This window comes from Erigeron canadensis, chromosome 1 (genome assembly GCF_010389155.1).
Source record: "Erigeron canadensis isolate Cc75 chromosome 1, C_canadensis_v1, whole genome shotgun sequence".
In the NCBI taxonomy this organism is placed as follows: Eukaryota; Viridiplantae; Streptophyta; class Magnoliopsida; order Asterales; family Asteraceae; genus Erigeron; species Erigeron canadensis.
This window is the reverse complement of record NC_057761.1, coordinates 26,811,870-26,883,958: the sequence shown is the minus strand read 5'-3', so window position 1 is coordinate 26,883,958 and position 72,089 is coordinate 26,811,870. Positions and strand designations below refer to the sequence as shown.

The window sequence follows — 72,089 nt, the reverse complement described above, 5'->3', positions numbered from 1 at the left end:
ACCTGCATTTATTCTTAACCCAGAAGTTAGTGACTATATCAAAATATATCCCTAAAGTTCTATTAAAATTAACACCCTCCGTTAATAGAACTTTAGGTAGAACCACAGAACATGTCTATCATGTTTAATTTTTCAAGTAAAAATTCATGTTGTCTCACACATAGACTTTTGGTAAAAATGTCAGCAGATTGTAAACTTGTGTTAATTTTCACAAGGTTCAGAAGCCCAGATATAACCTTTTCTCTTACAACATGAATGTCAATCTCAATGTGTTTGGTTCTTTCATGAAGAACAGGATTGTTAGCAATCAAAACAGCAGATTTGTTATCACAAAACAAGGTGACAGGAAGTAAGTTTGTAACTCCTAAATCTTTCAACGCATTCAAAATCCAAATAATCTCACAAGTTACTGTGGCCATTGCCCTATACTCTGCTTCAGAGGAGGACCTAGACACAGTATTCTGCTTTTTGCTTTTCCAGGAGATTAATGAACCATTTAAGAAAATGCAAAAACCTGTTACAGATCTCCTGGAAGTGACACACTTTCCCCAATCAAAATCAACAAAGGCAGATAAACTGAAGGACTCACCTTTGACAATATGAATGCCCTTACCAGGGTTCTTTTTCAAGTATCTTAGAATTCTAAAAGCAAGTTTCAAATGTGAAACCTTTGGTGCATGCATATACTGGCTCAGGCATTGAACAGAGTAACTAATATCAGGTCTACTAATGGTGAGGTATATCAGCTTGCCAATAATTTTTTGATATAAGGTGATGTTTTCAATAAAGGGATCGGTATTATCAAGTCTATCAAATATTACCAAATTCATGTCCATGGGTGTTTTCATAGGTTTAGCACCCAACAACCCATACTCAAACAACAAATCCATACAATACTTTCTTTGACATAGGCAAACACCCTTATGAGTGTCAATGACCTCAATTCCCAAAAAATACTTTAGTTTTCCCAAGTCTTTGATAAGAAACTTCGTATTAAGAAAGAATTTAACATTTTCAACTTGATCTCTATCATTTCCCATGATCACAATATCATCCACATAGACAAGTAAACCAATAAACAAGTTAGAATCAGTTTTAGTGAAAAGAGAACAGTCACTTTTACTTTATACAAATCCATATTCAATGAGAGCAGTGGTAAGCTTATGGTTCCATTGTCTAGGGGCCTGCTTAAGTCCATAGAAGGACTTAACTAATTTGCAGACTCTCTTATCATCCTTACAAAAATAACCAGGAGGAAGTGACATGTAAACATCCTCATCCAAGTCACCATACAAAAAGGCATTGTTAATGTCAAGTTGAAACAAAGGCCAATCATATTGAATAGCAATATTAATTAGACATCTAACAGTAACCATTTTAACAACAGGAGAGAAAGTCTCCTCATAATCAATTCCTGCCTTTTGGTTGTATCCTTTTGCAACCAACCTAGCCTTATATCTCTCTATTTCACCAGAGGACTTGTACTTTATTTTATATACCCATTTACATCCTATAGGTTCCCTCCCAACAAGTAAGTCAGTTAGAACCCAAGTATTATTTCTGTACAAGGCCTCCATTTCCATGTTCATAGCATTTACCCAATTAGAGTCCTTAGCAGCCTCTAAGTAAGACTTTGGTTCAACATGTTTGTTAATGTTAGACAGAAAACAAAAAACTTCAGGATTCAATTTAGAGTAATTTACAACTCTTTCAATCCCATACTTAACTTTTCCTTCTGACACATAATCATTTAAGTTTCTAGGAACATTAGAGATTCTGTTAGACCTCCTAACATTGATAGAGTCCACAGGAGTTTGCACATTTGTGATCTCATGATCAACAGAATGTACACCCTCATAATCCACTCTATTCCCATCTTGTAGAGTGTCACAGGGGTTATCATCATGTATTGCAGTGCCTCCACTGTCATTGGCAGATTCAGATGTACTACCAATTTCAGTGGTGGCTCTGCCATCACAATCTGAACCATTTGGATTATCATCATTGGGTCCAGTGGACTCAACAATGCTTTCTCCAACCCTGTCAAAGTAATTACATAAATCTTCATTAAACTGTTTGTTAGAATTCATTTTGAAAGGAAACACTTGTTCATAAAATTTAACATCTCTAGCATATAAGATAGATTTGTCTTCCAAGTTATACAATTTATACCCTTTCTTAGAATTAGAATATCCAAGTAACACACATTTACTAGCTCTTTCAGAAAACTTATCAATCACATTCAAGTTGGTGGCATAACACAGACATCCAAAGTTTCTGAGATGAAACAGAGAGGGTTCAAAACCAAACACCAATTCATAAGGTGTTTTCCCTTTTAAAACAGAAGAAGGAGTTCTATTGATTAAGTAGACAGCAGTGTAAATACACTCTGTCCACATGTACAAGGGTATCCCTCCCTGAAAGAGAAGAGCCCTTGCAACATTCAACAAGTGTCTATGCTTCCTTTCAGCCACCCCATTCTGTTGGGGTGTGTAAGCACAGGTAGTTTGATGCACAATACCACGATTTTTGCACATATTATCCATGTTAGAGTTGACAAACTCAGTTCCATTATCAGACCTAATAACCTTAATTACTTTGGAAAATTGATTACTGATCATCTTTATAAAGTTGTTTACATTTTCATGCACTTCAGATTTATTTTTCAACATATATACCCAAACAGCCCTTGAATAATCATCAACAATGGTTAGAAAATATCTATATCCTTCTTTGCTAGGCCTTCTATAAGGACCCCAAACATCAAGGTGAATTAATTCACCCACATTAACAGATTTATGATCACTTAATGGAAAAGGTTGTCTGGTTTGTTTAGCTTTATGACAAGTATCACAAGGTAAAGTATCATCAATTTGTCCAATGTTTAATTTGGACTTTAAAACATGTAATACATTATAAGAAGGATAACCTAACCTTGAATGCCACAAATCAGCAGACACATTGCAGTTAATTACAGGATTCAGGTTAGTATTATTAGCACAAATCTTACCTAGATTTAACAAATACAGCCCACCATGAATCCTACCAGTCCCCATATTTCTCATTGTTTTGAAGTCCTGTATATAGCATGTATACTCAGAAAAACCAAAGAAAAGTTTACTATCTTTATTTGCTTTATGCACTGACAACAAATTCACATTGTATTCAGGAACCACTAAAACATCAAACAGAGTGATGTTATCAGTAATTCTCAAATCACCAATTTTAGTAATCTGGGCAGAGGTGCCATTTGGGTGATTAACAGTTAAATTCAAATTTGAGACATCAATAACATTTATCATGTTTTTATCAGAAGCACACATGTGTTGATTTGCACCAGAATCAATTATCCAATTTACAAGGCTTATTAGAGTGTCAAATTGAACATTTGAACTAAAGTAAGTAGAAGACATGAAAGCATTAATCACAAGACCTGCCATATTTACTTGATTCTTTCCATTTGCATCCTGATTCTCATTCAAAAGTCTCATAAGTTTCTCAAGTTGTTCATTAGTCAAAGGCAGATTAGCATTAGGCATACCAAAACCAACAGAAGAAGTAGAAGATGAGTTAGAGTTTTCAGAACTAACATTCTTATTCTTATCATACCAAGAACCAGTTTTGTCATTTAACACATTGTTGCTTGTATAATTTCTGTTGTGGTTTTGAAAATTTGACTTTCTTTTGTTGAAATCTGGATAACCAACTAATTTAAAGCATTTATCAATAGTATGACCTTTCAAACCACAAGCAGGATTAGCACAAACCAAGTTCTCATTTCTCACAAATTTCTTTTTGGTATCATTAAACTTTGACACAAATGCAGAATTAGCAGGTTTAGCATGATTCACAGAGCTAGCATTCCTATGTGACTCTTCTCTAGATAACAGAGCATAAGCAGATTTCACACTAGGCAGAGGATCTCTTGTAAGAATGTTACTTCTAACAGACATATAGATTTCATCAAGTCCCATTAAAATTGCATTAGCCTGATTAAGTCATGATGAGCTTTAAAATCCTTAGCAGCATTACAAGTACACACAGGTAGTTTAACCATAGCATCAAATTGTTTCCAGAAAGTGTTCAATTTATGATAATATTCAGATAGAGAAGAACCATTTTGACACAAGGTGTTAATCTTATGATGCAAATTAAAAATAACAGAACCATCCACTTTATCATAGGTTTCTTTTAAGTCTTTCCAAACTTCACTAGCAATTTTTGAGAAAATTTGACCCATATAAAGCTCTTGACTAACAGACCCCAAAATCCAAGACAGAACAACAGAATTACACCTATCCCATTGTTTAGCAAGCACAGGATCTTTGTAATCATCTTTATCACAAGAACCATCAATAAAGCACACCTTATTTTTAGTTTCAAGAGCAAGCATCATAGCACAGGACCAAACATTGTAATTTTCAGTACCAGTTAGTTTGAAAGATAAAATAGGACTACCACTAGTATCAGTAGGATGCAAGTATAGAGGATCACCAAAGTCAAGACTACTAACAGTAGTGGTTTTAGAGCCACTACCTGCAGCAGTTTCATGAGCCATAACAACAACAACAGATACTAAACAAGCAGATAATCAAGTAACAACACCACAATATAGCAAGAACAATCAAGAGCACATAAAAGCCAAGAACAGCAGATAATGAATCAACCAACAATCTCTTCTCAAAAAAAACTTTGATAAAATAAATCTTAGTCTCACACCAGAGTTAGTGACAGGATTCCTGGCCTCTCAGATGAAGGTAGGTCAAGTATTAAAACTGGTGGTTTTATGAGAGAAAGATTAGGAAAAAAATATTTAATATATTAATATATAAAAAATATTTGAATCTTGAGAAGAAATCATGAGCAGATTCAACCACATAACAAGAAGGAAGAAAGAAGAAGGGAAGAAGATAAACAATACAGTGCTATCGGTTGAAGGAAGAGGAACCCTAGTTTATTTTTGATTCACTTAGTCAAAAGTACAACCAGGATCTGAAAACAAGGAGACCCTTACTCTTTCTTGATTCACTTAGTCAAGAATAAAGAAGGATCTGATGATACATGCAGCGGAATCATCAAGATCGAATCAAGAACACCTTTGGGAGAAATTAGGGTTTCACAGATTTAGAGTTCCAAAAAACGGAATACGCTCTAAATCTAGAACCTAGAAATCAGATAAACCTGGCTCTGATACCATGAACGATTTTATAACACCCAGATATAAACAACAATTATTATTATTGTTGTTTAAGAGATTGAGATTAATTAGTCGGCCCGATTGCCAACCTTCAAGGATAAATTATTATTATGAAAATAAGAGTAATAATGTTGATTAGATCAATACAACCATATCGAACCTTATTACTAATAAAGGGGATTAAAACCCTAATTTTGGAGCAGAGTAAAAAAGGGGAAGAACACACATATGTGTGTTGTGTGATATCAACTGCTCATCTAACCCTAACGGGTATAAGATTCTATTTATACATCTTCACTTCTAGTCTTGACAGCAATCACCCCTTGAGTTCCATATTGTCCAGCTTTAGTCCTTTAACTTCTTAAAATGACAACCTGCATTTATTCTTAACCCAGAAGTTAGTGACTATATCAAAATATATCCCTAAAGTTCTATTAAAATTAACATATCCTACACCCATTCATTTTTGTGGGTTTGAGTAGGAAGCAACCTACTTGGGTAACCACACCTTCTGCCGGCCACCGGAAAAAGATTCTCCTTTCATCTTTTCTTCTTTCCCTCTTTTCTTTCGTTTTTATGCTTCTATGTGTGTTTTGTTTAATACATAGATATATGTGATATACTTATAAATATATTAGAGTGTATGTATAAAACTTAAATGGAAAGACATGGATAATAATTGATAGGGATGAAGAAGATTAATAGGAGAGAGAAGCAGAATTTTTGAAAATAAAAAAAAATAGAGTTGACCTTCTAGGTCAGTATTTGGTCAACCATGTAAAAAGTTAAAAATTTTATGGGTAATATATACCAATAATCCGGTTCAATGGGCAACCATGTAAATAAGAAAAAGTACATTAGTCGTCCAGTGACTTAACCCGTATTATGTGTACGTAGTTGCAGAATTTATGCTTTAAATGTTGTAATGTGTAGTTCAAATATTAAATATTTGTGGTTAAGTTATGAAACTTTTTTTAAAGGGAAATGTTATCTCAGTTTTATTGACTTTTTATATTTCATTGAATTTATTGTCACTAAATTTACAGATAAGTCTCTATATATATATACTAGATGGATCCTCACACGATGCAGCGGCATGATAGCTGCGGTGTGGTGATGGCACTGTAGACATCACGAAGGACAACTTATCAAAGCTAAAAATGATGCTTACTCAATCTATCAGGCCGCCACTCTGACAACAAAAAAGACAATGAGAAATATTTGGATATTCAAGCTACGCAATTCTGATTTTTAAACAAAATTACATATCCAAATCGCTTTTAAACACAACATTTTGACCCATTGGGGCTCTTATTTGGTTCAGGGTCTTGTGTTCTTCCCACAACATTGAATTATATATCCACTTCTCGAGGACCATAATCCCAGCATGCTTAAGACATAACCAGGTTGTTCTGAAAATTCGTCCAGAGTATGTAAAATTCGTCCAAAGTATCTTATCTAAATTAAAATGCATCAGAACTGTATAAGCATCTTATCCAAAATTTATTTTAAACGTCAAGAACCTACAAACTCTCAATTCTAAAAAAAAGGCTTAGATCATAACGATGATAATATAGTTTCTTTAAATATATTGAACACAATAACTAAATGACAATCCCAGCCAGAGTCAACCCGACTCGATCCATAATTTTGTAAACTCCTCCCAATCTCCTACCATTTGCATAGCAAAAAGATTCATAACTTAATCATGATCTCATAATAATATGAACTTCTCTAAGCTCTAATAATATGACTGGCTCTGCATAAGCAAAACAAAATGGTGCTCAAACTTTAGATGCACTTGAAGCTCAACAAACCAATCTTTGAAACATTTCCATATTTATTAAGAGAATCAAACATAACTGCTTACAATCATGTTGTCTTCTTGACGTATTTCAACAGATTCTCCTTTTCCAGAAGTATATATTGCTACAGGAGTTGTCTTCTTGACGTATTTCAGATACTACACAAATCAAAAAAGAAAAAAAAGAAAACAATTCTTGTCACTGACCACCATATTGAGCAGCTAAGGACATTGTTTAAAGCCCAAATAGAATTAGAGAAATGAAATTCATGCCTAAATCTTTATTATATTAGTGTATATGTTGCTTAAAGGGTATATGGTACCTCAACATTTTGTACAGATGACTTATTTCTAGATGTAGTCCAAACCATGAGTCCAAGAACTTTTTGTAACTTTTCTATGTATCATCAAGTCAATTTCTCCAAGAACCAAATGACAACTTAAAAACACATTCCAAAAAGAGTAAAACATATGTCTCAAATTGATAAATTTAGTAGCAATAGCAAATATAGTACCAAATCTCACAAATGGAGTCAATGGTTTTGAATTGTGATAGTGGATTCAATAAATTTCAAAAATGAAAAATCCGTTTCATTTCTCTATTAACACAAAAACAGTTAACAGTCATTGTTTATACAGATGGGGATAGAGACGAAGATGGCGGCCCCAAATATATATCCATAAACAGTTATGGAAATAAACCCAAATGAATCAACTTTCAACAAATCGAAAATCGTCTTATAAACCCTAGCAATCGAATCGTCTTACAGAAAAAAACAATTCACACCAATTTAATAGCAGTGGTGTTGGAGCCCATGTCTGAAAAATAGAACAAAATAGTTACAACATATAAACTCAAAAATAATGATTTAGATATATTAAAAAGACAAAGATTTATGGAGTGGTGTTAATTGCTTTACCGTGGTGGTGATGGACCGAGGTGGTGATTGACGGTGGCGGTGGTGGTGGTGGTGGTGGCGGCGATGGATTGGGTTTTCCTCAAAATATTTTTGTAGATGGCATTGGTGTCGACGAATTGATGAGTGAGAAACATAGGCAAACGGTCACCGGATCAAGAGGGTGGAGATCGATGGTGATGTTGATTGGTGGCCGTGAATAGTCGACTGAGGGTTTTCTCTTTTTTTTTTTAGGGAAGCTAGAGGGAAAAATAAGAAGGCAAAGAAAAAACAGTGTGAATCTCCTTAAGGGTAGTTAAGGTAATTTAGGGTTACAATGTGTGGAGGTAGTATAAATGTGGAGGGTAAATTTGGTATTTTAAAGGTAGAATGGTTGAAAAGAAAAAGCCACTATGTTTATATAAAGAGTATAGATATAATTCTCTATCTCAAAGTGCATACGTGACATGTCTCTGGTGTCGCCACATCATCTTTTTCCTACGTGGCAATCATACTTTGATCATCTACCAGAACTTGACAAATCATCAGCCACATAGACATTTGCTTTTATCTATACTCCCTTATAAAGCATATTGACCTTTTATATTTTATGAAATTTAGCACTTTTTTATACCCAAAATACCCTTATTTCTTAATCCTAATTCCCTATAAACATAATCTATACTTTTATATTATTTAACAAATAAAACAACCATCTTCTTAAAAGTTATGGGGGAGTTACCTAAAATATCATTAAGGATTAAATTACAGTATCAGTTATTTATCCAAAATATTTCTATTAACCTATAACATCAATTACTTTTACATCAATTATCTATATCAGTTGATGTCGCCGCAACCACCAACAGTAGCCCCCACCACTACATCGTTGTCGCCACAACCACCGCCGCATTGCGCGGGTACCATGCTAGTCAAATAAATAGGCAATTAAAAAGTCATAAGCAGGATTAGAACCCATAACCTCTATCTTTTATTGTGAATCATAAACCACTTGATCCAATAAGATTTTTGTTTATTTTCTGCAACACATAATAAATATACGGTCTAAAATTTCACAAAATTTATTAAATATATTATTTACATATAAAAGAAATATATAGTTATATTTTCTTACCAAAAATATTGAATATTAATATTATATATAATGACATATTCCAAATTTATAAAAGTTTCTGTATTTCAAGATTTTGTCTAATTACTACTAAAAAAACCATGATTTTTTTAAAAAAATTATCTTTTAAGGATATAAAATTTCTAATTTATATTTAAATTTTACTTTCCGATACAAATCTATTGGAAGAAGATAAACTTCATATCGCTTGAAACATAAAAAATAAAAAATAAAGTGAGAGTCATGTTATCATATTCAAGTTTAATTTGTTATTGCTTCGTCAATTTTATGATTGTTAATAACAATTCATTACAATAATATTAAATTATAATTATATGAGAAAAGTAAATGTAAGACTGTTATGTACTTAGTTTAGACATAAATAAGTTCACATACTTTACTTTTTTTTTTATTAAATTTATAATGTATAAGTGATTATATTTTCCTCTCTTTTATAATTGTAGAATATGTGAATAATTATTAATTAAAATATATCTATATTACTTAATTATATTCTACGAGTTTATGTTTTGTTTTATAACTATCTTTAACCCTGTGTATCAAGATGAGTTGTTTATAAAAAAAAATTCATTAATATTATAAGTATCATCAAGTTTTTAATAATGAGTGAGCAAATTCGATGAATATGTTTTCTTAACCAGGTCTACATTGAGAGTCCACTCGGAATCCCTGACTACATCTTGCATCTTTCATTCCAAAATTTTTTTTTACCAAAATATGTTATTATGTGTTGATAATAAAGATGATAGTTGTTGATTCTCTTTTTATTATTCTCTCTGTAGTAGTCGTCTTTCTTACTGTCTGATTCAAAATTTATCTTAAAAAAGTTATTAGAGAGTATGTAAACACATAGAAAAGTGTGACCTTCAAAACAACTTTACTATATAAAAAAGTGAGATGGTCAAAAACATTTATTAACATATACAATTCATGTAATTTATAATGTATCCCGTTTTGGCTTTTAATTTGTTAACCACTATGATTGTTTGTTGTGTTACATAACGAGTCATCGCAAAAAATGTTGTATTAATTTAAATTAAACTTATGTTTTTATATACTATATGTTTAGTTTTTTTATGATGGACCGAGTACGGGGTAGCAAGGTGGTGATCGATCGGTGACCGGGTGGAACGCCGCCCCGTCGATAGTACCTATGGGGTGGGTAACAAAGTGGGGTGGTGTTGACGGTTCTTCCTCACTCTCTCACCTTATTTGTTTTATTTTTTCTTGTCTTCTTTTAAGTGGGAAGAGATGAGAAAAGAATGGTGAAACAATTCTTGCTTGTGGGGAGAGGATAAATAATAATGAAAAAAGAGATGAGAAGTGAGGAAGCATTCCGCTCAGGCGCCCACCATTGATATTTATAGTTTTTTCTTTGTAATAATGTTTAATAGTTTGTGTTTTGTTGACATTTTACTTAAATTTTCACAAAAATTATATTCATTCCTCAATGAAAGTTATTTTTTATATTAAATTTTTATTGAATTATTTGTTAGAAATTTGTGTTAATTCGTGCAACGCACGGGGAATAAACCTAGTGTTATATATATATATTATCTTATTTTTTCAAACAAGTTATTGACAAAAGATTGGTATTGAAGGAAAAAAAAGGAAAGACTATTATTACATATTCAAAAGTGGATAAACAAAAAAGAACTAACTATAAGAACAATGCAGTAACCAGACTTTTCAATGGAAAGGTCGTAATACCCCTCTCACTATTAATCTATCACTAAGTTTCGTTGTTAGATAATATTTCAATACATAACCATTAGTTTAGGACTAACTTATTATATATTTTATATAAGTAATGTGTGACATGGAAAAAAAAACTCTCTTTATTTGTGGTCACAATTATGACTGGGATCACACTACAAGAAAAATGGTTATTTGCCACAAACTTTTTTGCAACGAAAAATTTTCATTGCAAAAAACACACAAAACGACAAAAAATTTTAACTTTTTGACCTTTTTAGTCAAATTTCTTTTTTGCAACGAATTTTCGTTGCAAAAAAGGGATTTTAAAATATTTTTTATTTTCTTTTGTTAATATGTTTTTTGCAACGAAAAAAATTTGTTGCAAATTTTTTCCCGAATTTTTTTTTGCGTTTTTTACTCCCGCCAACATGAAATAATTTTCCCGCAATCTTTTTTGCAACGAATTTTCGTTGCAGGCAAAAAAATTTGGCTTCCACCTTTTCCCTTTAAAAATTTCGTTTTCCCGCTAATCTCTTTTGCAACGAATTTTCGTTGCAGATCAAAAAATTTGTTTTTCACATTTTCCCTCTATAAGGTCTGTATTCCCGCTAATTTTTTTGCAACGAAATTTCGTTGCAAAATGTTTTTTTTTATTTTTTACTTTTTTATATTGTGAATTGTAATTAAATTTATAATTTATATAAAAACTAGCTAATTAACCTGGGTATTCTAATTAAAGTTTTAGAAATGAAAAATATGTAGTAAAAAAAAGTTATGTAATTTTTGTTATTAATATATTATAACTTGATATTGATATAAAGTTAATGAATCGACTAAGACAAAAATACATAAAATAAGATTACCATTTGGGTTAAAACAAAAAGAAATTTCAAATATTTATGTTGAAAGATAACTTTCTTTATGTCTAATAAAAGATTATGAATTTTAAATAAGCATTTAATATAATGGTTTTTTGTTTCATATATATATGACATCATAAATCAAAGAAATTTTTTATAAAAAAATATGTGGGTTTGCCACATAATATTTTTTCTAAAAATACTTTAGGAAGACAATCTTCTTTTATTTATTATAAAGATTTATTAACTTGTAATACTTTACTTAAATGATAGATTGAAAAATAACAATGATAATCGTATACACAAATAAACGAGTTATATACAACGAATGATTATACGAACACTATAAACGAAGATTATCATAGTTTCGAAAGACATATATCAGGCCCATTAGTCTCAATGCTTTATGCTTGACCCAATAAACCAAATACATAAGTTATATACAAAATGAACGATTAAGCAGGATATTGGGCTTATTAGGCCCAATAATTAGACTAGATGGATGCCATAAACGAAACTTCTCGAAGTTAGAAAAGACAGATATCCAGTCATACATGCATACATATACACACATGCATACTTATATTTGACCCAATAGATCAAATAAATGAGTTATATACATAATGAATTATTAAGAAGTGTATCAGGCTTAGTGGGCTCAAAATTATAATATCCACCTATATATTACATTGATTATGATTTTTGTAAACTATATAGGATGAAATGAAAAGGCTTCAAGGCGAACGACCTGATCTATCAAAGAGGCAAATCATGCGATAGGCTTTGGGGGAGACCCCAACTTGGGAATGTGGCATCGGGCCAATTCCTACATTGGCTTCACAATATGTAGCCCCACCCCCACCCCCACCTCCAAAATTAGGATAACATGGTTTCACAGGCTGAAGTTGAAAAGATTGTGGCAACAAGAATTGCAGCTGACCGATCACACTGGGAAGAAGAAGTGATGACTAAAATGATGTCTCAGATGCAATCTCAGATGCAGTCACAGATGCAATCTCAAAATCCAATCTCAGGTTCAAGATGCCTTAAAGAAAGCCAATGCCTCGCAACAGAATGATGCTAGTACCTCCAGAGATAATGATGATAATGACGGTGGGTCATCTAACTCGTAGATTTGGTGCTTGTGGGTATTTGAACACTTTTAATTTATATTTTGTTGGAAGGATTTGTAAACTTTGCTATTGTAAGATGGTAACTTAGGATTCCTATTGTCGTTGAACTTATGCATTAGTTGTAGATGTAGGTGTAGTTTTAGTTGTATGAGATGTTAACTTTAGATTGGTATCTTAGTTCTAGCTTTTGATTAGTGTTGTGATGTTTGTTGGCGTTAGCGATGTTGATATGCAAAGTGTAAACAGCAGGTTTTGACAGGTTTTTGGTATGTATATTGCCCAGAAAAATCTGGGTGGTTTTCTGGAAAAGCAGCAAAAAAAAAAAAAAAATTGCAACGAATTTTCGTTGCAAAAAAGATTCTGGCATAAAATTTTGCAACGAGATTTCGTTGCAAAAAAGTTTTGGGCATAAAATTTTGCAACGAAAATTCGTTGCAAATAAGTTTTTTGTTATAAAAATCTGCAACAATTTTTTGTTGCAAAAAACATTTGCAACGCATATTTTTAAAAAGAAAATAAAATAAAAAGTTTTTGAAAAAAACGTTTGCAACAAAATTTTCGTTGCAAATATTGAAACTTTCGTCGTCGCAAATTTTTTTTGATTTTCTTTTCTATTTTCTTTAAAAAAGTGGGGTCCACAACGTTTTCGTCGCAAATTTCGTCGCAAATTCTTTTTTATTACCACTTATTTAAAAAGAATTTTTTCGTCGCAAATTTCGTTGCAAAAAATAATTTGCAACGAAAATGAACTTTTTAGCAACGAAAAAATTCGTTGCAAAATGTGATTTTTCTTGTAGTGATAATGGTATTGACTCGTGTCTGACGAATGATGAAAAAAAAATAATGGATGATAAGGGCATTGTAAGAGCTCAACCAAACTTCTCATAGGAGTGGTCATAATACCCCTCTCACTACTAATTTATCACTATGTTTCGTTATTATACAATATTTCAATTATATTAGTTTAGGACTAATTTATTTTCTATTTTTTATAAGTAATGTATGAAAAGGGAGAAAAAGGTCTCTCTCTATTTGTGGTCACAATTATGACTATGAGATACCCAATGATGTTAACTCGTGTCAGACGAATGAAAAGAAATGAATGGATAATAAGGGCATTGTAAGAGCTCTCATGGCAACCCTCACATATCCTACATAAACGTGTCCGTGTGAGCGTCATATCAGCTCCACGCCATACAAAGATATGCTAAGGACTTTCCATAAAATCTTCAATGCTAAGATTAGACTACCATTTATTTAATTTTATAGCATTTCACTGCCTGGCACACCCACAAGAGTATACATCCATCCTTCTAGAAAGGACACGCTAGTGACGCGTCAAAAAAAATGGCGATGTAACTTTGTGAGGTCTCTAAGTCCTTTCAATTCCATATAATTGCATTGAAGGGTTTTTGTTGGGAGGCAATTTAGAGTATTAATACACTCATTCTTTTATATTCTTTATTTATTATATGTACTTTAATTTTTTTGAGGGTTTTATTTTTAAAATGTTTTAAGTATCTATGAAGGTTTCATTATTCCTGTTACACATTTACATTACATATTCATCTCTTGAAAAAACCCTGTCTATTGCTGCCATCTCAACTATCACAGTATCACTTGTCGCAGTGTTGCAGCCGGCTGCCGTGGCCGCCACATTATGTGGGTGCTACTTTGTTCATTATGGTTTTACAACTGCTTAACAAAATTCATTTTGTTGATTTCAATCAAACTGAAAACGATAAAAGTCGTAAAGATTTGATGACTTGTACAATTAAAAATAAAAACCGAATTAAAAAATAAATACGATCAAATCACAACCGTTTTCCATTAATTAAAAAACCGTCACCCATTACCATAACCTACTTCGAACTCGAGTTTTTTCTCATAACCACCCGCACATACACATACCCTAAGAATTACTAACACAATATGGAACCGCTACAACAAATTTCACCAATAATCTCCAAGACATACTTACAATTGTACAAAAACCTTCAAGAAATCGAAGTAGAAGTCGTCTTTTTCACCAATTTACCAATCGACACGCCTTCCCTTAACATTCTCGCACAAGATATCTTAAAAAAACTCGCGTTCTCTAAAAACTTATTAATCGCTGAAATCAAGTCTTATGGTTCTAGGCCCGAATTGGTTGAGATAAGAAAAAGATTATTAGACCTCGAGGCTGAATTTAAGCGGTCTAATTTGTTACTAGTTGATGTTATGTATGATATAGACAATGAGGACAACGTTTCGGTGTGTGAATCATGTTTGAATGATGGTGGTGAGTTACAGCGTATAGAAAGTGATGTTTCGAGTGTTTATGATCAAGTCATAGAGACATCACATGAAGTAATGGTGCCGCCGCAACAAGAGGTGTTTGATGAATTAATCAATATTGACCCGTCTAGTCCTGAAAAGGTCGAAACGATGCCCCATGATTGTAAACAGGAGAAAACTAGTGATGGTAAGAAACGCAGACGACGATGGTGGTTGAGGATCGTTGTTCTAGCGGTTAGTGCAGTTTTAATGGTTGGTGTGTCGAGTTACTTTGACAATAAGCAGTATGAAGGTTTTCTTACCCCTACTTAGATAGTAATTAATGTTACTAGTATAACCTAATTAACTATATGTCAAGCTTTTTTTTTTTTAGATCATGTTCGAAGTAACATGTATTTTCCATTTACAAATACTTGTTCGAAGAACAAGATTTTGTGACCTTTGTATTAGGTTTTTATGTGATATTTTCGTTTATAAGAAAATGACTACAAGGATACATTATGACAAAGGCATCATAGAGTGTATTGCGAGTAAACAATTTTTGGGTAAAAATTAATTGTACATAAGTTTTTAAAACCGCTATTTTGTTGTTAGTGGTTTTAATCCTCTGAAATATTTCTCAAGGTTCGAATCCGTGACCAAACTTTAGTGCTAGCGTGTGTACGGTTTTATAGTTTGGATTTCAAGTAACTGTTATTGATATATGCTTTTTAGTTTTTACACATTGCCTACCATCAAGGGAGCACACCCAAAAGTCCTAACATCCCATACACAAATTAATTGAATGGGGTTAATTGGTTTATGCAACATTGGAACCATATAGTCAATTATGCATGTCTTTAAACGGCTACGATAAATGAATCTATGTATAATTATAGATGTAGTCTTTGACTGGCTACACTTCTAGAATCCTATCATTACTATATAAAAATTATACAATTTTGTTGAAAAGTTAAAAAAAAAAAAGAGAGATGTAAAATGATCATTATACCCTTAATGAAATAGTTTATACCATTAGTCCTTTATTTTCTAAAACATCCCAACTACCTCCTTTAAATCAATTACCTCTAACATCAATTACATTTACATCAACCTACAACCACCGCCACCGCATTGCGCGGACACCGTGCTAGTTATTTTAAGGGAAATGATTAGTTTTTCTAATTAAATAATTTAAAAATCCCCCTAATAATAGGATGATGAAATGTGAAAAAATCAGGTGACAAAATTATTAAAGAGAATTAGTAGATATCACATGTCACCTTTTTATAATTTTAAGAGGATTTTTAGACTAATCTTTGAAAGGATTTATCATTTTTCTTATTTTAATTAAAGAATTTTGTTATTCGTAACGTTAAGGATTATAAATACTCGTAACATGGAATAAAATGTTGTAGCTAAAAATAACTATCTTTAAGATAAATTTCAATAGAAAATTAACTATATGCTTAAGAATTATAATTCGCAAACTCTTTTTTTACTCAATGCTTAAACTAATCGATGGCACTATGTTCATGATTATACAATGTAAGATGATTACTCAATTAAAACAAATGATGAACTAATGTTAAAACAATAGTTGTAATCTAGTAATAATTTTAATTGCATCTCTTAAATAATACGACTACCACAGATGCAATCCATAAAATGATTATAGAAGAAATTAAAACATTGCCTCACAGATATGCCCACGAAATATTCATCGAACATAATATTTATTATATACCTTTCATCCAATTTTTAGAAAATCATATATAAGAGCATTAGTAATGGTAATGTTACCACACCAAGGTGGTAGTGCCACATTATTACTCCACCACAACCACACCATAACCACACAACTTCCATAACAATAACCCAAAAAATTATACCCCATAATATTAGAATAACCAATCAAAAACAAAAGAAAACAATAAAAAAATTAACCACACCACCACCACCCAACTCTTCCCAAGGTGGATACACCCACCTTGAGGCTTCCACATCACAACCACATCAACTCTTGTAATGGACCACCTTGATGACACCAATGTGGAAGCGTTCCACCTTGTCCATCAACTCTTAACTTCCACGCTGTTCACACACTACTCCATTACAATTGCTCTAAGGATGGATGATGATTAAAATGTATCGGGTACAGTACCAAAGTCTAATATCGTAAAACGGGATAGAAGCTGAGAAGGGGGCGGTATTTGATTTGATCCAAAATCGAGACAGTTACTATGCAAGTATCCAACATTGTCAGTGGATGGACACCAAACATTCTACACCATGTTTCTTTTAACTTTTGACACATAAAATAATTCAGCAGTTTTTATCGGATGTCCCCGAATGAACACAATTCAGCAGTTTATAAATACTTATATGTTGTATGAATACTTTTTCTTTATATCTTTATATAAGAAAGAGAAAAAAAAAATTTTAAAAAAAGTAAGTAACTGCTCAGTGCCGCCTTCCGCGGGTTTTGAGCCCCAATACCTCGACGGTGTATGGGAGAGGTTAAGATGTAGGCAGACCTTACCTCTAACTAAATAGAGAGGCTGCTTTCAGTTTCTACCTAAATGGTAGAAAAGGCCCTCCAACCTTTGCATGGGATGATGATCGAACCCATGACCTCTGTTTCCAGAGGCAATGGTGTTTACCACTGATCCAACCATGCTGCTTTTAAAGAGAAAAAAAAAATTAAAACCAAATAAAAAGTTGGATGATGGGTATATTTGGTAAATACTAATATTGAATGGGCAATGGGCTAAGACTAAAATAAAGAGATTAACGTTAGGTTTTTCACTATTTCCTTAGCCTGGCCAATATTATACCTAATAGGATCCGGGCATCTGGCTTTAAAAATCTTATAAAAATCAGTATGTTATCACAAAATAGTTTTGAGATGATCTAGAAATTAAATAAAATTTAAAACAAAATACACCTATCCTATCATGCTTTCATGACTTCATTTACACCATGCACAGTTGCACATAACATTAGCCATCAACATCACACATTCACACTAGTGACACCAATTCGTGAAGCCCAATCAATGACCCAAATCGTGATAAGCCCAATCTATATGTGGTATTGTCGTATTTAGCCGTGCCCAAGGAAACCGGTTTGAGCCGACCCGGCCCGACCAAACCGAAAATCGAACCCGGTCAAAACCGATTTTGACCAAATCGGTTCGATTTCAAAGCCAAACCGGTGGTTCGAAACCGGTTCGGGGTTTCTGGGTTCAAATCGGTTTCAATACCGGTTTCACCAAACCGGTTTGAGAAATCAGTTTCAAACCTATTCGGTCCGAAATACCATTTTCACTTAATTTCAAGTGTTTTTTGTGAAATAACTTTAAATTTTTTGTGTTAATTCACTAGATATTATTCTTTGGAAGTTATCTTGGGTCCTAGTCTCAAGTCATTAGCATTCACGTGGCCGAAAAACGATATACGTAGTTAAAAAACGACCTTTTAGCATTTTTAGTGATTCTTAGTGAGTTATCACTTAATTTTAAGTGTTTTTTGTGAAATAATTTGGAGTTTTTTTTGTTAATTCACTAGATATTATCATTTGGAAGATATCTTGGATCCTAGTCTTGAGTCATTAGCAATAACGTGGCCGAAACACGATTTACGTAGTTAAAAGTAATAGGTTCGGTTTTCAAATCGGTTTGGACCCGAACCGGTCCCAAACCTATCCAATCGGTTCGATATGGGTTAGGTTTTCAAGCCTCCAAATCGGTTCCAAATCGGTTCGGGTTTGACCTCAAACCGATTTGGGTCAACACCCCTCCAAACCGGTTTGGACCGGGTCGGGCCCGGTTTGGGTCGAAAACCGACTTTTGCCCACGGCTAGTTATATTGATGATTTGAAGCCACATTGAGTGTTTTATTAGAGTGGATTCAAGAAAATGTCTGACTAATACAATACCGTTTATTCACCCATCAATAAGTGTAAACAATTTTACTAATCTTTACTCATTCATAAAATAGTTATATCATTGCCGTGTATATACCACTAAGCGCCATTTCTAGTCTTTAATAATGTCATATCAGATATACATTTTCTAGGTGACTTAAAAATTAGTATTAAAAAGAATAACCTGATTAATTTGTGTTCATTTAATAAGTTCTTTTATTTTCATATCTTTATTTTATTTTGTGTCATGTTTTTTTGTTAGTTTTGTATTTATCTAGGGAAATGACACTACGATGGATGATTGTTTAACATTTTAATACAGTAATAAATTAGAGGGTATTTGTGTGTGATGACGATTGACGGTAACAATGAGTGATGTTGATGAAGGGTGGTGTTGACAACTTGACATATATCGATCATCGATGTATGTGCGAAAAGAAACGCATATTTAAGTCATGATAATTATACAAAATAATTATAAGCTTGAAAAAATAAGCCATAAAATGTAAAGGGTAAATTGCACAAAAAGGTATTCAAGTTTGTTAGTTTTTAAATTTTAGATATTCAACTTTATTTTAATCAATAAAAGGTATCCAAGTTTGTTAATTTTTAAATTTAAGGTATTCAACTTTTTTTTTTAATCAATAAAAGGTATTTAACTTTTCAAAACATAAAATTATAACTTTTTCTTGACATTTTTTAACTACTGTATTCGTTAACTTTTTGTACACGGAGGGATCACTAGGATGTTCAAAACTATCCCTATTTGACCCCATAATTCAATCTGATTTTATTCTTAAACTCAATATCCGAAGTCTTAGATACCTGAACTTCGGATATCCAACTTTTTGGATTCAGATTCGGATAATGAAAATCCATATTCTGAAAATTTAGACAACTGACTTTAAAAATCCTCGGCAACTACTGTTTTTTTTCCATCCACCGACACAACATGAATAAATAAATCGTCAATGAAAATAAAATAGAAAATCTAAAACTTAAAATTAATAAAGTTGAAATTTTTGAAATTTCGGTATTAAAATTTAAAATATTCTATTCCAAAAATTGAATATTCGAGGTTTAGATATTCGAGATTTTAGGTATAAGAACTTTTGAATAAAATCAAATCAGATTACGGGTTCAAATATAAATAGTTTCGAATACCCTATTGATTCCGCAATATACCAAATTTTAACAAAAATCGTAATTAAAAAGTGTCAAAAAAAGATTTTATTTATGGGATTAATCACGGGAAGACCAACGTACTTTCTCATTTGTACACGGTTGCCCATTATACTTTTTTATTGATGAGGTTTACACACATACTTTTCTTTTTTGTACACGGTTGACCAATATTACCGACTATCACAGGTAAACCGGTCAACTTTGGGTCAACCGTGTACAAAAAAAAAAATATGTGGGTAAACCTCATCAATAAAAAGTATGATGGGCAACCGTGTACAAATGGAAAAGTACGTTGATCTTTTCGTGATTAATCAAAAAAAAAAATAAGTAGTGATGTATGGCTAAAAAAATATCTTATGGATGATCCCGCATATTTAAGACATGCGAATCTTTCTTAATAAAAAAGGAATAACAACCAAATATTTCATACGAAACTCAAAATACAAAAATTTTGAACATTTTGATGTTGTATATGTTGCATATCATTGCAACCCAATAATAATGAATGTTGGTGTCCGACCTCAAAAGTTGTTTTTTCTTTGTAACGAGGTCTTAAGACCCGTGCGTTGTACGTCCGAGATGAATTATATTATTTTCATTTTTAACGTGTGGTTTAAAAATGATCTATATTAGAACGATGTTGAGTTGTGTGTAAGAGTATAGTTATAATATGGACATAATTATGAAGATAGAATGTAAGGAAACAATTGACAATATAATATATAGTTGTGTTGATTAAAAAGTACATGTTTACGAACGTTGATTAAAATTGGATTAGTCACGAGAAGACCGACGTACTTTCCTATTTGTACACGGTTGCCCATTATACTTTTTCATTGATAAGGTTTACCCACATATATTTTTTTTTTGTACACGGTTGACCCAAAGTTGACCGGTTTACCTGTGATAGTCGGTAATATTGGTCAACCGTGTACAAAAAAGAAAAGTATGTGGATAAACCTCATCAATAAAAAAGTATAATGGGCAACCGTGTACAAATAGGAAAGTACGTTGGTCTTCCCGTGATTAATCCCTTTATGTTTTGAAAAGTTAGATACCTTTTATTGATAAAAAAAAGTTGAATGCCTTAAATTTAAAAATTAACAAACTTGAGTATCTTTTATTGATAAAAATAAAGTTAAATACCTTAAATTTAAAAATTAACAAACTTATATACCTTTTTGTGTAATTTAGCCAAATGTAAATTACGCAAAATAATTATAAGCTTGAAAAAAGCCAAACATCCTAAAGCATATGCTTAGCCAAACACCCCTTTAAACCCATATCCAAGCTTCACCCTCGTCACATTTTTACAATGATTCAATAGGAGGGTTTAAGGCATCTTTTACCCGCCACCAAAACTTGTGAATTTTTCCCTTTTTCTTAGGGTTTTACAGACATTTGTTCTGCGCCAGGTTTCCCCCTTACAGGTTCCTTTCATACTTCAATTCTTACTTATATATATGTATATAATAAAAGTATATATAATTTAATAATCACTTCAATTGCAAATGGAACTATGATTAAAACCAACAACAAACCTCACAAGTTCATATCTTTATTACTTAAATCAATTCAAAATTCATTTTCAACTAACCCCTTTTCACTATCTGACCTTCCCTGTGAACAAGATCATAAATCTTTGTGCTTTTCCCTTGCCCAAAGCCTAATTAATCGCGGGCTTTTGTCGTCTGCGAAACGTGTTATTCAGCGTCTAGTTTTGCAGTCGCCTACATTGGTAGATAAAGTTTCTGTTGTAAATTTTGCTGTTTCACGGGGTGTTGAGCTTGATTTATTGACTTATTCTGGGTTGGTTTGTAAGCTTGTGAATGCGGGTGAGTTTGGATTAGCTGAAATTTTGTATCTTGATAGGGTTTTGAAAAGAGGGGTTAAGCCCGACGCGTTGTTGTTAGGTTCTATGATGATTTGTTATTGTAAATTGGGGAAATTACAAGACGAAAATGACCATTTTGAAAAGTTTGTTGGGTTAAAGTCGTTACCTAGGGGAACAATGTGTTCTGAGTTTCTTGGAGAGGTGTTTGAACAAAAAAGATTCGTTGATGCATATGATTATTTAATTAGGATTAATACTGTGGGAGTTTTACTTAATGTTTCGTGTTATAATATGTTGATATCCGGGTTGTCGTCTAGAGGGTATGTCGATGAAGCCCTTCAAGTGTTTGATATAATGCTTGAGAGAGGTGTGGCACCTGTATCTCATTTGTGGAAGTCACTTGTGTTTGGTTTTTGTAAAATGGATAGAGTTGAAGAAGCCGAGTGGTTAAGTCTGGAGATGGAATCGTATGGTTTTTTTGTCGATAAGGTTATGTATACTAGTCTTGTTAAAGGTTATTGTAAGAATAGGAAAGTAAAAATGGGAATGAGGCTGTTATATAAAATGCTTAAGATGGGTTGTGAGCCGGATACTTATACTTACAATACATTGTTACAAGGGTTTGTTACTGCCGGATTATCTGATAAAGTCTGGGTGTTGAACCAGCACATGATTGAGTTGGGACTGGAACCTGATGTGTTGACTTACCAAATTATGATCAATAAGCTTTGTAAGGAGAATAAAGTTGAGTGTGCATTGGCATTGCTGAATAGCATGTGTGATAGGAACCTAAAGCCGAATGTGCATTGTTATACACCCATCATCCCTGCACTTTACAAAGAGAAAAGAGTTGAGGTTGATGAGGTATACCAAAAGATGCTCGGTTCTGGAGTGATTCCTGATCACGTGTTCTTTTTCACACTTATGAAGGAGTATCCGAAAGGGCACGGGCTACATCTTACACTCAAGATTTTGAATGCAGTTGCTAAATATGGGTGTGGTATTGATCCTTCTAGTTCTTATAATGCTTTTTGGCCTACCATGAACGTTCAATATGAAAACGACCATCTTCTAGGCAGAATAATGGAAAGCAGGCCTCATCTGGCTAATATGTCGTATAGTATATACATTGTTGCATTGTGCCTAGGAGGAAAAAGTGACGATGCATTGCGTTCTATGGTTTTCATGATCACTCTTGGATTTCAGCCTTTGCCTTCAGCTTATAATTCCTTGATAAAGTGTTGTTGTCAACATGGATCTGTTGACTATGCTAAAGCCATGATTGAACTCATGGAAGGCATGGGTACAGTTCCAGACTCAACAACATTTTTGATTATGATAAATGAACATTGTAAGCGGGGTGACTTAGCATCTACCTTTGATGTTCTTCGTCTAATGCATAAACGGAGAATGCAGCCTACTGTTGCTATTTATGATTGCATCATTGGTTGCTTAGGCAGAGAAAAAAGAGTTTTTGATGCACATGTTATGTTTAAAAAGCTGGTTGAAAGTGGCATAGATCCTGATGACGCTTTGTATTTCAGAATGATAAATGTGTACTCTAAACATGGTCAAGTAATAGAAGCCAACAGGGTATTTAACCGAATGATGAAGCATGGAATACAACCAAATTCACATGCTTACTTGTCTCTTATAAGTGGATTTGTTAAGAAAAACATGATGGATAAGGGTGTGAAGTATCTTGGTAATATGTTAGAAGATGGTTTTATGCCAAATAAAGAACTCTATACCTCCCTTATCGATATTTTTTTAAGAAAAGGGGAGCTTGATTTTGCATTTCGACTCGTTTCTTTGATGGAAGGAAGTAATATCGAATGTGATCAGGTTACCTACATCACCCTGATCAGTGGAATATGCAGGAATCTTCAATGTTACAATGGTACGTGGCATGATACCCATTCAAAATCCTCAAAAGAAAGGGAAAATCTGTATCATCTACTTCGACAGAACTCATTGTTTTTAAAGGAGAGCAATACGAGAATTTCCATAAAAACTCATGAAGATCTCAAGTTATTAGCAATGAAATTGATGAAAGGGGTTAAGGACTCTTGCTATATGCCTAATTTATATTTATATAATGGGATACTATCTGGGTTTTGTCGGATGGGCAAGCTTGAGCAAGCATATGATCATCTGGATTTGATGGAAAAACATGGCGTGGCTCCCAATCAGGCAACATTCACCATTCTCATTAATGGACATATTCAGGCCGGTAAAATTGATGCTGCTGTTGGCTTGTTTAATCAAATGAATTCCATAGGGTGCTTCCCGGATAGAATTGTATATAATAGTTTGATAAAAGGTTTTTGTAAGAATAATAGATTGGTTGATGCTTTATCTCTTGCACATGCAATGTGTAAAAGAGGGTTTGCACCAAGCAAAATAGCTTATGAAAATATGTTAGTTAGTCTTTGTACTTCTCGTTTGATCAGAGAAGCATTGAGCATTTGTGAAGATATGATTGGTCATAGTTATTCACCGTGTCAATATAATGGTAAATGGCTGCTTAGCATATTACTTGAAGAAAACAAATTGCATGAAGCTCAAATGGTACGTAATATGATGTTTGGAAAAGGAACAAAGTTACCAAATCCCATGAGACAGAGAATTCTAATGGGCTCATGAGATATCTAAAAGTTATGCCCATCGTTGGAACCTAGATTGGAAAAAACATCACAGCTATATGAATTTAGAACACATGGTCATATCAGAAGAACTCCATCGGGTAACTCTCTAACTCTGGGCTAATTCTTAGAACTGATGAATATTCAAGGGAGTTCTAATAAAGGTTTGTTATGCAGGAAAACGATAGCTTGAGGAGTGGAGTAACGTGATGCCTCAATGTATCTCAGGTAATTTTTGTTCTTACCATGTTAATGAATCATGTTTGTGCTATTCGCCTTCTCCTATAGCAGAATCTGTTAGACCTGAGATGATTATCAGTATTTAAGTATGAACAGAGAGTAGAGATAAGTATTTGTATTATATTGCGTTATTAGTGGGATACTCCTTTTAGATAATGATTAAGAATTTAGGTTTAGTAGGTTTAAACTTTAAACTTTTAGTAGGATGTTTGGTGTCTTGGTGCTAGGAAAATCTTTAAACTGGTATAAGAGAATTATTAGCTTAATGGCATGATTGGGCAATTGGTATCTAAGTTAGCTATTGCTGGTAAAGTTGGCTCACACATCAAAGTTACAAACTTGTAACACCTTAATTTCTTAAATATGGATTTATAAAACTTTTTAACAAATATAAATAGTGCTGAATAGGTCCCTCTTTAAAACTTAACCACTCCATAATGGAATGTTCGTAAATATTAAATTTAGATGTTACTCGTCATATCATAACATTAATTAAAGGAAATCCTGATATCACATTATATACACCCGCGTCAATATTTATCTAATAGTGAGCTATAACTACAAGACTATAAGTCCTATTCCCATCTCAAGCACTACGGTTACGCTAACTAATACAACCTACTTAGTTATCCTATCTCTAAAGACTAAAAGTCGTCATCTCTGAATCCTATTCAGAATCTTTTTATAGGGTTTTAAGTAATATGATCTTATGTTGAGAAGATGATGTTCTTGCTCATGTGGTGTATATATCGCTGTATTGCAGTACATTTAAATCACTTTAGGATTCTTACTTTTCCCCATGATTTCATTTTAGTTACTGTATGAAGAATCAAATAAAACATTGCAGGTGCCTATGTTCTTTTTATATGAAGATGAAGGAAGTTTGAAACTAGTACAACTTATTAGGGAAAAGTGGTTATAAATGTGCCGACTAACTGTACAATTGACTGTTCTGATTGCATCCCTAAATCAGTGTTCAAGTTCTTTAGAGGCTTATACAGCTAACATTTGGAAGGAGCTGTTACCTGTTTTTAGATCATCTTTATATTTGTACTTGTTTTTTATTCCTTTTGCTAGGATAACTTGTCAACAATAATAATTGCAACTTGCTAGAAGAGGACCTCAGTGGCTCAGTCATTGTTAGCGTGCGTGTAGGTACAAATAAGAAGGGCATGCCGTTTGCAGAAAAAGGTTTAGAGTCTTAGTCAGGGTAAGATATGGCGGATATTACCTTTTCCTAACATGCATGAATATTAGAGTTCTCTATATTCGGTGTTTGATGGAAGTTAAACTCTAAAGGTGGCAAAATAGGCGGGTTGGAATGTTGGATTACATGTTAAAATGGGTAACGTTTTAGTCCGTTTTTTCAATTTATATTACCAGTAGTTGTTAGTGATATAAGTTATGATTAAACAATCTGTATAATTTAATGCCTCTGTTGGTTATATAATAGCATAAAAGTCAGAGGTTTGAAGTGTCAATATATATATAAGTAATATTAGTCACGTCTGTATATAAAATTATAAATAAAAGTGTAGGGGTTATTTATGTCACTAAGATCACCCAAACGTTGTGTCTGTTTAGTAGGCTTAAGCAACCATTTAAGAAACAGTTTAATAAGAACGGTTGCTGGTAGTTATGTTGATTCTAAGGGTTATACCGGTTGGTCATGCATATATAGACAAGTCATTGTACAGATTGAATCATCAGTTGGCAATACTAGAGCCGACAGTTAGTATGTATATTTTGTATCCAACTGAGAGTGGTTGTGTATAATTGTTAGTTTAACAATGAAAGGCAGAAGCATTCCTCCAAGAGTCCAAGATTGGATCATAGTGCTGAACCCCATGGCCTACAGTGGTATCAGAGCACAGGTAAAGGAATCGCATCAACAAGGAAACCCATGTCTTCAATTCGAAAGGGACATGAATGACTGAAGAAGAAGATGGGTATGAGAAAGTCGAATGGGACTTGGAGTGAAGATAGAAGGGAAGTCCTAAGTCGACTAGGGATGATGAATTTGAACAACGGAACAAAGAGGACACGAATTCAAGAAAAGTCGAAGACGATGAAGAATTCGAGATGCTACATGTGTAGGCGAAGGGGCCGTGCCTACTGGAATTGTTCCGATAAAGTTATCAGAAAGATGTTCGGCGATTCTCTTAAAGGGAAGGAATCAGTGATCGAAAAAACAGAGGAATGATAGAAAATCACACACAGGTATGTTCACACGAACAAGATCCTTTTAGACACATATTTGATGGGGTTAGGATGTGATGATAATAACTGGGATGGTATTTGGTATGTTAACAAAACGATTACTAAACACATGGCACAGAATAGTTATGTGTTTATGGATGTTAGGCCCAGGTATCATAAAGAGGAACTAAACGGTGAACCTCTTAGGATATATGGTATTGGTGATGCAGTTGTGGTCTGTGATGGGAATGAATTCCTAATCTCAGACGTATCCTACGCACCAGACATTAATGTAAATATATTAAGCATACAACAATTGAGATGTCAAGGTTTTGACATTGAAATCCATGAAAATAGATGTAAGATTGTAAGGATAAATGCTGGTGAAAGTAGTTCTTCTGGTAAAAATGAAAAGGGAATTAAAAATAGGATAGAAGAATTGGAAAGGAATGCTGAATTGGGAATAGCTAAGCGATTATTTGAAGATTATGTAAGTAAATTCTGTGATCAAATTGGTGGAGAAAAGGGAACGAGTTTTAACAACCAGATGTTGAAACCAAATGAATGCTTACCAAGTTATTTGAAAGAATTGGTCGATTTTATTGACTCAATGTTAGCAATCAAAGTTGGTGTGCAAACCCCCAAATTAAGCAAACCATCTCAAAGCAATTTGATCAGTTGGTGGCATGCTTTTATAAATTTTACTTGCAAGATAAGGAAGAACAAAGGATACCACCAGTTATAGGGCACAAAACGGTGTGTTTGCTAGACATGTTCAAAGTGATGCAAGAATTAGAAGGTGCTGAAAAAATAGCAATTCAAGATAAATGGAATTGCGTGGCTATGGACCTGGGATACCCAGAATGGTATGATGAAGACATTAAAGAATGCCATGAGATGAATCTGCAACAGATCGAAGTACACTATGATGTAGCAAAGAGGACACAAAATTGGTATGAAAAGAGTACCGTGATATGGAAGGGTAAGCAAGTGCAGATTAATGTGGGTTCTTTACTTCTCTTGAAGGCTTCATACAGTTTATGGAGATGGTCAATGATCTTAAAACGGCCATGCGATATAGGGACCTGTTTAGACAAAAATTTGATGAAATGAGAGTTTGGTTACATAAGAATTATTCAGACTTTGAGTATGCTGATGGGATACCACCAAAAATTGGAGATTTAGAAGTATGCTTATTTGATTTGGAACAACTGATCTTGAGTATGGGTGGAAGTGAAACGGTGATCAATGAAGACCAGTGGGGAACAATAGCAATGTATTTTGGTTTCCCAAGTTGCTTGAAGCCAGAGTTGTATTACAGGGCTGTTAAGAGTGACTTCTGGAATGCACAACAGGAGGATTGTGATGTGACCAAGGCGGAAGAAGTTGCAGGTACCAAAGGAGTAGGTACGGGAGGCGACAAAAGTTCACCAAAGGGAGATGAAGTTGCTGCGGGTCAAGAGATTGGACAAGGATTTGTTACCAGTATGGAAGTCAAAGGAACAGCAGCGGCACAAGAACATACTTCAAAAGAAGAAGAAATTGCAGAAAATGAAGACACTGTTAACATAATTTATGATGACGGTGATAAATTAATAATAGCCGTCGAAGGAGGATCAGAGGAAGAAGCATACAGCATCAGCAATTGAAGAAGTTGAAAGTTGAAACCACCAATGAGGCTAAGTCTTTGAAGATAGATGGCTTTGACGATGACTAGGTCGTCATAGATTCAGATTAAAGCACCAGAAGGTAGAAGGCTTCTGGCTTATGATTTTAGGGGGGAGTGTTGGTTATATAATACGGAGTAGCATAAAAGTCAGAGGTTTGTAGTGTCAATATATATATAAGTAATATTAGGCACGTCCGTATATAAATAAAAGTGTAGGGGTTATTTATGTCACTAAGATAACCCAAACGTTGTGTCTGTTTATTAGGGTTAAAGCAACCATTCAAGAAACAGTTTAATAAGAACGGTTGCTGGTAGTTATGTCGATTCTAAGGGTTATACCGGTTAAACAAATACCGGTTGGCTATGTATACATAGACAAGTCATTGTACAGATTGAATCATCAGTTGGCAATAAAAGAACCACAGTTAGTATATATTTTGTATCCAATTGAGAGTGGCTGTGTGATATTCATATAATTGTTAATTTAACAATGAAAGGCAGAAGCATTTCTCCAAGATTCGATCATAGTTCTGATTCCCATGGACTACAAACCCTTTTCTTGAAGCATTGAGAGTGGTTGTGTGATATTCATGCTTTGGGCATGTCTTGCATTATATCAGATCTTGAAGCTTAACCAATCGCGTTTATGAGACTTACCTTTTCTCTGTTTCCAGTCAAGTTCAATGGTATATATTGAACACGTGTAGATTTTTATGCTGGGATGCAGACTGGAGGACTTCTTTTCACTTTGCAACCGCATTTGCACCAGGTATGTGCTGTGTAAAATTTAACTGGCTTCTCATTCGTATATTGATGGGTGCCATTGTTCCCAATATATCCCTTTACTTACACAGAAGTATTGGGAACTTGCAGGGGTGTAAACGAGCCGAGCCGAGCCTGAGCTCGATAGTGCTTGAGCTCGAGATCGTTTAAGGAGCTCGAGCTCGAACTCGTTCGAGCCTTAGTATATAAACTTGAGCCCGGCTCATGATTTGTTAAGAAAGCTCGAGCTTGGCTCGTTTGTCAAAAAAAAAATAAACAAATCCGAGTTTGGCTCGTTTAGGCTCGGCTCGATTAGTATATGAAAGCTCTATTAATATAATAAATGTATATATATTATTATTATATTATATATGAAAGTTCATTTAGGCTCGCGAGCTTAATCGAGTTATAAATTCAAAGCTCGAGCTTGTTTAGTAAACGAGTCAACAGTTAAGCTCAAATTCGGCTCGAGCTCGTTTAAGCTCGGCTCGAAACGAGCTTTTTTCGAATCGAGTTCGAGTATTTCGCGAGCAGGCTTGACTCGTTTACATCCCTAGGAACTTGGTAACCACAATTGGGATGCAAAATATTGCTGTCTAATAACTGATGCAATTTTAGAGATTGTAATTGATGTAAATAGATAGTTGGAAATTGACCTTCTAGCTCCTCTACGCAAGCTAACTTGATTTTTTTTTTAAATGATTGATATCTTGCGAGACAAATCGAGTAGTCATCTATAGCAGTATAGCTGAACTGGACGGGTTACTATGTCTTGTCAACTAAATTGAATCATTGTGACAAGTATATTCTTTTGAATTTTTTGGTGTCAATTTTGGTTTCAAACGAGTTCTCTCTTGCAAAAATGCAAAAAACAACCGTCTTTGTTTTTTTTTGTGTAAATGACAATTTTGGACCAAGTCTGACATGGGTGAGTGCAAAAATAGAAAAAGAATAATTGTAGTTGACCTTACAAGTAGTGTTTTATTTCGAATTTTGAAATGACGCCATGACGGTTTGTTCAGGGTGAAAACCCAAGTATTATGGATTGAAAACTTTACCACTCATAGACTGATTATTACCAAATCTAATCCATAGATTGTACATTTCTATTGATTCTTTGATCCATCCAACTCACTCCTTTCTATGGATCAGGTCTTGCATTTATGTAAACAAAGGTGTCAAAATGATGCTGGATGGTGCCTAAATATCTCCTCTTTTTTGGTGGACTGTGTGAAAGATTCAGAGATATTATCATGAGAGAAACATGCATTGAAATTTTTATTTGGAAATTGTTTGATGAAATTCAGATTAGTTACTTTTTTTTCAAGTCTTTCTTCTAAGTAGAGCATATTTGCTTTTCTTTTGTAGATATTTCCTTCTGGTTGTGTTACGCATGATATAAGGATTTTATCCCACCTTGATTATCTCCCTATCCCCCCACCTTGTAGGGTGTGATGAGACCGGTTCATGATTATAGTTAATCAAATCCACATGGCAAAGCTGGCCTCAAATTTAGATATACCATAGATTTGGGTGATATTATGTTATCCTATACATTTGGTTTATTCAAAGTTTGTATTTTAATTCCCCAATAACATTCTATAGGATTTATGTTTTTACAACGGTTTTTACTTGTGTTATTGTTCGAGTTCTAAGGCTTGTTACTAGTATTTTTATCTATGTAAGAACACACATATGTAGAGTTTTTGTTTTATTTTGGTTTTGTTTTTGCATGCTTATGTTTGTAGTTATATTTAGGGTCAAATGTTGAAAACAAATAAGTGGGAAGCTGCTGAGCATCAAGTGACAGAAGGTAAAAACATATACTAAAACATATACTGGTATCGGTTTAGGCCTTTAGGGGCACACTGCCACTGGTACAAGTACTTCATATGCTATATTATTGAAAATGGAACTAAAACTACAAAAGTGGTAGAATCTTGAATAAGTTTTGCTTATAAATCTGAATCTCCTTTAATACTTTCTATATCCCCCCGTTACAAGCAGATGAATTAGTTATTGGATGGAAATGTTTGAATTTTTAACCCATGTTTAGACTTTTTCTTGTTGAACTTTCTAATGGAAGATAAGATTTCATTCTATGTCTGGTCAGTCATCTGGATCTAGGCATGAGTATATGGACCGAAAACCCAAAGCCCGACCAAGACCCGACCGAGACCGACCCGGACCACCCCGACCGAGCCACAATCGGTCCGGTCTTCGGTCTGTGGTTTCCTACGACTTCGGTCTTCGGTCTTCGGTCCGGTTCGGTCCAAAACCCGGAAAATGCCGGTCCAGGACCGAAACCCGACTTTGACTGTGGGCTTAAGTATTTAATGGGTTTATTATGAGCTTTAGTCTCATTTGAGTCCAAACCTCCAACTTGCAGCCTCCTGTCCAACATACAAAAAGAGTCCAACATCCAAAAAGAGTCCAATACTCCAAAAATGATCCCAGCAAAGCCACACAAGTCCAACATCTCAAGCCCATTTCTCATTTTTGGTCCAACCCTACATAGACCGGGACCGACCCGAGGAAACCCGGGACCGAACCGGACCGACCAAGCTTGTTTCGGTTCGGTCTTTGGTTTGAGTTTTTATGCCATTTCGGTCATCGGTCCACATCGGTCCGGTCCGGTCTTTTGACCGTGCTCATGCCTATCTGGATCTGTTCTGGTGCTAGATAAAGCCAACTTAAGAAACTGTTCTATGACACCTTGCTTTGTGGAGAAATTTGAATGCAGATCAGGATCTCCAATCCAATTTCAATCAACTCGTTCATTACATTTGTAAGCGATCCTTCTAGTATCTCTAGCAAAGTGGTAACCTCTTCTCTTGTCAGTCGTGTTGGTCTTTTATTATCTAATATTAGATACACATACCCAATTCTAATGGAAATAATAATTTATTGTTTATCTTTACTTCTAAGAAAAATTCATAAATAATGAACATATTTACTCAAAATTTCTAATAAAGTGAACCTGTTTATGTTTTGTCTATTAAAAAAAGGACTTTATTTTTATAAATTTCTCAATAAAGTTACTGTCGTTAAGACGGTCTTCTTGGTGAGTGAATCATCTTCATCCTATAATAAATAAGGACATTCATACATATATACACTTAACTATGAAGATATGTGGTATCAATCAAAAGCAATCAAACATTTTTTTTCCGTCATGCATATATATATATATATATATATATATTCATTTATCTATTTATATTTAAGAAAGTTAACAAAAAAGAATATCTAGCTTTTGAAAAAATCAATTATTACATTAGACGACAAAATATATATTTTAACAAAACTTTTAAATCTTAAACATTTGTGTTTCTAAACGTATATTTACATTGTTTTATGACAGATAATTCAAATGAAAAGTCTTTTAAATATGTCATTTTGTAGAGTCGAACTCATGACTTAAGGTAAAACCATTAAAGACCCTAACCAGTTTATTTAGCCTTCATTACTGTCAAAATTCTAACCATTTATAAAAGACGAACACAACAAATAAGAATGTATTACACTTTTTCATGTAAAGTATGTATTTAAATTGCTATAATAATTTTAATTTGATGAGACTTATAGAAAATAATAGTATTCTAATGTTTACTTTTTGATCAGGTTTTTTTAACAACAAACTATCTTAGTCTTAGTTCTGAATTATTACGAACACCCATGATCAAAACACAAGACTTTCGAATATATACCGAATAGTTACTAAGATCTTAATAATGAGCAACCAATTTTATTGGCTTTTAGAATTTTATTTTTTTGTTATTTGCATCAAATCATTTATATGTTTTTGATAAATTTAAGTGACTATCACAAAAATGATTGATTTTATCATGTAAACTTAATCTTTTTAAATCGTGTGTATTTAGATATGCTAATAATAAATTCAATGCCTTTTTAATATATAAAATAATGTGTGTGTGTATATATATATATATATATATCGATTTTCCATCGTCATCTATTATAAATGATTAGTTCATGTAACACATGTGTATGTATAATTATGTTGCGTATATATAGATAATTACTAGATTTTAGGCTCAGGTCTAATACACGGGGCTTACGGTGTTATCAATATTAAAAGTTAATTTATTATAGTTTAAAATTTAATATACTATTCTGAGTACTAAAAAAGTTATCTATATATCAACAGATTGAATTTTATATTGAAATAGTTTATAAATATATGTTCATCGAAGTTGTTTACTGTGACATAGTCATACTTAGCGATATTTGAGTATTACAAAATATAATATGTCTATCAAAGTTTCATACTTAGCGATATTTGAACATTAAAAAATCAAAATAAGTCACTATCATTTTATTTTCTTTATTGTTACACATGTTGTATTATATTCTTATTTTACACTATTAAAATAATATCTAATCATTAAATGAAAGATATCTTAATTATTTCAATTAAAATATGACAATGTTATATGTTTTTTCAATAACGAATTATATTTTTACATGCTTTATTTTTGGGGATTATTACCTAAATAAACAAAATAAATACCTTATTTTATGAATTAGACTCACTTTTAAAAAAATCTAATTTGAACATTATACCTGTGTGGTTTAAGTACTATGGCCCACAGATTGAAAGAGCCAATGAGAGCTCACCACCTCTTGACTCCCTGCAAACCCAACTGTTCCCCACCTACCCCACCCTTGACGGTGATGTTTTCTTTCTCTTCCCTCTTTCTCCCCTCAAACACCATCACTATCATCTCATATTAAAAAAAAATTATTACTCCAAAACCCCTTTTTTTTTGTTTAATCAGTCACTAAAAACAGCAAAATCACAACATTTAACACGGATTGAGATTGTGTTAATCTCTATATTCTTTACTTTTTTCTGAAAAAAACCTAAACCATGTGAAATTTGAATTTTGAACAATATTGTACCGCTGATCTTTAGGGCGTGAACTTGGGCTGGCAGCACAAGTATTCCGTGATATTTCATCATGTTCGTGAAATACACATCGCGTTGCTTTTTGTTTTGTGATATTTCATCGGGTTTGGGGTTGTTTCTACTTATTAACTTTTTGGAAATTTGGTGATAAATAATTAAAATATTTAGTGGGTTGGTGTCAAGTTTTGAACTTTATATTCAGATTTGCAGTTACAAGTGTTAAAGCTTAACTTTGGTGGGTGTTTCTCAATTTTCTTTAAACTGAATTGTGCAATTCTAGTTTGTTCCTTCTATATAAAGATAAAATGTTTGATGGTTTTTGAGTCAAATCTCTCAAAACGAAATCTTAATTCTTGACGTTGTTTAAGTTACTCGACTAAGACTTGTCTTTGAAATTTGAGTTTCTTGGATGTTTAATATTTGTTGGGTATATCTCACATTTCTTCAAGTTTGATTTTTTAATCTTAGTTTGAGCTTTTTAACTTGAGACATATGATTTAAAGATCAAACCTTTTAATGGGTATAAGTTAAAGTTCCAAAAAATGAAGTCTTTAAGTAACGGTTGATTTTCGGAATTCATAAAGTGATGATACTGATGGTCGAAGTTATTTTCATAAAAGTGAGTCTAATTCATAAAGTGATGATATTGATGTTGTTGCATGAAAATCCCATTTTTTGTCAATAAATAGTGAGATTAAACCTTTGAACCATTGTTCTTTATTTTCAGTTTTCTTGTGAAAAGATACCAAAAGTTAATATAATCACAAGAACAAGTTATTATTATAGAAATGTAAAATGAAATTATCTGATGAACATGCTGGATTTTGATGACTTTGGTGTAGGTGTCAAAATTTTCAAATGAATAATCATTTGGACTAAACATGTTGGATTCAGGTCGTGGGCTTGTTTTGCTATTTACATGTGGGCGTGATGGTATGCGTGTGAACTCGGGTGGTTTTGTGGATTCGCCAAAAGGTAGTTGACGTAACCAGTTCGACCACCTTCGATTCCAGTGGCCGGAAATGTCCTGTTGGCAAACACAAATAAGGTATACAAGGTTTCTTTTTGTGTAGTTAAATTCCATAAATGTTGTTTTTGAAAGAAACAAATAAAAGATTATTAGCTTTTACAAATTCTTTATGATTGAATTGTATATGTGTATATGAAAGGGAGTGTTTTTAGTTATACTTGTATGTATGTGTTTTCTTTTTTTATCAACAGATTCTTTATGAGGCTGATCTGACTAGGGGTGTAAGAAATGAACCGGAAACCGATCCGAACAGCGTGATCCAAAACCGAAAAAACTGAAACCAAAATAACCGAAACCCGAAAAAACCGAAAACAAAAAAACCGATGTGTAACGGTTCGGTTACGGTTTTCAATATTTATTACCCGCGGTTAACCGAACAGAACCGAATTTTACATATAATCATATATATGCATATTTATACATACATATATATATATATATATATATTACATGAATACATCATTTACAAATCTATTTAGCAAAATTTTTGTATTTGTTGCTTAAAATATTACCAATTTTACTAATTTTCTTTCACAATCTATGATTAGTTTTGGATATTCTAAGTAATTTTCTTATATATGGATACTCTTTTTAAGAAAAGTTGTTAACTTTGTTTAAAATATTTATCAAAAAATATTAGTAATATCATATAGAAGACATTTTAAGTAGTGAATCATGATACTCTTAAATAAGAACTTGCATTGCATAAATATAACGTTTGAAAAAAGTAATTCAAAATTAGATGTAATGTATATTTATTTATAAAACAAAATATTAATTTAGTTAAATAACTAATTAATTAATACAATGTAAATTGACTATTATAATTGAAAACTTAAACTTTATATTAACATAACTTTAATAAATGGTTAACCGAAAATAAAACCGAAATTTACCGACCTTTTCGGGTAACCGAAATTAACGGTTCAAAATTTCTAACTAACCGAACCAAAACCCGAAAAACGATTCAAAATTTCTACCTAACCGAACCGAACCGTTTACAGCCCTAGATCTGACAATCAGGAGCAAGATGAGTTATCTTGCTCTCATAAAGGATAAGTTCCGAAAAAATGAAAATAGAGATCTAATGTTTAGGGAGACCTGTTTTTGGTCATTGGTTATATATTTCTTATACAGACAATGAACCAGCATTAGTTAGCTTGATACTTCAAAATCAAATCCCAGTAAACCCAGATGTTCACCGTGAAAACCAACAATTGATATACCAAGTTAGTGGGTTTATCCTAGAATTTGGTCGTGAGTAGTTTTGTTCGATTACCGGTTTACCATTCGGACCAATGGATTGGGCGCCATATTTAGGTGGTGACAATCCATTTCGTGACCGAGTTTTGGACATCTGGAAAGTCCCTCGGTTACCTTATACGACTTTACAAGTTTGTTTCATAGTGAGTGGTTAGTGATGAAGATATGCTTAGTCATATGTTTAGAGCTGATATTTAACGGACGAGAGCATACATCCGTGGTACAAAACAATATATTAAGAATTGTGGAGGATATAAATGCATGGAATGCTTGTCCTTGGGGTTCTTATGTCTGGTCCACCACGTATGCATGTATAAGAAACGGGATTTTCAACATAATGGCTAATAGAATGTTAAAGGCGGGACCTGCTACAATGCCAAAGTTTACTTTTGGCGGATTTATATGGGCGTTTAGGGTGATACAATAAAAGTTCCATAACATAATTTCAAATTTGCATACTTATATATTTTTTTTCTAATATGTTATTTTATGTATTAATAAAGGTTAAACTTCATTATTTCTCCTTTTTGGTATCGTTGAACTTTATGTATACCATATTTACTTAGCCATAATTGTTTCTTGCACTTAAAAAAAGGGAAATGACAACTCAAACTTTTGTTTAAGTACAAAACGATTGTTTACCAACTTTACCACAGGAGATGTTCTTGTTAAGTCAAAATGACAACTCAAACTTTTGTCCATATAAATACATGCTATATGGAGTCATAACATGCATAAACTATTCACAATGAATCATGATTGGTATTTTAGATCTCATGGGGAGGAAGATATTACTAAAGAGATGTATGGTAAGTTTTATGGTAAGTGAAGTTTTATCATTTTCTATTAGAAAATTTTATAGCTTCTATTGGTAGTTGAACTAATTCAATCATTTTATAACAGCGGATGTTCCTTGGTTGTTCACTATCAAGCTGCACCATTATGGAAGTTTTTCATCTCTACTGGAAAGAAATTATAATGGTGGTGTGGTAATCTATGTAGATTGTCTTAGCACGGATACTTTTGGCATTGCTTAAATGGATCAGATGTTAAAAGAATTGGGTTATGATCCGAAGTCACCTAAGCACTACTATTTTAGAAATCCGAAAGGAGACTTAGATAACGGACTACGTCCATTGCGTAATGATCTTGGAGATCGAGAGAACATGATAAAGCATATTGGATACGGAGGAACGAAGGTTCGACAAGTCGATGTTTACGTGTCACGTGTGGAGTTGACTGAAAACATTGAAAAAACTCTGAATCCTCCATTCAAATTCCCAATCAAGAATAAACAAGAAAAAGCTTCTTGCTCTAAAAGTTGTTTGATTAGCTAATTTGTTCGTTTAAATTTTGTAGTCAATTTGGTTTTTTATGTAACCAACTGCATCTATGTAATGTGACCAAACGGATGATGGTCTTTTTTCTATTAACTACTTGTTTCTATCCAAACACATACAACTCATTGTCCTTTCAATTAATTGTGTATCTATATGCATACATACATATGGCAAACCATATAGTATCTGAAAAATGAAACAATGGAAGATGACATCAAAATCTTAGAACAAAAGACATTTGCCGGATTCAGACTCATCGCATGATCATACAACCGTTTAACACAAGGGTCTAATGCATACATCAAAACAATGTCACAAGTCTTACAAACTTGGCCGAATATAAAATTAGACATTAAAAAGTGCGTTCTAACATTCATTCTATATGATTCAAAGAACAAGTTTCTCAAGAATCAAATACAAGAATAACTTGCATGATCCACGCCATATGCCACTTCAAATGAAAGTGTCCCTCCAAAATTTTCTGAAGTTGTAGTTTCATAGTTCGTTGTATCTTCAAGGGAACACTTCAAAAATGTGTTATACACCAACTAAATAAGAACCCAATTCAAAAGGCCACCTTAATCTTCTTGCATTTTCATTAGAGGTGGCAAGATTGGCATGTCTAGTAATGGCTTCGGATTGAAACAGTTCCTATTTTGTACAGGTAGGATTCTTGTATGAACATTTAACTATGATCCGAAAACAATACCTTTACAAAGGAATTTTGAATAAAACAATTTACGCGGAAGTATGCATTCAAAAATATACTATAGGCAACATTCAACCCGTTTGACCCATTTGCACTTCACCTGTTAGGGATAACAGGTAACCAAATTGACCCGCATATAAGAAATTGGGCTGACATTGCCATCTCTATTTTCCATGAGTATCCACCTCTATTAGAACTATTTCAGATTTTGTTATTAGATACCTTTGGAAGGGTTTCAGTATAGCTTTCTGGAGCCTCCATCATCATTAGAATCTGGGTGTTAATGGCCAAGGCAGCTTTAAGCACTTGGTGAGCGTCAGATGCATAAGTAGACTTATGATATCTTTTGAAGTTATCTAGGCATTTCTGGTCATAAAATTTCATCACCTATTATCGAACAAAAAATGTAAAACCTGTCATAGAAGTGGCAAAATGGGTAGGTTGGGCGGTTAGGTGTCAAAATTGGAATTTTTTGTACTAGTTCAGATTGACCTGAAACACATTTGTCCAAATTATAACTTTAAACTGCTTAATCCATCCAACGTGAATCATGCTTAACTTCTGAAAGATATGATATACAAAAGCATATTATGCCACCCAAGGTGATACCTCTTACCTGCTTACAATAATCTTACCCATTTGGCCCATCAGAGATAAACTTTAACCTTATTATTGCCACATCTATGATAGTATGATATCAGTTCTCCTCAGAATCACATCGATATTGGGTTTGCTAATCAAAGCATAAGGCTAGTAATCTTATAATGAGCATCACGTCAAGCTTCCTTAATGCAGGAATGTTCATGTGGAGGTCGCTTCGTTGCCTTGTAACCATAACCTATCATATTAACAACTTAGCCCTTCTTAAAATGTCGGTCAATATTAAAGAATGGAAATCAACCCAAATCACATATTAAACCCCTTTGTCCCATTTATACAGAAACAATGCATATACAGTTATAGACAACATATAAAGAGAAAGCTAGGGTACCTCCATGTTTACGCCATTTGTGTTTTGTTTTGATGCCACAAACAGGACTATAAAGTTTTTACTAAGTTTCTTTTCATGTCGGGCGAACACATCCAATACGTTCTCACCCATAATAAACTATTACTTATTTTGACCCATTAACCCAACAAATATTAAAACCCGTAACACCTAACCCATTGATATTAAACCTGGAACAAAAGATTGAATGTTAAATCTGACAACAAAAACAAGTTGTGAAAATTCCCTTAAAGGACACAGGGATTGAGTAATAGCTTGTATAATTCTTATTCGAGCCGACAAAAATGATATAGGAAGGCTTTCACCAACTTTAATTACAGCTAAATTACCTTTGGTAAAAATAACATAATCATGATGGTAACATGGAAAATATATAGAGCTTGGTTTGGAGATCAGGAAAAGTTGGGTACCTCTTGATCAATTTGAACTCTTGCAATGAGATTGCTACACCTTTATCCAGATCACAAATAATTTATAACAATTTACTTTCCGGTTGCAATTTTTCATCAGTAATTGAATTCATAAAAATTTGTTTGAAAGGAGATGATCTGGAGATTGGAGGGGGAGAGGAGAGAGAAGATGGGTATTGGGGGGAGAGAAAGGAGATGACAGGTGGCAAAGTTTTATTGGCTCTTTCAATCCGTAGGTCGTAGTATCTAAACCACACGGATATAATGTTCAAATTAGATATATTCTAAAAGTAAGTCCAATTTATAAAATAGGGTATTTATTTTGTTTATTTAAGTAATAATCCTTTATTTTTTTTATATACGTCATAATAATTACTAAAAAAACACTTTATTAAAAAAACAATAGTACAATTACTCTCAAAATCATAATATATTTACATTAAGTTTTATATATTTTTGATTAATTAATTTTATGTTTATATGATAGAACTTAATATTTGATATATATATATTAGTTATTATTCAGTTGGATATATATTATTCTATTAAATAAATATTAATTATTATTTTATTTGATATATATATATATTAGCTATTATCATTTATTTGTTATATTAAAACTATTATTGGGTAAAAAGTGTAAATTTGTGATGCAAAACAAAAAAGTGTAAATTAAAGTAAAAATTAAAAAGAAAAGTCAACTTTAAGAAATCAAAAGCTATAATTGGTCGATAAGTTATTGGAGCAACTGTGCTTTATTCTAATATAAAAGATGTTTCTCTTTATTCAAGTTCTATTAGTGGCGAAACCATGATTTTAGGTCTCGAATGACCGAATACTTAACAATATCCTAACAAGTATATAAAAGTAAACTTAATTTGAGTTATGATGAGCATATGAGATTCTAAATATATGCTTTAGTGGGAGGTTAATTACCGACGAATTTTTCGACGAATTTTTTTCGTCGGAAATTTTCCTAGGATTTACCGACGAATTTCGAAAAAAAATACCATCAATAGAAAATTGTCCCATTTGTGAAAAATTTTCTACGAATTTACTACAAACTAATATTCGTCGGAATTTCGATACTAATATACACACAAAACAGCGACAAAATACTGAGGAATTAATTTCAAAAATATATTTCGTCGGAAATACCTTAGAAACATTTAGTTTAAATATTAAATAATTACAAATAAGACATTTCCTCGGAAATTCTTAGGAAAATTTTAAATTTGTAAGGAATTTACGACGAAATATATCTATATTTCAAAAGTCACAAGAAATTTAAAAATAGAAAAATATTGGTCGGAAATACGTTGAAACCGAATTAAATGTTTTAACGAATTTCCGATAACTTTATTTATAACTTTTAAAATATATAATCTATTATGATTTATAAGTTTTGCTGGAAATTCGTTGAAAATATAACTATTTCCAACTAATTTCTTACAAATAATTTATGTTTCTATAAAGGTAAAATATTTCCTTAGAAATTCGTCGGAAACATAAACAATTTTCTTCGAATTTCTGACAAAAAATATTAAAATTATTTCAATTAAAAGTTTCTCACATAGTTTTTGGCAAAGGCATTACTATACGGTCCCAAGTTATAAAAATAGTAAAATACACAGTCATATGTATGTACGTATGTGAAGTATTCGGTGACCTTATGGTCCCAAGTTAAATTCCCACTTGGTCAAAAGAAAATAAAACAATTCATTTAAGGTATCTGTTACCAATAAAGCCTAGACCCACATGTAAAGTTCTAAATATGCGGGTTCGACATTCAGGGGTGCCTAGATCATGTGGGATTAAGATGGAAGTATTGTGCCTAGATCATTCAGTACATTGATCTGTATGAGTATAATTTGAGTGTGTTTATGTATATGTTATGCGTAAGTTATTTATACAATATTTATGCACATTTATAAATATATAGCTATATACATGGGAGATATATGCTATATATGATCATTAATGTGTCCATGAATTTCATATATGTATGATTGTTACAGTTCATGTATATGTATTTATAAACTAAATATAAGTAAATTTAACTATTTTTATATGTATTGTGGTGTTTATATATACTTAATAATTATCTTAATGATATGTGTCTATGAAAGCATTTAAATAAAAAGAGTAATTTAGTACTTTTTATACATTTCGTTGGAAATTTCTAGAAAAATATAACTATTTCCAACTAATTTCTGACGAAAATTTATAATTACTAAAAAATGAAATATATCTGTAGAAAATTCGTAGGAAAATATAACTATTTCCTACTAATTTCCGACGAAAACTTATACTCGTATTAATAAAAAAAATTATGTTCGTAGGAAATCGTCGGAAATCAACATTATTTCCTACTTATTTTCCACCAATATGTTATATATATCTTACATCATGTAGTTCATTAAAACTAAAATATATAGTTTTAACAAGTGAGTATCAAAATTATTCCTTTTAAAGTTTTGTGATGGCAAAATTTCTCATATATATATTTATACCGTCTTTAAAAGAAATAGTTAGTAAATTATCTTTGAAAATATTGTCGTTTTTAATTAAGATAAATCATAAGTTATTATTGGTATTAATTTTTTTAAGATGTGGATCATTTGCTCACAATAAGGGATCACTCTCACCCTCACTCTCAGTATTTAGTAGGAGGAGAAACTTCAACTAAACCGTCCGATACGGCAACTATGTCCCGCTTAGGACTTAAACATGCTTCACTGAAGGACTTTATTTGTGAAATTTCTTTAAATGTCTTTCCAATATCTCGAACTCGAGACCTCCAACATGTAAAGCTGGTGCTCAACCAGTGAGTTATAATGGGAAGTACATAAGTTATTATTGATTCAATTATTTTTATATTTAACAATCATATATATATATATATATGAGGGTTGAAAATATGTGGTTGTCATGTACCTAACTTAAATATAGAACCCCTCACATGCTAATTTTTTAACACCATAAAAAACATGGAGGCCAAGCATTTGTTAATATATAATTAATATTAAAATGTTAGTGTGTGAGAGGGTTCTGTACCTAGCTTAGGTGCATAACAACCACACCATCACTTTATATATATATATATATATATACTCCTTTATAAAACAAACTACTCCTCCCCCATTTTTAACTTTCTACCTTTAAAATACCTAAATACCCTTAACTTTCAACACATTCTTAACCCACACAACAAATATATCCAAAAAATCCCAAAAATAATTTCCAACCTTATGAATCCAAATTATTTCTTTTCTTTTTTCACTAATTTAAATATTTTCACTTAATATATTTAATTAATTATAATACTCTTTAAGAGATTATTTACAAGATATATCTATTAACCCCTTAAAATAACTACATTACCTTTTTTTACATCAATTACTTCACATTAATAAACACATCGTTACCGCTACCATCACCGCCACCACCACCACTACCATCCATCGTCGTGACCTCCGCTGCATTGCGCGGGTACCCTTCTCGTATATTAATATATACAAGGCCATAAAAAGTAACACGAAATAAAATAATACGAGTAAATTATTATAAGCTTTAGTGACAATTGCAATATTACTGCAAAGGTATCAACCAATATAATAGATTTACTTATAGGTGAAGTTATTAAACAAATGCAATGGATTAATGTAGAGATAGGATCAGTCATCAACCGAAGATGAATAAATTAGTTGATATGCTACATGCCTACATTGAACAACTGAAAAGATTACAACCAATCAAAAACCTCTAAACCCCCTCGAAACACAAAAAGGGATAAGTGCTCTAAAATATAACTAAGTATTGCCAAATGTTTATTGTAGGAACCAATTATAAGTTTTGGATATTATATGTAATTAACTTGGTAAAAGTGTCTAAAGTATGTATTCAACCGGATATTTGCTTATGTGGAGCTGGTTGCATCCACATAAATACTCCACGTCACCTGCAAGTAATTTGTTAAGAAGGTGCATAAAAGCTTAATCTTTCACAAACACATATATCCATATATTTTGCTCTATCTCCTCTGAATCTATCAATTTTCTCTCATTTCTAGATTTTGTAAACCAATCTTTAAACCCCCAACCCATATCTTTCCCACCACTAGCAACAGCAGCAGCACCACCACCACCGCTACCTTCAGATTTTCACCTGCGATGTGCTTGTGGGCCACCGTCTGCCACCACAACCACCACCACCATTGACCCACCGCATTCCCATTCCCTTCCACCATTACCCACATCCAAACTCCGGCTAATGGTCAGCCACATTGGCCACATAGTCCCCCACCCACAAACCAAATCCTTATGCTACGCTGGTGGTGAAACTCGTATAGTCGTCGTTGACCGTCGTACCACCGCCACCACCATCACTTCTCTGACCCCGCCCACAAACCAAATCTTTATGCTACTTTATATAACAACCGTCCATTTTCACTTAAATATCAACTTCCAAATGAATACCTTGATTCCTTAATTTCGATTTCATCTGATGAAGACTTACAAAAACATGTTGGAAGAACATGACCGTATTGCTAGTTCCAGCTCCCTTTCATCTTCACGTATCAGATTGTTTCTTTTTCCGACCCGACCCGAATCAGTTGGGTCTTTGTTACTTGACCCAAAAATCCGAAACATGGTTTTATGATGCTTTGAAAAGTAGTATGATTATTAATAGAGGATTGTCTAATGATGGGTTGAGTACTGGGTTGGGAATAGGTGGTTTGGATTGTTGTGAGAGTTTGATGAATAGTGGTGATGATTCGGGTAAAGGGTCGGTTCGGTTCAGGAATCGACGGTTTTGGAGACGTGTTCATCTTTTGGGTCGATTAATTCGTCTGAAGTAATTAAAACAAAATCTATGTCGGAAATAATTAGAACAAAAATGGCATATTTACCGGCTAATGAATGAGCCGGTCATAAATTCATGCTTTAGACACTTTTACTAAGTTAATTCCATACAATATCCAAAACTTATAGTTGGTTCCTACAATAGACATTCAGTAATACTTAGTTATATTTTAGGGCACTTATCCCAACACAAAACCATACCCTCTTCCCTAAATTAGTAAACCCACTACCTCTAGTAAAAGATAATCTAGATTTTTCTTGAAAGCTAAATAATCCACTACCAAATTTTTAACACAAAAATACCAAAGTCATTCTAAAATAAATCCTAACTAATGCTTCGTTCTCGAGTTTAAAATAAAAGAAAAGAAATGATAAGAATGAGTAAGACAAGAAAAGCTTCGTTCTCGAGTTTAAAATAAAAGAAAAGAAATGATAAGAATGGGTAAGACAAGAAAAGCAAAGAAACTAACTAAGTAAAAGGGAATTCTTGAGTTAAAGAAATAATTAAACAAAGGAAAAGAAAATAAGTATTAAATTACAGTTATGTCCTCTTTGTATAGTTACCTGATAACATTTGGATAGATATAGACTTGAATATAATTCTACATTTCAAGTTAATAAAAAATATAATATTAAATATCCTGTTCAATTATATATATATATTTTTTAGATATCAATAATACTAGATATCAATGTGATAGTGATAGTCACAGACCCACAGTAAATATAAAAGTGAAAGAAAGTATGAATTTGGTAGCAGCAAGTTCTACAATTTATAATAATAACCATTGGTGGATAACACTTCACGAGAAGATGGAATAAGTTCAACAGGGCAGAATAGTCATTTTATAAAAACTATAATAGTTTCCTTCTTAATCAGGCCAAATTGGCCATAAAGTTTTGCATAAAAAGAAGGTTGAGTTTTCCTATCAAATCATTCCCTTTCTTATAAAAAAAAACTCAAGAATACCTTTTTTCTCTTTTATCCTTTCCTTTCCTTCCTTTTCTTGTCTAAATAGATCTCAAGAATGCAGTGTAAATGTCAGGAGCAGAAAAGGGAGGTAAATGATCGGTAAAGGGCGGAGCAAAATGGTATCGGAAGATTCTCCACGATAATATTCAGGCATCACATCACCAAGCTTGCCATCCGATTGGCTCGCCGCCTTGCCGAGGTGGTGTCAAGGGTGACAACTTTTTACGAGGAGAAATTCCATGTTGAAGAGCTTCTAGAGAACGTGATTCGTGGTGCGGTGACTTACACGAAGTATGCTACAAGGAAGACAGTGACAACATCGGATGTGGTTTATGCTTTGAAGCGCCATGGCCGTATTTTTATTTATGGTTTAGGTGGTCAAATCAATTGGAAGGTTGGGTTTATTTTGATCTGAAATTATGGTTAATGTCTTATGTGTTGTTTTGTTTAATCGTTGATATATGGTTGTCAGTTTGTGCGGTGTAATATAATTGGAACTTGTAATCAAATTCTAGCTTGCTTCCTGAGTTCTTGGTTACCTTTTCCACATAATATCTTGTATCAAAATATCGGTGAATTGTTTTTATTCTAATTATTGTTAAATTTATTGGTAAAGTAATATGATAATGATTATTATGTAATATATATATAATATATAACAATATGTTCCATTAGAAAAATATCAATATTGTAAATAAATTAAAAAATATATATATTCATTTATTATAAATTTAAAAATCAAATTCTGTGAAACTTTCTAACAGTGTTACCGACGAATTTCCCACTCAATTTTTAGATAGTAATTCGTCGGAAAAGTTAGTATATTTCCAATGAATTACTGACCTCAAATATCGTCGCAAAGACGTCGATAAACAACCAACCATTTAATATTTAGTTAGTTATTTCAAATTATATAGTAAGGGATTTCCGACGAAATAAACAATACTAATTCATCAGAAAGTTTGGTCGGTAATTGTTTCCGAGGTTAGTTTTTCCTACGACAAATTTTGGTTGGAAATTTCTCGGTAAAGGCGCTTTCCTACGAATTCCCTACGAATTTTGTCATCGCTGAAAGTTAGTTTTTTAGTAATGATTTGAATTACACTGATACATAAAATAGTACTGAAAATATAAAATTATATACGTTACAACCACATTTGGCCTCTGTGTAGTTTTTGTTGTATATAATTTACAAAAAATCAATGAGAAGAGATCAGGACAACACCCGGGTATAACATAGTAATCTAATATTATTGAATTAATTGTTGAATTAATCGAATAAGCAATAAAAAGTTAAAGATGATTGGAAGTAATATGATGATAGATATTTAAACATTTTTAGAAGTTTAAACAAATAGCTAGCTAGCTACTTCGATTCATACACATGGATACAAAAGCTTTGGGTAAGCACAACGATGAAGAATTGGAGAAGAGTATTTACCGGAGACGTACTATAAAAAATATTGCATTTATTCACATTTTTAGTGAGTGTGAATAAATTAAAAATTTTGTTACGCTTTTTTGTATGTAAAGATATATAAAAATTAAAGTGTATAGAAATTTCTTCACATTAAAAAGTGTGTAGAACTAAAAGTTCACACTTTTTAGTGGGGACATTTATAGTTATTTTGTAACACCACATTTGTCCACGCTAACTTTTTAGTTACCGTGGACAAATGAGGTGTTACAAAATAATTATGAAAGTGTGAACAAATGCAATATTTTTTTTTTTACTAACGGTGAAATCCAAAAGGACAACTTGGTAAAAAGAATATGTAAATTTGGGAGAGTCAATGATAATAGAGTTGACCCAGATGAAAAAGGCAAACATTACGGTAACTTTGTAAGTGAGGTGCCTAATCAAGAAGGTGCTAGAGCAAAGAAATTGCCAAGGGGCAGACTTTTGGTTTCATATTTTTTTAGTTCTACTTCTACATCCGTTTAATCGTTTACGTACGTAGATGAGTTTTACAATTATATTGAGTTTAGTTTTTTTTTTTTTTCATTACTATTCATACTAAACAACCCCAAATATTTCTATATTCACCAATAGGAATGGCTTTATAATAGTTTTTGTTTAATTGAAGATGAGTGGTAATTTATACTCGTAGATCATATATATACTAAACGATGATAATTTGGGACACTTGACTTTGTAATCATCACGAGCTAAATAATGTTGGATTTATTTCAATATAATCAATAGAATCAGATAATGTACACATATAAACAACTATATATAATATGTCAATCACATTCCGGCTATGAACGGTACACCGGTGGCAGGCAGCCACATCCTGCCTGAAATGAGTTCTTCCACCGTGAAAGCATGTGCATCAGTCAAGCTCAAATCACCATGGTATCCGAGCCAGTCCACTCGGTTTTCCAATGCCGAACCATTGCCAAAGCAACCATATTCTCCATAATACAAAGTTGTAAAAGCGAAATCAGTATTCCCCCAAGGCAACCATCCTTTAGGGTTGATAAAACCATCAAGATATGTTTTCATAAACACGGTTCTAGAAAATTCTTGCCACGGCCGACCTAAATAGGTTTGGACTGAATCCAACACTGGAATTAGGTCCGGAGCTGGTAGTACACGACAGTTGTGGATGGAAATGCCACTATTTTGGAATGGGTCACCACGACCTTGGGCGGTTATGGTGTTTGCTTGTCCAATTACGGGCTTTCTTACTAGGATTACGCAGTTTTGCAATACCACAGCCGCATTGCCAAATATGAAATCAACGGTACCATAAATGTAACAAAGTTTGTAAAATTGTCGTTGAGAGACCGCGAATAAGGTATCTTGATATCCTTCAATGCTACAAGCGTAGAAGACCGAGAGATCGGATGATGATCGTACTGCTACTGCTTGGCCCGCTTGAGGGCCAGCAGTGTTGCGGAATGTTATTCCACGAGCTATGAATCCAGGGCCATCAATTCCTGCATTCCCATTTTTATTATCAAAATTATAAGGACATGCATTTTAGATTATAAAGTTAACCACAATCTTAAATTGATAGCAAAGGCAATAATTATAATTTTAATAAGGATTTAGACACCAACAATTTTAATCACATACATATATAAAATATGATTAACGTACATGTTAATGAAATTAAAATAGCATGGCACCATGCATGAGATAAGGGGATATATATAGATATTATACGTATATTTTTAGACAAGTTAATTTAGCTTCCACTTTACTTCACTTAATTAATCATAGTACTATTCACACAATCTCTATATCTTTACGATGTTTATTTTCAAAGATTCAGTAAACCATTTTTTATAATCTACTTAGCATGTCAACGATCATATTAAGTTTAATGTTAATTACTCTAATACTACTAGTAATTAAAAAGTTTAACTTAACCGCTTAAGTAGGTCAAGTCCAACTTTTGAAAAAACTAAAATCAGATATGATTTTTTTTTTATTAACACACTATTTTCGACTTAATTAATTTTCCCCAAATTATTAATAAAACAATGTTTGGACTTCAACCCGAGCCTTACCGATGGTTGCTGACCCATAAGTTGTGGTACCTCCGTAGACTACACTCCGGTTGCCGGTGATGATAGTATACCTTATCCCATCACCCACAAACATGATGTTTTTCAAGTCGTTCGTAACCTGAATGTATTCATTATAAACACCTGCTTTGATATATATTACAAATCTCGTATTCAGACGGTCTATACTTTTAGCATAATCAAGAGCTGACTGTATCGTTGGAAACCGACTATCTGGTGCTTGGGATACTGTCACATTTGCTATCGACTGGAGGGAGACCGTGGCCAATAGTCGCCGGTCAAGATGTGTTACCCATGTTGGAAGATCATTTGTTTGATTAGCAGAACTAGGATTATTCTTTTGCTTCAAGAAACCATGATTTATAGCCAAACTATTGCTTATCATCTCAGTCAAGTTACTTGACTTGATGGGAGTAACGAAATCGGTTACATTTAGGTCATCACAACCCAAAAAACAAGTTTGGAGGTTAGTGAGGGAGGCGCTCAGCCATGTCTGGGCATCAAAATCCGAGCTTTGGTTGTTTTTTAGGCCGTTTAGCGTTTGGTTGAGTTGGAAAATAGAGTTGTTGATAAGGTTGTAGCAGTCGTCCCAGACCGCCTTCTTTGAGGTAGTCTGGCACATTTTACCAAGTTCTTTTGCACATCCTTGTGTTTCATTGGCATTATCAATTGCAGCCTGCAAGGCTAATATTCGAAAATCTTCCTTGTGTCGTGGCATTGGGCCACGACCCAGGAAGTAATTACATTGGTTAGGATAAGGAGTTGTTTGACACCATGAGTTGATGTCAACATGTGACTCCTCATTTACTTGTATAGATAAAGTAAAAAAAGATGATAAGACGAACATGGACATCCAGAACGACGAAAATAGATTGAATGAAGACATTTTAAGTTTAATTTAGGTTTTTGTTGGTTTTTGTGGTCTATTTCGTGTTTTTGAGTGTTTTGATTAGGATAGAAATTATATGAGAATGTTTGATGGGGTGTTGGTTTTATAAGAAGACATGAAGATCTGAATCGATAAAATGTGTAAGTAAAGTCTTAGTGAAATTAAGTAAAACAATGAATGAAGAAGGGCGTGTACATAGAAAGATATGTTAGTTTGCTTGATGAAGAATGTAAAGTGTTTTACGCCATTGATTTTTGATGCTAATGCACGTGGTCGCCGTCGTCTTTATGTTTTGATTTCGCATGTTAAAATTGTCAACCAGTGTATATAATTTGAAGAAAAAAGTACTCGTAATTTAGAAATTGGACTTTTTCACTACATACTTCTTATTCTTAGAGTATATATGTATATACTATCTCTAATGCGCGGCACCCCACATTCCCACCACACCGTCGAAGCACTACCACCTCGAGGGGGTGGTCGCGTCGTTATGGTTGGAAGCGGGGTCGTTGGATCAATGTGACAATGTCAAGAACATAGATTTAATTTGGTATCGGTCAAAGACCATGCATGTTGTCTAATATCTTGTGGCCTATATTGTGGAAATAAAGCAATCATTGATCTTGTTGGTAATGTGTACATAAAGATGCTATCGTGTTTTACTGCTATAATAAAGTCTAAAATTTATCTTCAGTTATCTAACCTATAAGCAATAGAAATAGAGATCTTTTCGTCAATATTTTATCTAAATATTACGACTACTTAAATAAATACTTATACGAGTAGTTTTCTAATTACAAAGTGACACATGTTTTGGTATATATATTTTGACGATGATTGAAATCTTTACCTCAACAAATTGACATGTTTTGGTATGTTGAATAACCATATCTTTTAACCATTCACTGAGACTGTATATATAAGAAAACCTAAAATCACAAATGAAAAAAAAGAAAAAGAAAAACGCCATCCGTGGGACTCGAACCCACGACCACGTGGTTAAAAGCCACGCGCTCTACCAACTGAGCTAGAACGGCTTGTTTTTGTTTCAATATAGTTATTATACTTAACAAATAATACTTGTTGTTTTTTCAGGGGTTTTAACGCCTGAACAGAAGAAGACTTTACCAGATTGCCGCTGACTCACAGACAGACACAAACATAACAATGCAGCAGAGATATTCCGGTAACCGACGTCCATCGGGAACTGATGGCTCCGATTTCGCATACCGTATGGTCGTTGATAACCGTACGCCCTTTTACTTTTCTTATTTTTTTTTATATTTATTTAGTAAAATTTTAAATTTCTTAATTTTTAGATCTTACTATTTGTTTGTAATATTATTAATTAATAGGATATACAAAAGTTGCCAAGGGGAAATCCACTCTCTCCAAAATTCTCATCATTCAGGTACACAAATATCAATTTTTTAATCATATTCATATTGATTGATTTCAAATAATAATTGTAAACTTAGGGTTAACTAAATAATTTAATTTCCATTTTAATTGCAGACAGTTGTAATTTTGTTAGGATTACTTGTTACACTATCTGCACTATTGAATAACGAGCCTCTCGATACGTTAGCTGCTGTATTCGCCTCTATAACTTTCGTTTCGATCGTAATCGGAGAGTTAGGTAAACTTTTAGTTTTTGCTCTTAAATAATAAAAAGGTTCCTGTTTTGTTACAATGTAGACTTATTATTGTTGTTGTTATGTTGTTGAAGGTCGAAAACGTAGCAGAGCTAGCCTTTTGAAATTCTATATTGCTGCATCGTCTATAGGAGTAGTTGGATCTATATTGGCCGTCGTCCAAAGCAGTATCCAACTTAAGGCAAGCAGCTTTCTTTCTGTACAATATCGTTAATTATTATTTGATGTTTTTGTTAGGTTAACAAACTGTTATGTTACGTCTTTAATTTTTACGTAGATATTTGAATGTTAAATTTCATAGTTTTGTTATCAGAATTGGATTAAATATTTAAGATGATTTTAGGGCGTATCTATTAATACAGATGTCGGATTTACCAACAATAAAACTTTTTAATGGTTTAATCATAAACTATAATGCTAACAAATTAAGTTCACATAGATTTTGAACATAAACATATAATTTGAGATTGTATACAGTGTTAAAATAGATATAGATATCACTATCGTCGTTCCATACTACCATAGGCATCTCTTTGACTCACATTTACGTGCAGGAGTTGACCACCACTTCGTTACATACATAACCTTAATCTCCATTAGTTTTTCACTTTTGCTTGCTTTCTTCCGCATGTCTAGTTGTCTATCCGCATGAACTGTGACCTCTTCTGATAGTTGTAACCATCAATATTTCCAACTGTACAGTTAACTAATACACTGTCAACTTAACCAAACATTTTCGCTGCATTACTGCCTTACTGGCGCTCTGTTGACATCAACAAACACATAGGTTATATGTTGTTGTCTTTATCTTTTAGCCATCACATCTGTGAAGAATTAGCCAACCCTTGGTTCTTATGGCCTTTAGACATTGCAGTGTGTACTATTGCAGTCTTGCACATGGGACACTTAAATTTGTTGATTCAATGACCTGTTACACAATCTCTCATATATGTCCATTGTCATACGACAAACTAATTGTCGTTACTCAACTGATGTTTCATTTTCTGGGCTCAAGTCTGGTTGTGTTCGAAATTTTGCATTTCTTGGTCACTGTGGTCAATCTTGATTCTTGAAGCATCTCTCTTCCCTTGAGTATGGGTAAGATTGTCTATAATCTACATCCTACCTCCCCCATACCCCACTCAGTCTTGTTGGTCATTGCAATGAGGTTGTGGTATTTTTCAAGGTTTTTGTATTGGATCTTCATTGTCAATCTATATTGTGATGGAAAAATGCACATCTAGAAGATTTCAGGCTTTAGGTGCCAATTTTGATCCATACATTTATAATTAGGCCGATTTGGCCTTTTTACCCAGCCTGCTCTTTTTGTCTAATTTAAGTTCATGTATCCTAGAATAGGTTTCTGGCAGTTTACTACTGTCACTTTTTGAGAGGATGATGCCGAAAGTTGTCTATTCTTGGGGATGATAACTTTCCATTGCTACTAATCAAGCATCATATATTCTATCGTCATTAGGTTTTCCATGATCCGAGTCTCTTGGAGACAGAAAAAGTAGCTGTGTTGAAGATTGCTTGTGTTTCTGTCGGTGAGTTTAAATCTTCATGCCATAGTATTAATATTCAAATATATCATGCTGTGTATATTTTTCTCCCTGACTCTAAAATCAGAGCTACATTGTGTGACAGGAGTGTTTGTGCAATTATTTTCTGTTGCTACAACAACTTCTCTCATTGGGAATATGTCTCCTCCAAAAAGAGCTTCTTGACACAAATGGAACCATCAATAGTACTCATCATCTCTCTCTTCCTCTGTATCTTACTAAAGTTTTATTTTTCTAATGGCCTCATATTTGTTCTTTAAATCTTATACATGTAATCCTCATGAAAAATGACATCGAGTTATGAAAAATCATTCATCGTGTTTAGTGGTATGTTACTGAGTACATATGGAATTTTTTCGATTTTTGAATTGCGTAGTCATATACTTATTTACCTTATATAAAGAGTCCTGTTAAATGATGTCGAGATTAGTCTCTGATTGTGTTTAGGGGACTTGGAGACCATAGCCTTTGGCCTTCCCAAACAATATCTATTCGGATATCTTTCATTAGAACAATAGAAAGGGCAACACAACTTGATTACGTTGGGACTTTAGATATTTTTCTTTGATAAAACACACTTTATGATGGATAGGAGAACGCACTTATATCGGTCTTGCTCGTTATGTAGAGCTATAGAAAGCCGATAAGATTCTAACACATGATAATTGTGTCAAAAGATTATTGATTCATGATAATATATTCAAATTCATATTTTCACTCAATAATAGATTGCATTTGCAATTAAGGCTGGCGGCAATTTTCCGTACATACTGCTTTCCCACAGCAACAACAGAACCCACATCAATTAAATAAGCATTATATCTCTAATTTCATTTAATTACCCACGCAAAGAAGCATAGCTGTTGATCAAAGCCAAAGCATTGCTGGTTAAGTGGACGACATTTACAATCTTTCCTCTCACCACACTTTTCATTTTAGGGTCATTCTTAAATCCTTCAGAACATGTATCTTCATCCGTTAGCGCAGAGCTGACCCATGTTTGTATGTCGTTTATCACCATCCCAGAGTCTTTGGAACCTGGCTTATTCATCTCCTCAATTGATTGTTTCAGCTCATACACAGAGTCACTCAACATTTCAATGCAGTCTTTCATGGCTCTAACCTCTATCGGAGTCATGCCATGCACTTTTGACAATTTTACCATTGATGAAGAGGTGGATAGGGTTGTGTCAAGAGTGACAGATAGAGCTGTTTGGGCTAGTTGCTTGGGGCTTGATTGAATTGCACCTGCTTTTGTTGAGAGTGAGTTGAAGCAGAGTGTAGGGTAAGTAGTCAAACTGCAAGAAGTTCTGATGAATTCAACACTTGTTTTCTCGAGGGCTGAAATTATATTGATGGAGGAAGTAATAAGTAATATAAGGAGAATGTTATAGTTTCGAGAATTTATTGAAGATGAGCCTTCCATATCTTTTACAAGATTGTAAAGAGAATTCTGTTTAGTTCAAGGTTTAAAGCTAATGAGATGTAAGTTATAGAAGTTGTGCGAATGTACTTCAAATTTATAGGAAACCAAATGTGGATATGAACGAGGCTTATATTCTCTCTAACTGTCTTTGTCTAGAAACAATAATTAATGAAGTTTCTTTAAGATCTACTCTTTATCCATGATAAGCTGTACATGTGGTCAAATTTTTCTCTTAAAATAACTTCTAAGTAGGTCTTAGTAACGTGCAGTTATGCAAATTTTAGTCATCGTATATATATTGATATGCCAAATAGATTCTCTTCGGTCAAATTAGAGCTTTACCTTGGAAGTTATATTTTCTATTAGTCTCATTCTAGCTTTAGCTGCTTTTATTCTGTAAGTTTAATCAGATTCGGTTATTTGTATTCCAGAAATTTATCTAACAGCATAAGTTCTTCAAGTACATTATCTAACAGCATAAATTCTTCAAGTACGTTATCTAACAGCATAAGTTCTTCAAGTACATTATCTTAGAATTGCACTGAGTTTGTATTGTTCAAATAATTGTCCACTTAATGAATAAGATCAAGTCTTTAACTTTCAGTCTGTGAGATATGTATCAAAATGGAGGGGGCTTCAGAGGGGGCTTCAGTGGGGTCTAGAACTGGGACAAAGATTGTGATATGTTCAAGTTGGACCGCTGGTGCTAAAGTTTCCAATCAAACCACTTGGTTCTCAACTTGAACAGGTTCACTTTTTTTCTTTCTCTCACACACGTGTTGTTGAATAAATATCTACCAATATAATGAGACGCTTTTTAATGTATTATAAATATTTTATAATATTCAAGCAATAATCCAAATAAGTTGTCTTATTGATGTGCTTAATAAGTTATACATTACAATATCTTAATGTACAAACATGGGCCTGCAATTAAAGCCGCCAACTGAGTTTCCTTGCTCTTTTTGCTTATGCATAGTAATTAAAAATGCTGATTTTAAATTTTCGAACTAACTTTCTGGCTAGTTTCTATCTGATGGGAAATAACGATTTCTAGTAGTTTACAAGATCGTTAAGATTAGTTTGTTGGATATCTGTCAACTATATTTACAGTTTATTCGGAATTGGAAGCGAAGGCCGTTTTTCTTACTTTTAGGGGATCAAATTTTATCAACTTATGATATTACTGTCATAGTTTTAGTACCTACTACATCATACCGTTTTTAGAATTTGTATGAGATCTGGGTAAGATAGGACTCATGAGCTGATAGCCTATGATGACCATTGGTGATTCTCTAGGGCCAACTGATCAAGAGTTTTAACTTTGTATTATTTATTTATACAAAACTTCTCCATCAATCAGACAAATCTTCTATCAAGGTGGACATCGCTCCTACAGTTATTTATATAGTCTTCCATGAAAAAAAGTTAAAGCAATATTTTTTATTACAAATAATAGAAGATGAAAGCAAGCTTGTTAGTTAGTATTTGTAGTATTCAGGAAAAGCCTATCATTGCTGGAGTTAAATTACTTGTAGAAGTGGGCATATGACATAATTTCATCTCACTAGGTCAGGTTTTTTGGATATATTAAATAATCACGTGGGTCAATTATCTATAGAATAGTTCCCTAAGATTACGTGAATATGAAAATGTAGTACTGTCCATAAGATTTACATAATGCGAAAAGTAGAAGTTAATTCTGAGGATGTTTTTCTACTTGTCGTGTTAAAAGGACATTTAGACAGTTCAATACAACTGTAAGTATCTTTTAGATGGTGATAAACGGTGCAACTGTTAATTTGCAGTTCTCGTTCATATTGGGTGCTTTCAAGGGTGACAGGCTAGTAGCTTAGGACTTGTTTAAATTGCACTCGCTCAATTAAATTGATAGTGAACTAAAGCAGAGTGTGGGGTAAGTTGTGAAACTCATGACGTTCTGATGAATTCAGTGCTAGTTTTCTCAAGGGCATAGATTACTCTAATGAAGTGAAGAGAACTATTATTAAGATAATATTTTGTGCTTGAATTTGATTGAATATGAGCCTTCGATAACCAGAACTCCCCTTAATTCAAAATTATAAGCGAACAAAGGTAGGTTATGAAAATCAAGCAAATAAACTTCAAATTTATAGGAAACAAAATGTGGATATGCATAAGGATTTGAAGCGCTCTTGTCTTTATTTAACCATAATAGGCCATTATGCCCATATATCTTTGAATATTTTAAGCTCTCTCAGTCTCTTGTCTTTATCTAACCATAATATGCCCAAATAGGAAAATATCTTTAAAGATTTTAAGCTCTCTTGTCTTTATGCCATAATTGCACAAATATCATTGAAGTTGATCTTAACAAGTTGCATCTATGCAATCTGAAGCCATGCTGTATTGGAAAGATATTCCCGAACTTTGATTTATGTTATATTTATATATTGAAGACGACAAAAATTTGGTTTCAACTCGTGTGATATATGTCAAGTTGGAGGGGTCATGATATGGCACGATGATTAACATCTGCCCAAGTTGGATGGCTGGGGGTTACTGAATTGAATCAGCCTTGCAGACCGCTTGGTAAGTCTTGGACAAGGAGTTACTCATTTTCTCTATGATGGATGCATTATTCTTGCTTGTTAAAAATGGAACCATGCTTAAATACAAAATATTGCTATAGAGGCTTTTTATTATTATGTAGCTATTTTGAAAATTCTAACTTAGCTTGAATACAAATTGAAATTGTATTCCCGATGTAGTTAACAAGTACAACACTACGATACATTAAATTACACTGATGTAACGTCCTGCAATTAGTGCAGGCAACTCTATTTGGTCTCTCTTGATTTCTTCATAACTATATTTGAAATAGCCAATTTGGAGTTTGCCCATTTGGTAAAGACTCATGAGTCATGACAACTTGACTTCTTGGGGTGAAGTCGAGAGTTCTATCCCTGGCATGCATGTAGTTAGGTTATTTGGGGCAATTTAGGCAATAGGTGTAGATTTGCCATTCAAATAAAAAAATAAAATAAAATAGTTATTTGAATAATTTACAATGAAGTTTTGGAGCTGTATTTTGTTTTTTTAGTTAACCTAGATACTCAACCTGCTTTGTGAGCCGACTAATCCTAAGGCGACCGCCTGCTTTGCAGGTGGCCCGGATTTGTCACGGGTGAACCTCCCTTATTCTATTTTTTGGCTGGCCTCTAGGAGACCTTTCGTTATGATTTCTAATTTTCTATTGAATCAAGAGGAAAACATTAGATCATCAGAAAACATGACCACGACTTTATGCGCCACACTATGCTATTTTTAAAGGAGAATTTGCGACAATGTTTTTGACCAATGAAATAATCTATGTGGAGCATGAATCTGTTTCTATTCAAAATAAGATTATGGGGGGTGTTAGCGATACCATATTAGACTATTAGATGGTGTATGATTAAATGCAGTCAGAACAATTACTACAGAAAAATGTAGAATAATGGCCTCACTACAGAATATAGAAGCTGAGACACCAACTTTGATGAGTTTTTGGAAGATATAGCATGGTTTATGTGTGAGATACGCTTATTTCAATTGACATAATGCAGTAATGGAGTGAAAAGCGACAAGGATTGTCAAGGAATGCATGTTTTTATATTTCAGGTTTTGTTTCTGTAGGTTATTTTCGTCACATAGATAAGTATAGTAGTAACTTTTGCAATCTCTAGAATTAATAATTTGTCATAGCTATGTTGCCATAGTTACGTTCCATCAAAGGTGCTGATTATGATGCTCTATGCTATAAGCTTACTCCCTTTATCTCCCGAGACATGAAAATAGCTAATATCAATGTCATATGGCCGCAACTTTGTAACGATGGGTTAGTCGAGGGTGATTAATTATATGTTCCGGTTTGGGTGAGGTTTTTAGTGAGAAGTTATATAAGACTAAAGGGAGTGGTAAGTTTGAGAGGAAGTGGCGACTTGTGTCATGTGGCATGTGGGGTAGAAAGAGTTGCCCCTCAAATAAGGTGGAAATGGGTGAATTTTGAAGAGTGGGGCTACTTGCGCCATTTGTGGGGTAGGGAAGTGTTATATATTTATAGTCAGGTTCCATGTATTTACCTTGGTCCACGCGAAAGTCAAAGACACAATGGGCGACGTTGAGGAATCACCTAAAGGATGGTTCGCCCCATGGGGGCGGTGTTTGGGGTGGAAAGGGGCGAACTAGGCTCATGTGTAGGGTGGATTACCTTTTTTTTCCGCCACTCCGCTTGGTCTAGGTATTATCTTTATTTATATATTATATACAATGCAATTGATTTAATTTGATACATAATATGACAATTTGTGTAAAATTATTTACATTTTGAGGTACTAAGTCTTCCATATATAATAAACTAATTGTCCAATATATAACGAATCCGTACATCGTATGGGTATTAAGAGTAGTATATATATATAATAGAGATAAAATGAGAAGCTACCTTAAGAAGAGAAAGGAGAAAAGATTCGTTTTTTTAATTTTTTAGCTTGTTTTGTTGATTTTTTTTTTTTTCACTTTTTTCATTTTCTTTTTAATTAACTAATTCTATATAAAAATTTTTAAAAAATTTTAAAAATATTTTTTTTCCAAAGGGCATAGCCCGTAAGCAATAGGTGAAGTCTCTTCGTCTATGGCGGAACCATGATGGCTAAAGGCAAAGCCCATTAGATCTATCACCCTGTCCCGATCACCCCTATGACCTATCACTTCCACCAGCTACCCCCTTATTTAAGGATCGAGTTAATTAAAAAAAGAATGAAAAAACCTAAAAAAAAATCTAAATTTTTTTATAAAAAAAAAACAAACTAAAAAAAAAAAAAAAAAAAGGATCTTTTTTCCCTTCTCACTGTATCTCTCTCTCTCTCTCTCTATATATATATATATAAATATAAGATATAAATCAAATGAGAAGGTACCTTAGAGAAGGGTGAGAAAGTGCGTTTTTGATTTTTTTAAACTTTTTTCCTTTTTCTTCATTTTTTTTCCATTCCCTCTTTAATTAATTTATTCCATATAAAAACTTTTAAAAATATTTTTTTTCTAAAGGGCGTAGCCCGTAAGCTATAGGCGAAGCCATAATAGCTAAGGGCGAAACGCGTTAGGTAAATCACCTTATGACTTATCACCCCTTATGACCTATCACTCCCACCAGCTACCCCTTATTAATAACCAGCTACCCCTTATTAATATCCTTAAGGGCGAAGTCGTACCGTACCCTTACATGTATAACTCACTAACTTGGGTTAGATTTTTTTATTTTTAATTATTTATTAAAAAATTTTTATGGATTGAATTAATTAAAAAAGGGATAAAAAAGTGGAAAAAAAAATCAAAAAAACAAGCTCAAAAAAAATATAAAAAAACCAACATTTTCTTCCTTTTAATTTCTCCTTAAGAATCTTCTCTCTGGATCTATACCCTAAATTTATATTTATATTCTTTATTTTTTAAAATATAGATATAGATTAAAAGCTATATATTTATATGAAATAACATAAACAAACATAAATCAACAAATGTTCATGAATATAAGTGAAGTAACAGTTTAAAAATAAATTATCATTCACCAACATGAATGAATGAATAGTGCTATATAGTTCTTGTTTTAATTTAACAAATGATTTTTCTTTCATGTTCGTTCATTAAATAAATGAACGAGAATGAACAAAAGAAGATATATATGTAGTAAATAAAAATAATTATATTGTATTTGCAATCGTATACACAGTTTTTCATACATTCACGCATATTTCTATACATATGCTACGTATAGTATCTAGTTGAGTTCTGCTTTAAGTGCTTGAAATTTTGTAGCTATTTAATTAATTTCATTCAGCTGCCTTGCTATATTATATGATTCTAAAAATAGATCTAAGAAGTATACACTTAATTTCTTTAATCGACCTACTCATGCAGAGAAGCATAATTATTGATAAAAGCCAAAGCATTGCTAGTTAAGTTTGCAGCATTCAGAATCTTTCCTCTCACCACATTTTTCATTTTTGGGTCATTTGCAAACCCTTCACAGCACGTATCTTCATCCGTCATAGCTGAACTAACCCACGTTTGTATGTCGCTCATGACTAGCTTGTGATCTTTGGAACCCGGCCGGTTCAACTCCTCAAGTGAATTTTTCAATTCATACACTGAATCACTTAATAACTCAATGCAATCTTTCATAGCAGAAACCTCCCGAGAAGTCATGCCATGCATTTTCGCCAATTTTACCATTGATGATGAGGTGGAAATGGTGGTGTCAAGGGTAACTGATAGAGCTATTTGGGCTAGTAGTTTAGGGCTGGTTTGGATTTCACCTGCTCGAGCCGACAGTGAATTGAAGCAGAGAGTAGGGTAAACCGTCATACCGCATGACGTTCTGATGAATTCAGTGCTAGTTTTCTCCATGGCGGAAACTAGAGTGAGAGTAAAAATGAAGAAAAGTGGAATTAGGAGAGTATTATGTGCTAGAGAATTGACAAAACCTGAACCTTCCATAGCCTGTGTTTGTGTGTTGGATATATATGGTTAAAATTTATTTTTAGTTCATAAATGGAAGTATACTTCGAAGTTGGAAGCTAACAAAGCATGTTATAAAAAATCAAGCAAATGAAGTCCTAATTTATAGGAATCAAAATGTGGATATGCATAAGGATTTTAAGCTCTCTTGTCTTTATCTAACCATAGTATGACCATATAAGTTGATCTTAACAAGTCGCGACAATGCAAAATCTGTAGCCATGCTATATTGAATTTTAAGGTTAATGTGACGACTTTTTTCATAGCAAAAAATGATTTTTCATGTAGTGTAAAGATATTACCAAACTTTGATTTATTTTGCTATATTGAAGACAACATGGAATTGGTTTCAACTCGTGAGATTTTGTGATGCGACTATAAACGAGAAAAATACAAATCAAATTTGTTCATTCACACTAATGCCAAAAACATTTATTCTAATTATCGTTTGATTCAAAGAATACTCATAATCAGCCTAAATTTTTCCCACGAAGCACATATTTTGGTGATGTGAGAGATAAAATTAAATAAAAATTCATAAACTGAAAAACCTAATGTTCTTTCATAAAAACATATCTTAAAATAGCCCTAGAACTTCGAATGGATTTGGGGTTCAAATGCCAAGAGTAAACACGTACAACAATGAGCAACTCGATAAATTGTTTGGGAAAATGATGCAGTCTTTATCTATCACTTTAAAAAAAGTTACAAATTAAACCATTGAATTTTATAAACATACATAGCCCTTTGAATTTTACATAACCTACTCTGAGTTTTACATAATCCTCTTGCTTTACCTAAGATAGGTACTGCATACTTTATCTAACATTTTTTCCAAATTGTTTTTAGGGGTTTGAATGCCAAGGTTACTTTTCAGAAGAAAAAAATCTAAATTGTTTTTAGGGGTTTGAATGCCAAAGGTTATTTTTGAGAAGAAAAAAAAAGAATGCCAAGGTCTTTTCCTCATTTCAACAAATCATATTGACAAGTGGAAAGGGCCAAAACGGAGTCCCAATGCTCAATTTGTAGCGAATTAGGTGAAGCTGCTTTACTCAATACTCATGCGATCTTGGGCCTTTTATTAGCAAAATGGACTGCCTAATCATTTTGTCAAGTTGGAGGGGTTTAATTGTAAATTGGCACAATGATTAAGCACTGCTCAAGTTTGAATGAGTTTATAAATCGAAATCAACCTTCCAGACCACTTGGTAACACTTGGACAGGTGCTTACTCTTTCTCTGATGGATGCATTTTGCTTCTTAAAAACGGAACCATACTAGATTACAATATATTGCAATAGAGGCTTTTTATTATGGGTTATTATGAGGTTAAGAAATATCTTTCTAGCAGCATGTTTCTATTATGATTTTCATGGGAAGAAAATTTATATTCAAATATGTGATTTTTAGGAGGAGAGTTTGTGAGGGTGAAGGATGCTTCTACCATGCTTTTAGTAGCATTTTGGTTTTTCCCTTTTATTATTTTGTAGCTATTTTAAAACTCCTAACTTAGCATGAACACAAATTGAAATTGTATTCCCGATGTTGTAAACAAGTGATACACTACGATACATCAAATTATACTGATGTAACGGCCTGCAATTAGTGCACCCAACTCTATTTAGTCCCTCTAGATTTCTTTATAAACTGTATTTGAAATAGGAGTTAATTATATTAGGCTCCTCCTTATACTACCTGCTTCTTCTGTTATTCATCAGCTTTCTCTCTCATACAACACCCCAAAAACACTCCCTCCTTATACTACCCACTTCTTCTAATATTCATCCATTGTTTTATTACTTCATTTTTCTTTTTCACAAAATTAAACAAACACATTTTATTATAATTAAAACACATATTATCAATGGCGGCCCTGAGAAATCAAGTGCCCAGTCCGAGCCGAGAAAAAAAAAGTGTCCCCAACTCTAAGGAATCCAACTATATAAGCAATTTTTTTTTTTTTTTTATATAATTGAGACATTATAACATTAAAAAAATGATAGACATTATAATATTATACTTTTACATATATTGTTTGTTTGTTTTACTCTAATAGTTATTTTATTTTACCTAAAACCTTTACATATATAATATAATATATACAATTTTTAAATTTTTTGTGTCCCCTCAAAATTGTGCCCCGGACGGATGTCTTGCTCGCACCCCTCCGGGCCTCCCATGCATATTATCAGTAAACAAACACATTACAATACTTAAAAATAAAACATTACATCCTAAAAACACATTAACCTACAAATTAAACCTAAGAAATAAAACACATTAACCTACAATACGAGGACCTAAATATCCTTAAAATACGTCTCGTACTTATCCATGAGCGACTTACGTGAAGCCCTGATCATCTCCAACTCGTCGTCATCTATACCGGTGGGAACTAGTTGCTACATAAGCCTAAATGCCTAGATGACCTTCTCTTAGAAGCGATGATCCTGTCTTTTCTTCCGCTCCTCCTCTGATTTCATTTGATCCTTGTCAATTTTTCTTATCTGCACTTTTTGCATCAAGATCATTTGATCAAGCTTGCTCAATGCCATTTTTGACCCACTCGAACCACCACGTCTAGAAGTCGCATCTAAACAACTTAACAATTTCCGACTAACATTACGACCCGGTGGTTTTCTAATTGGGTCGTCTCCAAAAAACTGGTCCATCGCCACATCCGGGTCGACATTTGTATGCACCCCAAAGATTACCTCATCATCACCCACATCAACAAAATCAGTTACGCCTCGTTTGGAAATACTATGCTCTTGCTGAAAGGCGGTACAATCTTTCAGCACATCGTAACACTGTTCATACTGAAACTGGGTCAGGCCATAAAGTTTTATAAAGTGCTCATGAGCAGCATTGTACACTTGTATTTCGTCTACGTCGCTCTATCGCCCGTACTCGAGCAGTCTCTTCAAGATCGCTTCAAACTGCTTACAGGTTTTCTTGATCTTGTTCCATTTCCCTTGTAGTTGACTCTTGTTGTGTTCTCCCGCTGGGCGGTGCTCGTTGAACCATTCGACCACTTTATCCTAAAACATTGACTCATTTTGGCTAATCTTCACAACTGAGTCATCTGAAGCATGTGTCCACACCTCAAACAACAAAACCGCCTGCGCCATGTACCACTTCGTCTCCTCCGCTACAGCAACCCCTTTTTTCATCAACCGTTTGGGTGGTGCAGGAACTTCTTCGACTTCTTCCTCTGTAGAGACGAAATTAGTTTGTGCCGGTTGAGATGAAGTCTCATCTACTGGCCCCTGGAATTGTTGAAACTGTTCATTAAGCACGTTCGAATTTAACAAATTCGAAAATGATTGATTCATCAAACCAAAGCTACTAGATTCCCCATCATATTAGAAGACGACATGGATGGGGGAGATCCCATTGGAAGAGATCCCATTTGAAGAAGTGCCTCAAAATCATGATCGATAGTGTTTATCGTGGGTAGTGATTGTTGTTTTTGGAATTGGTTTTGGTTTTGGTTTGAAAGCTTTTTGTTGATTCTTATAAGCATTTTAGTAGATGAATTGTTGAGAGAAAGTATAGTTTTTGAGTAAGAAAATGGTAAATGGTGGTGAAACGTGAAGTAATGGTGCAGGTTTTAATAGGAAATAATAAAAATTAAGAAAAAAAAAAGAGAAGGAACGTGGGTCTCATTTGAATTCAGTGGTAACATTAAAAAAAAAGTTTTTTTTTTAAATTTAAGCCACAATCAAACAAGCTCAGGCCCCACAATCTTCCACGAACGCACGTCTATACTTGGAACAAACGACTCGACGCCGGCCGTGCTAATAACATCCTTCGCCGGCCCGAGGTCGCACGACGTCAGACGACACAAGAACATCCCAGTAAGGACCGACCTTACATACCTATGCGGTATGTCATATTTTCAAGATTTACCCCTCTTGTTTTTTGGTATCATTACATATCTCTATGGTGACTTTTTACATATGTACTTACTTTTAACGTCCATTTGTGGGTCTCCATTATGTCAAGAAAAAAGTTAAAGCAAATATGACAAACTCCAGGGGTATGTAATGAAATTAACTCTTAGAAATTTAGTATAATTAACTCATTTGGTAAAAACTCTTACGTGTAGGGGTGAAGTTCGATTATGTTTTATCCCTGCACTTAAAATTTGAAATTGGGTAAGATTCTAAGAGCGATATCGCGATTCCACTCTTTGTTAGCCAAAAACTAGCCAGTATATTAGTCGACATTGGTGGTATTAGTATTAGTGTATATATATATATATATATATATATATCGACAAGAAAGTGTTAGTGTAACATCCGCGGATTTTGATCATTTGACTTTTGTGTAAATTGACTAGTTAATTCAATTAGTGAATGATTTAGTTCCTTTTGAGACTAAACGATGGGCAAAACGCTTAATGGGTCACTTGACCACTTGTTGGACAACACGATATTAGACGACACATGACGACGACTTAATTAAACTAGTAATGTGTGAAACGGGTCAACCCATGGTCATGACCCATGATCCATGACCCATGATCTATGACCCAACTCTTACACCCAACCCTATCCTCACCTTATCTACCATTCCCTCCATTCATTTCTCTCTACTTTTTCTCTCTCTATTTCTCTTCCAAGAACACACAAATACAAACCTCCCTCTCTCTCTAAAACTCTTACATCAGATTAACTATTTCAAGTGAACTTGTGATGGAATAATCATCTAAATTGTCATCTTTACAACATATCTCAAAATTGGAAATCAAAGTGCAAGAAAACTACATATTTAGCTAAATTTCGGATTTCACAACTTGGAGAAGGTTTTGGTAAGCTACTTATCACTCAAATCCATCATTTTATGTATATTAACATGTTTCTAGTCAAACCCAAGCGTTCTTGAGTCAAATTGTAGGTCAAAAGCGAAATGGGTCGAAATTAGGGTTACAAAGTGGGTAAACTAGGTCAAATCCAAATCTAAACTAATAATGGACGATCTAAATCGATTTTTGCAGTAGGTGTATGTAATATCCTATAAAACCGAAACACTATAATTGAAAAATACGTAAAACAATATTTAAATAAATGTATAGCTTTTAGAAGCAAATAATTAAGTTATGGTCTAATGTCGACGTAACCAAGGTTTAGAAAAAAAAAAGAAATAAATAAAATGATATCAATGGTGGTGGTAAAACTATATCTAAAAGCTAGCAAATTTGAAATCGGTTAGGAATGGCAAAAAGTAATTACTAATAATTATCATCTTAAAAATATGGTAATGTTCATAAAATGAACTTTGGTCTCTTTGTTTCTCTCGTGAGATAAGAATTTGTAGATACATATTCCTTATAATAATTTTTATGATAACAACTAAAATTAAAAGCTATCACTAATGCAACTTAAAATAAATAATGTTAGTATCATGACCTTTGGGTGGAACTAGTTTTGATAAAGCTACGGTTGAGATGATTAAATATAATTGCTAGGCATTTTAAAAGCACTCTATATAATTAACACCAATGACTCAAACTTTCTTTTCATACAAACAAAATAATATATAGGTTCGGAAGTGATGAGGCCAAAGATGATGAAAGCCAAAGATGATGAAATAATAATAATAATAATAATAATAATAATAATAATAATAATAATAATAATAATAATAATATGTATTCCTATTACCAAAATTTGGAATTTCAATTTGAGACATCTGATTTCTTATTGTGAACGTGCGGTCGTGGGAAGGGAATAAGAAACCAAGGTGAATTTGTCAACTAAATTGCATAGCAGTAAAAGCTTCAAGTCATTTTGTTGATAAGCCATTGATAGATTTTATATTATAACTCTTATGATGCTTTACACAAGATTGTTATTACTTATTTTATTTATTATTTATTATATTTAAACAATTTATATTATTATATTTTATTTAATTTTTTTTTGCTGAATATTATTTTGTCATAATCCATAATATAACTTACTTAATCCTATATTTGTACACTTTCAAATTCTTTGACTTAATCCCATGATTTGTACGTTTGAATAATTATATATATTATATATACTGATCAAAGTATTTTTTAAGAGATGGGTATCATCTAGTTAAACTTTACTGTGGATTTTTACATAGAGTTTTATTATATATGTTACCCCTTGTGATTTATTAAATAAAAATATAAGGTGTTGTCAAGACTTTAAAGTATTATTTGGACAGTAAATTCATAGCATCGTTTTGTAAAGGTGTATAATATATATTCAAATTTATATTTTATTTTATATACTATATAAGTTAAAGCAGAAGGGTGTATGACAGTATGAGCGTTTTGGTTCAAAGTCTCTTGTTAAAAGTGAAAGTTACGACTAAAGTAATATATACAACAACAAAAGTAAAAATAACATGAAACTTATATAATAAACTCATAAATTAAAAAGATATTACATACTCCCTATTTGAATATGTTTTGTGCTTATACGCTTGTATATGATTAGATTCGGTTTGGTGATCGCGTTTCGTTGGTGGATCTTGCATTTTGAATTCATTGTGATCGGCGATAAGGTACGGATATTCTAGGTGATATTAGGCTCCTTCCGATAAAATATTTCCTCTCAAAACTCCATTTGAATCTTGTGAAATTTGTATGGATTCAATAAATTATTTGAAAAAATTATTTGTTTGCTAGTCTTTGAACATTTTAGTTGATTTGAAAATTATAATATTTTTTATATATATATTAAGTGTGTCAAAACCATCTCTTGAAACCCAATTTTCTAATTGTCCCGAAAGAGTTGCGTTTTGGGTGTTACATTTGATGCGGTGATTCGTACAAGTGTTCCCCAATTCGTACACTCATATATGTCCCTTGACTAACGAAAATTAATATTGTCACATATTTGTGAGAATTGGGTGATGGAGATGTGGTCTTAAGTTTATATATAAATGTCTTAAAATATTCTTATTCTAACTGTCTAAAAATTCATTTGTCTCTTAAAAACTCATTCGATATATCTATATATATAAGTTGGTCAAAACGGTTTCTTAAGATATGCATGTAAGGGTAACCTATCCATGGAGGTCCCATGGGCGCGTTATTGTGACACCGATGATGTGGCACCGGCCGTAGCGGTGTATTTGATTTGATCTACGACGTCTCCTTTTGATAACCTGGTAGTGGTTCGAGCTCATATATTATATTTTGATAGGAGGCGTATGAATCGGTCCTTGGTATATTTGTTTGACGGTGGGCGCTTATCGTAGTGTCATACGAGGCGTTTCGTACCAAAAATGGAGGATTGGGGAGTAGCTACCCTATGAATTCATTCGGCCCTTATTTGTTTGACTCTTATATGCATTATTTTATGAAACTTGGTTTATAGTTGATATATATATTTGATGTATAATGTATTGTGGAATTATACATATCTGAACTTTGATTTGAAATAAGTTTGTTTCGAAAATAAGTTTGTTTATAAAAATATGTTTCGCTTTTCATACTATGTTCACGCTTTTGTCATATCCGCTCACTGGGCTTTTGCTCAGTCTTATTCCTTTTTCTTTCTTATACGGCAGGTAATCCAGGGGGCATTGGGGACGAGCGAAGAGTGTAGAACGATTTGGACCTAGCACTTTTGGCCTTGGAGTTCTAGTTCTTTATGTTGGATTATAAGTACTTTTGAATATTTTGTTACTTTGACTTTGGTTTGATTTGAATAAGATTAATGCCCCTTTTGTCCTATAAGTTCCTTTTGATATCATTTTGTACGTTATGTAAGTTAGGGGCGTTACAGTGTACCTAATTTTGTTCATATATACTTCAAAAATGAGTTCCATGCCTTCAAAAAGTCAATTTGGCCGATTTAGGGTTTTGCAAAAGTCAAAGTGGGACAAAAATGGGTTTTGATGATTTTGTGAGTCATGGGTTAAATTCTTGAAGTGGGTTATGTTCATTGATGTTATTTCATGTCTAATAAAGCATTAAATCCAGTTTTGAAGCATTACAAACTGGTTTCATAGTGTCAATTAGGGTTTGGTTGCATCTAGGTCAATGTTGATTTTCTGGTCAGCTGTGGTGCACCCAGCTCTAAACCAGCGTTCCAGACGCCTCTGGTCACCGTCCCAGATGGTGGGTTAGGTTTGGACAGCATGTGAAACGCTCAGTTGCACAGTTTTAGACGCTAGGCCACTTTGATCATCTTATAGGAAGTTGCGTGTTGTACATTACACCCCTCCCTGATCTTTACTTTGCAAAATTGACTCCCTGCTTTCATTTGGATCCTTCCTCACCTTCTTTAGGGTCTTAATGAAGTCTCAAGGGCCGTCTAAAGTTGAACATTCTTTTTTGGACTTAAATGGGACTTAATAAATACTATAGCTTGTGTAATGATAGGCTGTGGATATGTGGGGCTCATTTAACGTTATAACTTCACTTTAACTCGTGCTAAGCTGATTTTTGACTTCTCTAATGACCTAGAAAGGTCCCGGTGGTTGTTTAAAGTCAAGAGTTACAAACCTAAGCACATAATAAGTCAATGGTTAAAACATAGTAAATGTTAATATATACATCTAACGAAATGATTGATGTTGGGCATGAGACGATCCATGAACGACTTTATTTTGCTACAAGCTATCTCTTGACCTCTTTATTGACCGTCTCGGGTCTCGGGAGTCAGCCAAGGTCTTGAATTACATCTAAATATATATATTATAGGTGTGGACCTTGATGATCGTTGAACGCTTACAAATCATTTATATATTGCTTTTGCCGATCAAGGTGAGTTTCGTAAACCCACCCTACTCAGTTGAGATTCGGGCTGAAAAGTGTACATGTTTCTTTGATTGTTGCTTAATGGATTGATTGATGTTTCAATTGACGTAATGACTTGTTGCTCGATTAATTATGCTTTCGTTTTATGTTGTGGTTGGATAGTTGTACATACATGGAAGACTGTAACGCCCCTAATTTTTTAAACAATACAAAATGATATCAAAGAACTAAAAGTCCAAAAGGGCGTTAATCTTATTCAAAGTCAAACCAAAGTCAACCTGACAAATCAAAATAAATACTTCTAAAGCTTGAAATAATCTCTAAAGCAAAGGGGTGCTAAGTCCACTTCTATCTACTCTCTTCTCTCGTTCTCAAAGCCCGCTTAATCACCAGCCGTATAAGAAAGAAAAAGGAATACGACTGAGCAAAAAGCTCAGTGACGGATATGACAAAAGCAGAAATATAATATCAAATGTAGAGATGTATATTTAAAAGACAAACTTATTTTCAAAACAACTTATTTCAAATTACACTTAGTTCAAATCCAAATACAAAGAGGTATAGTTTCACCAATAACTTATACTTAACAAATCTTATGCTTAACAAATAAAAGTAATATAAAACCAAATTTCATAAAATGATGCACATAAGAGTCAAACAAAATTTCCTATCAAAGGGTCGAACGCTTCGTATGACACTACGAAAACGCCAACCATCAAACTACAAAATGCCTATGACCGATCCATACGTCTCCTATCAAAATATAATATCAAAGTGCACATTACAACTCCCGGGTAATCAAAAGGAGACGTCGTAAATCAAATCAAATACACCGCTACAGTCGGTGCCACATCATCGGTGTCACAATAACGCGCCCAATAGGACCTCCATGGATAGGTTACTCTTATATGCACATCTTAAGAAACCGTTTTGACAGACTTATATAATTAAATATATCGAATATGTTTCCAAAATGACAAACTTAGTTTTTGGACTAATAAATAATTAATGACATTTTAAATAATAACTTAAAAGCACATCTCCATCCACCTAATTCTTACAAAATTTCAATGGAGTTACTTATAAACTTCCGGATCAATAAATATGATTCATAATATGCGACTCTATTGATTTTCGTGGCCAATAAATATGATTTATAATATGCGACTGTATTATTTTTCGGACCAACGGATATTCGAAGGACATTAGTGTACAAATTCGGACAACATGTACACATCATCTCATCAAATGTAACACACCAAACCTACCTTTTTCGGGACAGTTTTCGAATTGGGTTTCAAAAGACGGTTTTGACACAAGTATAGAGAATAAAATAGTACATCAAAGTTAGGGATATCACAATACTTTTACAAAGGCTAACAGACAAATAACTTTTCAGATAACACATTATTTTCATAAAAATTACGCATTTAATCAAAAATAAAATTTTGAGAGGAAAAATGTTACCGAATGATCCTATGACCATTTAGAATATCCGTACCTTATCTCCGATTACAAACGATTTTAAAGACGAAAGAACCATCAATGCGATCACCTATTCAAATCTAACAAAGGCCAACGTATAAGCAAAAACACTTTAGCATATAATATTCTTTATATTTTGTTTGTTTAATATATATTTCCGCATTTTCAGTTATATGACCCTCAAGTTATTAACGCGATTTAAATCTCTTTCGTTTTTCTTTAAATCTTAGCCACCAAAACTTGAAATATAA

The 72,089-nt window shown here is 33.2% G+C and overlaps 6 protein-coding genes, 2 long non-coding RNA genes, 1 other non-coding gene and 1 pseudogene across 9 annotated transcripts; 4 read left to right on the top strand and 6 right to left on the bottom strand.

Annotated features, from left to right (window-relative positions):
• Positions 1-92: 92 nt before the first annotated feature.
• On the bottom strand, positions 93-1,040 carry LOC122588397 (uncharacterized mitochondrial protein AtMg00810-like). Its single transcript, XM_043760505.1, has one exon. It carries the CDS (start codon positions 1,038-1,040, stop codon positions 93-95), a length of 948 nt encoding a protein of 315 aa, XP_043616440.1.
• Positions 1,041-21,631: 20,591 nt separating this feature from the next.
• LOC122588371 (pentatricopeptide repeat-containing protein At5g62370) lies at positions 21,632-31,178 on the top strand. The gene is made up of 4 exons (XM_043760478.1): positions 21,632-24,692; positions 24,769-24,819; positions 29,374-29,468; positions 30,614-31,178. Exon 1 carries the CDS (start codon positions 21,632-21,634, stop codon positions 24,590-24,592), a length of 2,961 nt encoding a protein of 986 aa, XP_043616413.1. The 3' UTR covers positions 24,593-24,692; positions 24,769-24,819; positions 29,374-29,468; positions 30,614-31,178.
• A 7,124-nt stretch (positions 31,179-38,302) lies between these two features.
• LOC122584859 lies at positions 38,303-39,248 on the bottom strand. The gene is made up of 2 exons (XR_006321607.1): positions 38,959-39,248; positions 38,303-38,551 (listed from the first exon to the last, which is right to left on the bottom strand). It is a non-coding gene; the product is annotated as an uncharacterized LOC122584859 (long non-coding RNA).
• A 6,811-nt stretch (positions 39,249-46,059) lies between these two features.
• On the top strand, positions 46,060-46,408 carry LOC122588362 (annotated as a pseudogene).
• A 1,836-nt stretch (positions 46,409-48,244) lies between these two features.
• Positions 48,245-50,419, bottom strand: LOC122585062 (pectinesterase-like). Its single transcript, XM_043757161.1, has 2 exons — positions 49,516-50,419; positions 48,245-48,939 (listed from the first exon to the last, which is right to left on the bottom strand). The coding sequence occupies exons 1-2, from the start codon at positions 50,417-50,419 to the stop codon at positions 48,245-48,247; spliced, it is 1,599 nt and encodes a 532-aa protein (XP_043613096.1).
• Positions 50,420-51,386: 967 nt separating this feature from the next.
• TRNAK-UUU lies at positions 51,387-51,459 on the bottom strand. Its single transcript has one exon. It is a non-coding gene; the product is annotated as a tRNA-Lys (tRNA).
• A 75-nt stretch (positions 51,460-51,534) lies between these two features.
• Positions 51,535-54,007, top strand: LOC122585064. Its single transcript, XM_043757163.1, has 6 exons — positions 51,535-51,671; positions 51,778-51,833; positions 51,938-52,061; positions 52,152-52,258; positions 53,555-53,624; positions 53,725-54,007. The coding sequence occupies exons 1-6, from the start codon at positions 51,590-51,592 to the stop codon at positions 53,802-53,804; spliced, it is 519 nt and encodes a 172-aa protein (XP_043613098.1). The 5' UTR covers positions 51,535-51,589; the 3' UTR covers positions 53,805-54,007.
• A 317-nt stretch (positions 54,008-54,324) lies between these two features.
• On the bottom strand, positions 54,325-55,146 carry LOC122585063 (pectinesterase inhibitor 10-like). The gene has a single exon (XM_043757162.1). It carries the CDS (start codon positions 55,063-55,065, stop codon positions 54,478-54,480), a length of 588 nt encoding a protein of 195 aa, XP_043613097.1. The 5' UTR covers positions 55,066-55,146; the 3' UTR covers positions 54,325-54,477.
• A 5,626-nt stretch (positions 55,147-60,772) lies between these two features.
• On the bottom strand, positions 60,773-61,680 carry LOC122585522 (pectinesterase inhibitor 10-like). Its single transcript, XM_043757648.1, has one exon. It carries the CDS (start codon positions 61,582-61,584, stop codon positions 60,994-60,996), a length of 591 nt encoding a protein of 196 aa, XP_043613583.1. The 5' UTR covers positions 61,585-61,680; the 3' UTR covers positions 60,773-60,993.
• A 4,716-nt stretch (positions 61,681-66,396) lies between these two features.
• On the top strand, positions 66,397-69,225 carry LOC122599025. Its single transcript, XR_006323845.1, has 3 exons — positions 66,397-66,420; positions 68,081-68,147; positions 69,159-69,225. It is a non-coding gene; the product is annotated as an uncharacterized LOC122599025 (long non-coding RNA).
• Positions 69,226-72,089: the final 2,864 nt, after the last annotated feature.

Excerpts from the sequence above, each read along its gene's own strand:
- LOC122585522 (XM_043757648.1), bottom strand. The coding sequence starts at position 61,584 with ATGGAAGGTTCAGGTTTTGTCAATTCTCTAGCACATAATACTCTCCTA.
- LOC122585064 (XM_043757163.1), top strand. The coding sequence starts at position 51,590 with ATGCAGCAGAGATATTCCGGTAACCGACGTCCATCGGGAACTGATGGC. Across the intron at positions 51,834-51,937 it reads CCAAAATTCTCATCATTCAG|ACAGTTGTAATTTTGTTAGG; the intron begins GTACACAAATAT and ends TTTTAATTGCAG. Across the intron at positions 52,259-53,554 it reads AAAGCAGTATCCAACTTAAG|GTTTTCCATGATCCGAGTCT; the intron begins GCAAGCAGCTTT and ends TATCGTCATTAG.
- LOC122588397 (XM_043760505.1), bottom strand. The coding sequence starts at position 1,040 with ATGGGAAATGATAGAGATCAAGTTGAAAATGTTAAATTCTTTCTTAAT.
- LOC122588371 (XM_043760478.1), top strand. The coding sequence starts at position 21,632 with ATGATTAAAACCAACAACAAACCTCACAAGTTCATATCTTTATTACTT.
- LOC122585063 (XM_043757162.1), bottom strand. The coding sequence starts at position 55,065 with ATGGAAGGCTCATCTTCAATAAATTCTCGAAACTATAACATTCTCCTT.
- LOC122585062 (XM_043757161.1), bottom strand. The coding sequence starts at position 50,419 with ATGTCTTCATTCAATCTATTTTCGTCGTTCTGGATGTCCATGTTCGTC. Across the intron at positions 48,940-49,515 it reads TTATGGGTCAGCAACCATCG|GAATTGATGGCCCTGGATTC; the intron begins GTAAGGCTCGGG and ends ATGGGAATGCAG.